Genomic DNA, 51,232 nt, shown 5'->3' with positions numbered 1-51,232 from the left:
TGAATTTTGAATTTGAAAAATGTTAGCATCTGTAAAGAAAATGCATATTAAATCTGCATGTGTAAAGACGAAAAAAAAGAGAATGAATTCATTTATGAATTCTAAATGGTTTATTTTCCCGCTGTGGGTTCTGGATCAGAGATGCAATCCCCACCAGTCGCGATGCCAACGCCCTTTTGAGTTACTTTCACCAAAATAACTACAGAAGTAGTATTAACATTCTAAAATGACAAAATGTACTGCAGAGCATTTTACATCCAGTAGAGGGCGATATGGTGTATCATAATGACTGTGGGCTATCCCGGCTACTAACAATATACAGTAGCTTATAATTGGCAAAGTGTTGGCAAGAAGACAGTGCAAGAAAGGATGACAGTCAGAATCCCAAACGATCCAAGTCTGTTAAAAGTATGGTAGAGGTAAAGTGATTATCTGGCAATATCAGTGAATAGCTTGGGTATATTCATATTAGACACAACAGGACTATATGTAAATTCTAATGCCATGACAAGATGGCGCATACACCCATTAGCTGCTTTTCCACTGGCCAGTGCGAGCCGGGGCTTACAGCGAGCCGGGTGGGGCTAATAGCCTCGGACCTCGAGCACAGAGGCCGAAATCATGCCACGTTTCCACTGTTGGGCCAGTAGCCTTGCGGCACTCCTGTAAAACCCGCCCCAAATACGCCTTCACTGGACTACATCACACAATACAAAGTTCCACCAGCGAGAGGGAGATGAATTAAATAAATCGCTAAACAAATATATCAGAAGCTGGCGTTTAGTCTTTATTTACAAACTTGGACACCACACATGGCTATTGACTGACCACGAACAGGAAATAGAATTTATTTGCGGCATTTTTGATTCGTTAATGTCTCGCGGTCTTGCTGTTTTGTTTTTTCTTTGAACAATTAAATTCTGGGCTAAAAATGTGTTTTAACGCAAGCGTTACTGAACATGTACCGAGTAAAATATTACTGAAAATTGATTAGTAATGCCTTACACTACTGCGTTACAGCGAAAAGTAATCCGTTACCCTAATGCATTACTTTTGTAACGCGTTACTCCCAACACTGAATTTACGTTCAGTGGATACTCTCCAAAATGGCGCTAGGGTAATGCGGAGGAGACGAATTGTTGAATAAAGTCGTTATTTTTTTCTTTTGCGCTCAAAAAGTATTCTCATAGCTTTGTAAAATTACAGTTGAACCCCTGATGTCACATGGATTATTTTACAAATCTCCTTGCTATGTTTCTGGACCTTGATCGTGTAAGGACCCTTGCTGTCTATGAGAGGCTCAGAGAGCTCTCAGATTCCATCAAAAATATCTTCATTTGTGTTCTGAAGATGAACGGAGGTCTTATGGGTTTGGAACAACATGAGGGTGAGTAAATAATGACAGAATTTTCATTTTTGGGTGAACTATCCCTTTAAAAATCATCATTATACAGCCCAGTGCTCTTGCAGGTGTATGTTTTGTGAGAAATTTGCATGTTTTTTTTTTTTTTTTTAGATAAAGATGATATGTGAAACTTAAAAGGAACACTATGGAGTGCCTATTACTTGGATATGCTTCAGTTGTATCCCACACAAAACTCATGAGAGAGTTATCTGATGTTTGAGAATGTTGTCGTGGCAGTTGAGGCTGTTATTTTCAGACAGGGAAGGTTGTTTACCACGACCATCTTTCCTTCATGTGATACTAATGCTTCAACATTGTTTTGAAGAGCCACAGAGTCATACATGTGCTTGTGAAAAGCATGTTTTTATCACACAGTGTCAGTCATTCTTAAAATATTCTTTGAGGTAAGCAGATTTCTTCTTCAAGACTGTCTTTTTCTTAGAACACACGTAGAGTTTCCATTAACAACACAATCTAAGAAAAATCTGACAGCCAGCAATAAATAAAAGATCACAATGCTCATCTGGCACCACAGGCAGACTTTCCCAAGAGTTATAGCGCTCCAAAGACTTTTATGATAATATAACTCTGACCAACAATTAAAATGGCACGCACAGAATGTTTAGGCTGCCATTCAAAATAAGTCAGGGATGTTAATTTAAGTTAATATTGCATTGTTCACCAGGTAAGCACAAACATCTAAAATATGAACAAGTAATGTTTTTGTTTTAGTGTGCTTTCTGCCTTTTACTGGACTGGACTTTGAGGCCTACAGTGAAGCTAACCCGTGACATTTTGTTGTATAGGAGTTGCTCAATGAAGATGATGTCATGACAACACTGACTAGTTGATGGCAACACAACACTAGCGGCCCCAAACATATTTACATGAATATTTGTGTTGTACAAATACATGTAAATTGAATATCCTGAGTTGTAATGTGAACAACAGAAAAAGTAAAAATGCTAAATAAAAGTAGCAACCAAGTTTAAGCAAGTTTTAAAACAATATTTCAAAGATCCTCTGTAGATATACAGATCAAAATTCAAATCAAAAATCAAAACTTTGGGATTACATTTTCCATCCATTTCTTCTCAACATGAAGAAAGCCTTTAAAGTTGGATCTATTTTGTAAAACTGTGAAACTAAGATCTTCCCAATGTTTATTCAGAGGAGGTATGATACAACACTTCTAAAATCCAAAAGAAAATATGGGATTTAATTTTAAGATTTATTATAATGTAAAACAAAGAAAGATTCTGAATTATTTCTAGGTCTCTAATAATTTGTCCAAATTGGAGACACTGACCATGTGTACTTGTACTTTTGTTTGGTGTCAGACTTTTGAGCCTCACTGTATGTACTTAGTTACACATATTGACGCAGCAAAGCCCTGTAGAGCAGTAGTGACCTTTTAGTCAAACACTGGATGTGAAGCGGCGGTACCAAAATATTTAACTTTCCAGAGCACCTCTAGACTAGAGGCTTACAGCCATCCTTTGCAGTTACATAAAAATAGAAAAAAATTAATTATTGATGGAAACCTGGTGAGTAGTCCCTGACATAGTTGCACAATACAGTCAAAATCATATGTATAGTTTAGGAAAACAATTGGTTGAGTCTTTTTCATCTATGTAAGTGTGTGAATAGCAGAATCCCTTCGATGTCTCTTATAGTATCTTTGGTTACCTCAGTGGTAACAGTGTTTAATGTATCCACTTATTTACTGAGGAAACCTGTAATTCAAGGCCACACAGGGAAAAACTTGGGATTATTTTTTACACTATTTGGAAATATTAGCAGTGTTTGCTAAGGCTAGCTTCATTATTATGATTCACGATTGTATTGTTACAGTGATACACTGCATTAAGAAGAAAATGCATATTCCAAATAAGTGCTGTACTTTTTTTAACAAATAAACTTAACAAGCCTATATAATCAGAGTGAATGAAGCTGTTGAACACTATTTTGAATTGTCATTACCAAGTTCGGCCAGCTCAGGCATCACTCAACACTGCTTTATTACGCAGCTCAAGAGCCTCTGCATTCCTCAGAGGGGGCTTCTTATTATGACCCTGTCTTTCTGTAAGAGAGAGAGAGCCTTGAACTGTTGGGCATCAAAATAGTTAGAAAAAGCTTGTAGTAAAAAGCTTCTAGATGTAATGTTTAGAAATGTTATTTTTAGGTTCCAATCAGATGAGTAATTCCATCGAGACAACATTCATAAAGAAACTGCAAATGCACCTATGTATCCGTCACCTTAGTAAAAGAGGTTGTATAGCGCCTCCACGTGGTTCTAAGTGGAACACAGCTGTGAAAATGTATAGGAGTTCAATTACAGGAAAGCCCCTAGACATGTCCATCCAGTTTAACTAAGTGGACCAGTCACTACAGAAATCTTTTTCACCACTCCAAGATTTTTCCTTTTTACGTCTTGGGGGCTTTGACAATATTCCTAACTCTGAGTTTTTAATTCCAATACTGATTCAAATAATTAGTAATCCCTTCTGAAGGATTTGGTAATACTTGAGTCATTACTAGTGGCTTACCATGACCATTACTTTTGAAGTAATTATCCTTTTTGCATTATTCACATTAATTAAGAACCTGAATACAGTAGTTCTTTTAAAGGTCTCTGGGAGATATGAAAAAAACAGTAGTTACTTATTAGCTAATAGTGAACTACTACTTTCAACTGAGCACTTACTTACTAACTCATTAATCAGAGTTTCTTGTTAGTTAATAGTAGTTACTAGAAGTTTAACAGTGCATTAGCCATTTGTTCCTTGTTCCATTAATTTGGAACAAACATGACAATTCTTGCTAAAGAAGGATTTAGAAATAGAACACTGATTTCTCACATATTTAGAAATAGCCTACTTTCACCATGTCGTTATTATTTTTATTACAAATTGTATTTTGGCATCTTATCTTGGTTGAAATATTTTGTTAGGCCTTTATCGCAGCACCAAATTATTAATTTGTTGAAACTAGCTGTCTCAAAATATCTATCTTGTACCAACTTTACTGATCTGTGAAACACCTATTTAGATCTGTGATGTCTATTATAAGCAGCTGAGAAAATGAGCAGGCATGGTGGGAATTTGGCGCTGTTGGCTCTTCTAAACAAACGCTCACTCCTCATATCTCACTATCTATAATCACTCTCTTGGAGCTTTCGGTTTCCACTTGATTTCAATCCTGTCCATGCTTTATGAGAGCCCAGCTTTCAGGTCATTCCTGAATGTAGGTCAGTGCCGTTTATGAAACCACAAAAGTGATGACAACTTTTCAGGAGCATCTCCCTGTGGCCCCTATTGGTGACTGCAGCATGTCACTTTAGTGCGGCCACCCCTCTTGGATTCTTTTGCTATGATGCCCATGTGCGGACCCTACACTTCCCACCCATTGGATACTGATTATAAGTTATTTGCATAAAATTTGCTCTTTGCTATCCTATTGGTTCCAGTGAGGATGTCGCCTCCCAGAGGACCTCATGATTTCTGATTAGCTCGAGTTGGTGCCTATGCTGTACAAGCTCATATTTCTTCCCCCTTCTGTTTATTAATAAATGTAAACAGATAAAACGTTGCCTGAGAGACCAGCGGCATATGTTTAAACTCGGTCAGCGAGAGGCTAGACTACTGCTGTCCTATTTTCCTGTTCAGTTGGCTACCAGCTCTTCACTTTGGGTTCACTTCATGGTTATTGTCCTGGAAACTCGTAAGTTTTTTTTTCCTTAAAGGCTTTTGATTTTAGAATATTTACATTGGCACAGTATCCTAGAGCTCTATATCTACATCTTTAGACTTGTCATATCACTACCTACTCAGTCACTGCACAGTGTTTTCGTGGTTTTTCTTTCACACTTTGTTTCTATTCTTGGCGATGGTTTCACAAGTCTGGAAAGTTGGAGGAAATTAATTAATTAAAGACAAATGTACATCTATTTTCACTTGATTAGAGTTATTAGTTACTTCAAAACAACATGCAAAACTGCTGATATGTCATATAGTATGCTTGAGTAAACATGTCGAAGGAATGAGCAGTTGTTCATGATGGGGATTTTGGGATTATTGGCACTGGTGGAATGTTCTCTGTCTGTTCTTGCTGCCAGTTTCAGCAGCTGCTCTGTGTCCCATCGAGACTGGCATACGAAATAGCTGACGGGTATTTCTAGATACTTAAATCATACAATTTGGGCAAGGTTTATGTGCAAAAAATTTATTGTTTCCTCTTTTTGGCGATTGACAGCATTTTGATAAAGATCCAGAAGATGCATCTGTAGAAATCTGTAGAAACGTTACCGTTATATTCACTTCATGTTTGCCACATCCAAAAGCATGTATGTACTGTACCAATGTGTACATATACAACTGACCAAAGGTCCACTCGCAGATGTTAATCTACGGGTTCATGATCAGTCAGCTGTTCGACAAGTTTATGCAGCTGTCCTTCAATGACGCATTCGCTTCAGATTTCTTCTCACCATCCTTTGATCACTCAAGAATCACAGTTCACACAGCACATTGTACATACTTAAACTATAAAATGAACTTGATGGCTAACCACAAGATGTGTTAATATAGTGATCAATGCATTTGGTGTCTGTGAAAGTAATACAAACTACATGCCGTAGTTAATTCGGACTTAACTGGCATTCCCATAATATTCACCTCATAGGTCAACATATAAAATGGACGATCAAGAAATGAACTTTGAGCAAGCTTATGGGTCTCTGTCGGAGACAGACAAAACGTTTGAACCCTTATTCATTGAGGAGGAAAATGAAGACTATTTTGAAGACTGCTTGGAAGAGATTGAGGCTGCTCTAACTCTTCCTGGAGAGTCCATGCCTTATTCAGTAAAATGCAGAGAATCTTTGCAAGCTGAGTTTAATGGACTTATGCAACAGATGTTGGCACAGTTAGATGCTTTTGATGCAGCCCATCCAACTACTGCACCACTGGAGTTATTTTCAGAAACGGTGAACAAAACGGACAAGAATGGATTCACAAAAACAATCAAGTTCGGAGAGACGTGCATTCCTGAGAAAGAGCAAACTGTGTTGGAGGTCGAAGATAATGCTGTTGGCATCCCTGTTGAGGCAAGGCCTGAGTTGTCTGCCACCATGGAAATACAAAAGCTCAGAGAAGCATTTGAGAGCTGTATTGAGGAGGTGGGCCAGTTGGAGCGCAGAAGGGATGAGTTGGTTCAGGAGCTTCTGGAGCTGGAGGAGCCAATGGCCCAAGAGCTGCAGACTGTGAGGGAGGCTCTGGGGGAAGAACAAGGCCTCCTGTCCAAAGTCGGACTGGAAAGACAAAGCCTGCAGGAGGAAACTCAAAAGACCAAGAGACATCTCTTCATAGCGGCCCGAGACTGTGCACAGAGACAAGTGCAGCTTGAATTACAACAGAAACAGGTGGAGCAGCTCAACCATGCTCAGGTAGTGTTAAGTGAACTAGTACAAGTACATTGAAACACAAAAGATTTCAGTTTTTTTATATTAAACTTAAGCAAGATTTTTATATTGATTAGGAGGATTTACAAATGTTGTTTAGAACTGTATAGCAAAAGGACACCGGGTGAGGTATTTTTTTCTGCTTTCCTGGTCAGGCCTGTAGTTAACAGATTTGCTCTGTTAGCATTCTCAGTGGCCCCAAAACAAAAATTAGGTTATTTTTAATGAACTGAATTTCTTTCTTGCAAAATGTGTTAACCAGATTATTTTAAATACCTGACAAGTTCCAACCAATAAAACTTGTAAAACAAATGTCATAGAAAATCATATGGTTCAAGTCAGAGGTCCACAGCCCCGGGGTCGCGACCCAGTACCGGGCCGTGAAACAGCTGCTGTTGGGCCGCAAGTACGCAAAATTAGTCTAGACTATATGCTATCCCACTGTATTATTTATTGTGTGTTTCCCCTTTGATAGCTAATATCCAAATTTACATAGAGCGCGATTTCAGAAAATCCTTTAAGATTCAGCTAATATTAACATCAATGGGAAACAAACATCTCTCGAAAGTTTCTTTAGTTTAGTTTTAGACACTAACTGTCACCCATCCCTCCTTGCTGAGACCTTATTATTGCAGGGAAACAAGCTCAGTGCTCCCACTGATTATTATGGTGAGTTGTTTAGTTTTAGTTTGTTGTTGCATGTAGTTGATATAGAGACGTAATTTGATGATTTCCTGTCTGCGAGAATATTGTCAAAACAAAAATAAAGGTCCATGGTATAAAAAAGGTTGGAGACCCCTGGTTTAAGTTGCTCAGTCCCTGTTGTTGTGATAAATGGGTGTTAAATTCACTCTAACTGTATTCAAAACCCTCTGGCTCAGGAGGAGCTGAAGGCCCTTGCTGTTAAGCTGACTGAGGAGATCGCCAAGATCCATTCAGATCACCAAAGCCACCTGCAGGAACTACAAAAGCAACTGAACACCACTCAGGAATCCACCAAGAAGAAAAATCGCTCTTATGTAACTCAAGGACGACGGGCCTCTTGTGACCTCCAGCAGTACCTGCATGGTGGGATTAAAGCTCTGGAGGAGTTCTACGAGCCCCGGTTAGTGTCCCTGCTGAAGAGACGTGAGGCCACCACGGATGCCCTCAGTAAGGCTAAAGAGCAGTGCCAGGAGCTGAGGGCCCAGTTAGGACCGTTGAGAGAAGAGGAGCAGATGCTGAGACTCCAGAGGACTTGTCTGGAGGAGAGGATCCAACTAATGGAGAGACAGAGGAGGGAAAATGTGGAACAATATCGGGTCAGTAATTTTCACAGATTTTAGATAATTGTCATTTTAGTTATTGAATGTTTAAATGTTCTTCATTCAGGACACAGTTGATACCTTAGAGGAGAATATCAGAGAACTGAAAACTGAGCTCAAGATCCAGATAAAGAAGACAGAAGAATTGGATATGCTGAAGAACAACACGGCCAAAGAGCTGTTCTTCTACAGGCAAGTGCAGACACTTTTTCAAAGAGGTTTTTTTTTTAAACAGGGAAAATACTATTACACCATGCATGTACCAAGTGATAAAAAGACAGTTGCAATATTTCTAGTTCTATCACACTAAACTAGATAGCACCGCCCACAGTGATATGTCATTGGTCCAAAAGTTTACTCTATTAAATATTAAAAGGGGGTAAGATTCCCCCGGGGCATGATGACCCCAATTTTTTATTTATTATTTACGGTAACTCATAATGTTATAATTCAGTAATTCCATGAATTAGACGTACATCTTCACTTTTCATTAAAACCTATAAGCTAATTCAGTCAAATCAAGTTATGACGTATCTTTAATTAAAATATAGGCAATTAAATATGGAAATATCCATAGGTTACACTTAATTTTAAGGTGTCCTTGCAACAGTGTAATTATACATTTAAGTTCTGAGTAATATTAATTAACTACATGTACTTACTATATGGTTAGGGTTAGGATTAAGGTTTGGTTTAAGGGTTACTTGCATGTAATTATGCATAATTTATTGTTATTATAATAGTAAGTACATGTAACGTGTAACAAGGACACCTTAAAATAAAGTGTTACCCCATATGCCTGTATAAGTCATAAAATAAATGTAACTTTCAGATGAATCTCTTTTAGTCTGATGCTGCTTTGCCTGTCATCAGTTGTTCAATTATTTACTAAAGTGCCAAAACATAATTTTAAATACAATAGCTGATTTAGTATGTTACATCAATGCCACTTACTGATGTAAATATACACAAATATATAAATATTAATAAGAATGATATCAAACGTCATTAATACATTTTGACAACTAATTTGCAAATGTTTCAGTTTATTTCCCTTAATAACACATTGGCTGATGCATCATCATTCTTTACACGCTACACTTATATAAAACATATATTACTATTTAAGGGGTGTTTACATGTCACTGTTTTCAGCTAAAAGCTGAAAACTTTTTATGGGTTTTGGCTGATCATTTACACGACAACAGTGTTTTGCGGGCCTGAAAACGCAAACTTTTGAAAAAGGGTTTGAAAGTGTACGTTTTTGAAAACGCTACCGTTATTATGTCTGTGTAAATTACAAAACCACATCATGTGCATATGTATAATGTGTTTAGTCTATAGGCATGCGTGAGTACTTGGCAACCAAAACCAACAATGGTGATATTCACGGCTCTGTAGAAGAACGCATATGTGCACAAGTGCGTAGGTTTTTATTTTTTATTTTAATAAAGTGACCGCCCACTACTGGCCTGGCATGTATAATTCAGCATTTTCAGACATTTTCGCAAATCCATGTGAATGGGGATACTTTTGACAACATTGTTGTCTGTATACAAAGCTTTTCAAAAATGCAAAAAAATAGCATTTTCCGTTTTTAGTACCTCGTTGTCGTGTAAATGTACCCTATAAAAGCACATTGTTCTCAAGAGGAACATCTTCCTCCATCTTACCCTACGTTCTGATTGGCTGATTGTACTGGATTTCCACTTTCAGTGTGGACAGACAATTTACTTTTACTAATTGCTGAAAACTTACTGCACTGCATCTGGTTAGGATGGCACATCTATACTTTACGCCTTTATTGTCTTACAGAGAGCATGTAGAGGGCACCTGCAAGCAAGAGAACTGTGTGGTGGTGGAAAAAGCCTAATGAACTAAAGTTTGTGTTATTGATTATCTTATGTCAAATGTGTTTGATATATTGTTTTCATAGTTTAATCGAAACTGCCTCTCTTCTCTTATTAATAGTATCCTTAAAGGGGTCATATGATGGGATTAAAATGTTTCCTTTCTCTTTGGAGTGTTACAAGCTCTTGGTGCATAAAGAAGATCTGTAAAGTTGCAAAGACTAAAGTCTCAAATCCAAAGAGATATTCTTTATAAAAATTAAGAGTCAGCCACGCCTACCTAAAACGGCTCGTTCTAACACGCCCCCACATGTCTACATCACTATGTGGGAAGATTTGCATAACGCCACCCAAATATTCACGCAAAGAAAGGCGGCGTAACTTTTATTCTTGCTGTAGTATTGTTGTTGCCGCTGCCGCCATGTCCTGAAGGCGCTGTGTTTCGTTGTGAAAGCGAAACTACTTTGTTTGACCTGCCAAAAGAGGATGATATCGGCTTCGTCATGCCTGGAGCTGATCCGTGCTGGTCGCTGAGGAAATACAACAACTTCATGCTGTGGATCGCCGGATCGGCTTTCACCGTGGACGAAGCGGAGTCCAGCCCAGGGTCGTCACATGTGGTTGCCGCAAGCCTCCTTCGTCGAATCCGCCACCCACCTCTGCTCACTCTAACCCTCCGGCCGTTCCTCACTCTAGGCCGCCGTGTGTGACACTGTGTTTCGTTGTGAAAGCAAAACTACTTTGTTTGATCTTCCAAAAGAGGACAAGACTAGAAATCAGTGGTTAAGCTGCATTTACAACACTGTTCCAGAACACTTCAACCCAAATATTCAGATGTGTGCAGCGCATTTTATGGAGGACTGTTTCCTGATCCTGGTGGAGTAGACTACAATGCCGGCTGTTCTGACTCACAGTCTGTAAATACGTTTTATATATTTAAAGAGTTTTCATATTTTATATTTTTTATATTTAAAGCAAGTTTTTTGGGCAGAGTAGCGCTTGTTGTTTGTCATTTCTCTGATCACAAATGCAGACATGGTTTTATGTTTACGCGGCGCGATGCAACGCAATGCGTAAAAAGACAGTATAAGTCATTATAATCCATAATTATGTCCCCACTGGATGCAACAAATGCCTCGTTTATAATGGCTTTTCATGTTTTTGAATCATCGCTCCGGCCAGACAGGGCATCATCAACAGTATGATAAGGGACGTAACATTTCCGTCACACGCTTGAGGTATTCGGCCAATCACAACGCACTGGATAGCTGGCCAATCACAGCACACCTCGCTTTTCAGACCGATGAGGTTTATAAAAATCAACGCGTTTCAGAAAGGCAGGGCATAGAGGAGAAACAATAATGTACAGTATGTGGAAAATAGTGTTTTTTGAACCTTAAACGGCATAAACATTTCATTACACCAAATACACAAAATAATGTTCTTTTTAGCAGCATCATATGACCCCTTGAATAGTCAATCACCAAAGCAGTAACCCCAGTTTACTGAAGAAGCACAACAGTGTTTTCTGCAAAGGTCAAATTAGACTTAAAAAAAAGAAAAGAAAAAAAGCAAGTACCAATAGTGTCAGATATCCAGATCTTTATCTGACAAGTTACAGTTTAGAATGTTCTTAAAACACGGTTTTGTTGTGTGTATAAGAGGGAATAAAGCTCATATATCAAGTGGTGGCAGTGAAAGTGCTTTCTCTTGTGAGTTAAGTGGGCAAAACTTATTTGGGCACTGTAGGAGAGCTCCACAAACATGCCGACAGCATGATGATGAGAACGTCTAGATGAAGGACTTCGAGAAGATGAATTAAGCTATTGGTTGATTTGCTGTCTTGTTAATAAGATGAACCAAACAAGAATTAGAAATATTGTTTATGACTCGTACCTAGTTGTGAATAGAGTACAGTACAAGGATATGAACTCTGTCTGAGTGACAGGGAGCATGTTTTTTTTTGTTTTTTACTGAATAAGTTGCTACTTCAAAACATTTGTGACCTAAAACGTAGAAAATTTTAATCTGGGTAATAACAAAAATAAAAGGCATTTGTTGAGGAACACTGGGTTTTGTTCAGTCTCTTTTTTGCCTTTCGTTTGGTTAACAATTACAAGTGGTCAGGCAGGCAAGACAGATCGTCGTTTACATCTGGTTGTAATATCCATCTCAAATAAATCTTTTGTGGTCACTTATGAGAGAGGGAACTGCGGCAAATTCTGAACATGAGCATGAGGGAGGAAGGGTAAGTGCCAGCTATCTTTTATCCTGTGATGATCTCTGCTGTTTAAGTATATTGACTCGTAAAAAAAAGAATGACAAAGTACTCTTACAAGTACAATACTAATTACATACCTACCAAAGACCTAAATAAAGAACCAGTACGAAACACTACCTGCTTTTTATCTTAAGGCAACTTGCTGTTATACTATAATACTGCAGTACTGATTTAAAACCCCATAATTGACAAGCTTAAAAAAAAAAAAAAAAGTCTTACCTCAAAAATCGCTTTTGCTTTCAGTCTCAGCGCAGTCCCCGAGCCTGCTGTGAAGCGCGAAAGCTGTAGTGATGGGTCGTTCTTGAACGATTCGTTCATTTTGAACGAATCTTTAATGCGTCTCGGGGAGTGATTCGTTCAGTCGCGCATGCGCAACATCCTATAGGTTCTGTACTGGAATTAGTCAAGTAGTTCACCTGGTTGAGTCTCCAGGTTTTTCCGAGTCGTTCATTCATCACCATAAGCGTTTTTTATTTTGCATTTCAAGCATCATAACGGAACAAAATAGGCAAACATAACCACAACTGTAAGTCCTCACAGACTGAGACATTCATATTAATCATACTATAACAGAGACGACCCATAAGCTTTCACCAATGCTTGTCAGATAAGAGGTGAGGTGAGCTAATCATAGACTGAAGACCCAGGTAAACAATGAATTCATCTCTTCTGTTTCTTATAGCAGTTTTGTATTGTTTGTAGTGATCAACGTTTGCGTTAGTAGACGTTAGGGAAGTAACAAGTAACATTTTAATTGTATTTTGCTAAAATGAACCAAAAAAATATGTTCATTTTGCTGAACGAGACTCAAAGGTCTGAGTCGGTAAAATGATCCGAACATCCCATCACTAGAAAGCTGGCAAGAGCCAAGCCCACAGACAAACAGGTAGCCCCGCCCCTAACTCACACCATTGGCATGCAGCCGCCTACAACTTTTCTGATTGGTTAACAATGGTAATCATTTTCTGCTGCCTGGGTCACGCACAATTTCTCACATTTTAGAACTTGGCAATGTATGTAAAAGATATACAATGCACTTAACAGAAAATCTTACAAAAGCTGCGTCACCAACAACATATAAAATAAATGTTATCAACAAAAACGGTTTATTCATAATGTTCTGTACAACGGTATGGACATACAGGAGAAAAACATTGAAAAGTCACATTAAAAAGACATTAAACACCACCTGACTGATACATGAAGCTCAAAGTAAAAAAAATAAAAATAAAATAAAAAAAAAAGTACACTAGAGCTTAAGTTACCAATACATCTAGCCAGTAATTAAATGGATACTTAAATGGGAAAATGCATTTGTAGGACAAGTAAAAAAAAAAAAAAAAATCTACTGATCATCAACATTGTACCACTGCACTCTGGTCACAATATACTACACACCTGAATAAACTTTTCTGAGATTAAGTAATACTTTAAGTATACTTAAACCGCAAGGAAATCTTCATGAGACACTGGTGGGAAGGGATAAGAAGGTTCATTTGTCTCATTCTGATATTGACCAATGATCAACTGACATTTTTCTTAGAAAAATACTCTATTAACAGTAGTAGAAAATGCCTGGTGGGGAAACAGTCAATTATTCCTTTTCCATTACTTAGGGGAGAGCACTTAAGTTCTTCACTTGTGTGTAGACACAGTTTTTTTTAGAAGAGTTTTGTCTTATGCCGAGAGTGGGGTGGTGTAAAGAGCCGTTTTATCCCTGAACCTCAGTGTCTGCTGACCCCTCTGGGTCCTCATCATTGTAGATGTTCTCTGCCTAAAATAATAAGAAATATGCATATAAAACAGAGCTATAAGATAAAACTAGAAAGGTTATGCTAAAACTCTTTTGCACAAACAACTTTTTCCTCCAACGTCCATATTTAGGGGTGGCATACACTTGAGCTGATGTTTATTTATTGCAGAGGAGCTGATAGAAAATTCAAAGTTGTAACAAATAGGCTTAAAAGCTGATTGTGTCCTTACCATCTGCCAGACTTGCATGATGTTGTCCTCAGAAACAGAGCAAATCACCCACGGCTCATTTGGATTCCAGGAGAAGTCCGAAATCTTGGCTGTATGGCCTCCATGTATGAACTACATTTTTTAGAAAATAAATAGTAAATAATGCTGCGTTCAAGTTCTCCTGGGACATTCGTACTTATGAGTTGACAAGTCGTAATTACGACATCAGGTGCATTCAAGTCCGTTTAGTCGGCACAAGATGGTGGTGTACCTTCTTTTAATAAAATACAACAGGGTCTGCATTTTTTTACTTGGATTTCAGCTGCGTAACAAGAACATGACCAATTTAAGTTTATAGGACAACTAAACTATCAATTTAAAGAAAAATTTACCGTCAACTACAGAAGTTGCATCCATCGAGTTGCGCCATGTTTCTCATTGACACGCCCCCAACTCGGAAACTCAGGGCTTAAAGAAAATTTCAAGTTTCCCACGCATAATAACGACTTTGTGGTGGCGTTCATGTGCGTTCAACTCGTAAATACGATCTATCCGACATGACTTGAACGCACCATAACATTACCTCAGAGAAAAACACAATAACTATCTAAATATATACATACACTTAAAATAAAACTGAACAACATTACTACTCACCAGTAACTCTGGAGGTCCATCCTCTGCATCTTCTGGTGACTGTTCCTCACCGATTTTACTAAAAGAAAAACAATGAATTCTCATTAATGTAGAAAGATGTTAATAATAAAGTATTTTCCATTTCTGCGGTAGTAGTGAGTAAAATGAAAATGAGACAACCCACCTGAGGTCCCAAACATTGAGTCGCCTGTCTGTTCCACTGGAGGCCAGGATGGTCTCATTATGGGGTGACCACTGAACCTGTGGACACATTTGAAGAGTTTGTTATTGCACTCATTTATCTTTAATTTCATCTACAATCATGGCAGGAAGGGATTTGATACCTGAAAGATTTCATCTTTGTGCGATTCAAATGAGTGAAGTTTCAGCTTCAGGTTTCGCAGATCCCACAATGCAACAGTCTGTGAGAGACAAAAAGCACAATTAAGAGGTCTAAATATAGAAGCACATTTAATAAGTGTTCACAGGTGTGACAGAACCAATTGCTCAATGTAGTTCTCACTTTGTCAGCAGAACCGGTGGCCAGAATGAACTCGCTGTAGGGGTTGAAAGACAAACAGTTGACCTCTGCAGTGTGGGCATCTACTGCATGACTGGGTTTGGATGTGTTATTGGAGCGTGTGTCCCAGCTAAAGAGAGAGGAGAAATCAGACTAAAATACTGCTCGCATTACATAACCACTGTTCGAACAGTTACATACCTTTGAAAATTACACTATGTGCTAAAAGTCATTCAGAGTACAGAAACACACAGGAAGACAAAGAACTTACATCATAAGCTTCTGGTCATCTGCAACAGACCCAAAGAGAGACTCATGCAGCAGATGCCAAGACACATCCTCCACTACAGCCGTGTGACCAGTGAAAATAGTCTTAGCGTCCACTATTTTTCCCTCCTTTGGCACTGTGCTGATGTCCCACAGACAGATGGTCTGCAGAAAAAACAGAAGAACTGTTGAAAACAAATGAAGGGTACAAAAAGTAACATCTGAAACCTCAGTATGTTTGCAATTGTACAGCTATAATTAATTGTGGTCACCATATAATGTCTTACGTGATCATCAGATGCACTCAGTAGGCAGCCACTCAGGTTGGGGTTCCAGGACAGACCATATCCTTCTTTCTGATGTCCCCTCAGACGCAGGTCAGGAGTACACTCTCCAGAGGGGTCTTCCAGGAGCACAGGAGAGCACAAATTTAGAGGGAATACTTAATATTGACATATGATACCTACACTCAAACACTGAGTTGACAAGTAGCTTGGAAATAAAAAGCTAAGTCTCCCATTATCATGTTTTCCCTACCAAATAAGGCATGGTCATAACCACATTGAACAACTAGTTGATTTGTGTGGTTACAAATCTAGAATTTATTTTTTAGTGCAGTGCTTTGAACGGTGTGCTGTGTGTTTACATGTTAAAATGCTGTCTTCAATCTAAGTGCTTTTTAGGCAACGCTGCTAGATACGTTGAGTTAAAAGTGACATAACTTTTTCAGAATTGCTCATACCAGGTTTGGAGGGGTGTTTGGTGTAGTCAAAGACCAGCACATCACTAGTGGGGGTCTTGGTGGCAATGATGCAGGGGTTCTGTGGCATGTAGCGAGCCCTGTTCACTTCTCCCTCATGATTAATCTTGATCTCAATCTCTATCTTGCCACTTACTGAGCCAAAACCACCAAACTCTGTGAACAAACAGAGAAACAGGTGTGACAACATGAGGCAAGTACACAGGTGGAGACGATGCAGTCACAATTTAGTTTATGATCTAAACATCATATATAAAATCACTCACCTCCTTTTTCACTGTCATAATGTGAGGCATCAAACTGGGCATCATCATTGGGCAGCTGGACACTGGCAATAACCAGGTGATTCTGCTCATCAGAGGTATGTGTGCCGAGAACCAGACGGTGTACGCTAAAATCCTTCCCTTCAGGTCTGTGAAACAGATGACAAGTGTGTTTATTTACACCTACTTTTATAAAAATGTACAACTGTGATGAAACAGAAACACTGGGCAAACAATATTCATTACCACATTCCTAAAGCAGTGAGCCTGAAAGATCACTATTATCATAACATCACAAATTTAAAAAAAAAAAGTTGAAAAGAGAGGGTGAAAAAGCCCACCAAACATCACTTGGAGCCACACCTACTCAATCAATAAATGAAATATTTTAAAGTAGGGCTCCAACAACTAATCCAAAATAATGGAAATAATTGACAATGAATTTGTTTATTGATTCGTCATTACTTTACAGCAGTGAATAAAACATTTTAGGGACAAAACATATCTAGAAAACAGCAAATTACAGTTAGCTGTAATTCTGGATTTTTCTTCCAATTAATTGATGACCAAAATAATCATTAATTTCATTCCTGTTTCAAAGGTAATGTCAGCAGGTGTGAACGTGTGTTACCTGGTGACATCTGGCAACCACTGAGCAGTAAGACTGGGCCACTCCAGCGCGTGGGTCATCACCAGGTCGTAAAGAAACGGAGTGTTTTTCTTCCAGATTTTATATTCTTCATTTATCACCCTCTCCTCCACCGCGTCATCAAATGCAGCTGTAACAAAAAGGGGCGGGAAAACAAGATGAGAGCTGTCAAAACGACTTCAACACCGATACTTCTTTAGAGCAACTTGAATATGTAATATCAAAGCCCCCCCCACCACACCACACAATTACTGTATTACAATAAATTACTTTCCGTCGAATTTATATGTAAATCTACTAGAAGATGAAGATGCAACCAATATTGTTCAATCTGTCATAAAAAAACAACAACTTAACATTAAGTGCACATTGCCAAAATATTTTTCACTCATCAGATAGCAACACAAAAAAAATCCAAAACAATACTCAAAGCTTCCTGAAATGAAGCGACTCATCCCACACTCACACTTCAACTTAAAAGCCAAACAAACTTAGCCGTAGCTAATTAACTAAATAGCTTAATAGTTTAGATACTTCCTCACACGTTCCCATCATAACAACAACACATTTACGCCGAAAAACAGCAACTGTGTGCTCATAACAAGCTCGAATGTGTGAACTGTACTGATGCAGCAGCTCTGTCGTTATGGCGGGATTCGGCCTGCGCTGAATTCACACCAACAAACACCACCGCAGCCGGCTTAGTTTAACCACCGCCGTTAAAAGAGAGAACCCCGAATGCCACGGAACCCTACCAACCTTCTTTATCAGCCATAACGCCTGGACAGACAGCTACCACTCGTAAACCTGACCGATAACAGGATACCGGTGTAGATTCCTCGCGAGTGCAGGATGCTCTTTGTCTCGCGCCGGCGTGCACGTTCGCGCCAACTCGGACAGACACAGCAGAGCACGCGCCACCAATGAGCGGAGAGGAGAAGAAGAGCGGCTTCTTCTGCGGAGGAGCAGGATCACACGCTACACCCTCTACACTGCCCTCTGCTGACAATACGCCACCAAACCTTCTTCCGTTTTGTGGCGTTACATCCTGTGTGCATATCGCCACCTACTTTTGTTACGCAGTCATTTTTGCTTTTCCTGTTCTTACACACGTATATACACAAATATTCCTACTTTAATAATTATTCGATGCTCCATCCTATTCCTTCTCCCCAGGCTCCACCTGGCGCTGCGTGTTCAGCTCCTCCAGACTAAATCCGTGGTCTCCTAAAGATCCAGAATAGAATAGAGCATCCGCATTCTATATTTAAATCCGTTCACTTAACCCAGTAGTATAAATGCATTTTATTAATATCCTGTATCCTTCTCGATCTCTGTTAAACTCATATCCTAACAAGTATTCCAAATCCTTATTTACCTTCCCGTTTTTGTTTAAATGATATTAATTCCTTTCTTTCGTCATCATACCTTGTACAATTATATATTAGACCAGTCTCGTGTACTCCAGTTATGAACAGTGAAGCGTTCAATCCCGAGTGTCCAAGTCTCATCCTAGTTATTATAACCTTCTTTTCTATTTCTACCACTTACACTTCTTTTAGTATTAACCATTTTTTTTAATATTATATAAATGCCTTCCCTTATTATCTGTATTCCATATGTCCTGCCATTCTTTAATAATATTTTCCTTAAGGATAGTTTTAATTTAGCCTTTACTTAAAGGAACATTAAAACCTATTACTTCTCTTTTTAAAGGGGTCATATGATTGGCCGAATACCTCAAGTGTTTAACGGAAATGTTACGCCCTTTACCATACTGCGTTTCCATGTGTCCCGGTGCGACGAGACAAAACCAATATAACCCATTACAAACGAGGTATTTGTTGCGTCCAGTGGGAACATAATTACTGATTATAATGACTTATACTGTGTTTTTACGCTTTGCGTTGCATATTGCACTGCATAAACATAAAACCATGTCTGCATTTGTGATCGGAGAAACGACAAACAAGCGCTTCTCTACACTGCTCAAACTCGTGTTTGAATCATCAGTGGCAAATCCTTTAAATATAAAAAAACGTACTTACAGGCTGTGAGTCAGAAGTGCCAGACTGTCCTTGCAAAGTTGGAACTGCCCCAATTTATAGAAACATTATGTCCTCTTTTGGAAGGCATGACGAAGCAGATATCGTCCGCTTTTGGAAGGCCAAACAAAGTAGTTTCGCTTTCACAACGAAACACACAGCGGCTTGAGTGAGCGGCGCCCGGCGGATTCGACAAAGAAGGCTTGCGGCAACCACGTGTGACGACCCCGGGCTGGACTCCGCTTCGTCCACGGTGAAAGCCGATCCGGTGATCCACAGCATGAAGTTGATGTAATTCCTCAGAAACCAACACGGATCAGCTCCAGGCATAACGAAGCGGATATCGTCCTCTTTTGGAAGGCCAAACAAAGTAGTTTCGCTTTCACAATGAAACACACAGCATCTCCACAACATGGCGGTGGCAACAACAATACTACAGCGAGAATAAGTTACGTCACCTTTCTTTGCGTGAACATTTGGGCGGCGTTACGTAAATCTTCCCACACAGTGACGTAGACATGTGGGGGGCGTGTTTAAACGAGGCATTTTAGGTAGGCGTGGACAAGTCTTAACTTTTATAAAGAATATCTCTTTGGATTTGAGACTTTAGTCTTTGCAACTTTACAGATCTTCTTTATGCACCAAGAGCTTGTAACACTCCAAAGAGAGATTGAAATCGCATCATATGACCCCTTTAAAGCATTTTTTGCTAATTCATCAGCAGATTCATTACCAACTATTCCCACATGTGCTGGCACCCAGCAGAATCCAACTACCACTCCTTTTTTTTGTATACGCCATAATAATGTAAATATTTCACATATCAAATCTTCTCTAGAAGATTGCCGAGTAATCAATGATGTTAAAACAGAAGCAGAGTCAGAGCATACCACTACTCTGTCTGGTCTTACTTCCTCTACCCATGTTAGTCCTATTATGATAGCAACCATTTCAACAGTATATATTGACAATTTAAAATCTGGAATATATATTCCTACTCCTGTAAGCCCTGTTTTGGGGTCTTTAGATCCATCAGTATAAATGTGCATACTTGCATAAAATCTTTCCTGTATATACTTATTTACATTATATTTAATACTACCCATTTCCTCCCATTCTCTTTTCTTATCCAATATCTCTAGATCAATTTTAACATCAGGAATTATCCATGTTGGCACCTCTCCCCATACAGGTGACACACACTACATTCTATATTTGTTACCTGATATTTCCCTGCTAACTGATTTATATTCCATACATTTCCTCTCCCTTTGTTATTTGAGTATTCCCAGCAATTATTTAAAATATATTTAGCTATATGTTTTCCAGAATAACTCTTTAAAGACAACCAATATACCAAAGACAATTTAACTCTCCTCAAACTCAATGGCATTTCATTTGCCTCTACTAATAACGCATTGATTGGTGTTGTTTTAGTTGCTCCTAAGCATATTCTAAGAGCTCTATACTGTATCCTATCTAGACTCCTTAATAATGTTTCTGATGCTGAACCATAACTCATGCATCCATAATCTATTATAGATCTTATCAAAGCTTGAAATATTGTTAACATTGATTATTTTTCAGCACCCCATTCTTTTCCAGCTATTGCCCTCATCACATTTAAAATCCTCCTGCATTTTTTATCCATTTCCTCAACATGATTTTTTTCAGGGAGATCTCCCATCTAACCAAATTCCTAGGTACTTTAAAACCTTTACTTGTTCTAAAGGTTTTCCATACAATAGTAGTTCAATATCTTTAGAAACTTCTTTTTTCCTACTGAACAAATTTCCTCCCATTCTCTTTTCTTATCCAATATCTCTAGATCAATTTTAACATCAGGAATTATCCATGTTGGCACCTCTCCCCATACAGGTGACACACTACATTCTATATTTGTTATCTGATATTTCTCTGCTAACTGATTTATATTCCATCCATATCCTCTCCCTTTGTTATTTGAGTATTCCCAGCAATTATTTAAAATATCTTTAGCTATATGTTTTCCAGAATAACTCTTTAAAGACAACCAATATACCAAAGACAATTGAACTCTCCTCAAGCTCAATGGCATTTCATTTGCCTCTACTAATAACGCATTGATTGGTGTTGTTTTAGTTGCTCCTAAGCATATTCTAAGAGCTCTATACTGTATCCTATCTAGACTCCTTAATAATGTTTCTGATGCTGAACAATAAATCATGCATCCGTAATCTATTATAGATCTTATCAAAGCTTGATATATTGTTAACATTGATTCTTTTTCAGCACCCCATTCTTTTCCAGCTATTGCCCTCATCACATTTAAAATCCTCCTGCATTTTTTATCTATTTCCTCAACATGCTTTTTCCAGGTATATCTCGCATCTAACCAAATTCCTAGATACTTAAAAACCTTTACTTGCTCTAAAGGTTTTCCATACAATAGTAGTTCAATATCTTTAGAAACTTCTTTTTTCCTACTGACCACCATATAACATGATTTATTTGTTGACATTTTAAAACTCCATTCTATACTCCATTTTTCCACCTTTTTAATAGCTGTTTGCATACTTGAAATCACTTGGGATACATTTCGACCTCTCTTCCAAATAGCACCATCATCAGCATATAACGCACATCCCACACCATATCCTAAATTGTCAAAAATATCATTAATCATAATGTTAAAAAGAATTGGACTTATTACACTCCCTTGTGGAATACCATTTTCTGCCTTAAAAACTGATGACTGGCACGCTCCTACTTGTACTAAAAATGTTCGTTCAAATAAAAACTGAGATAACCAATTATACATTTTACCATCTATTCCTATCATTGCTGCTTTAATTAACAACCCTTCTCTCCATATTGTGTCATACGCTTTTTCTATATCAAAATATACTACTGCCATAATTTCTTTCATTTTTATTGCCTTCTCTATTTCGTTACTGACTTTTATTAATGCATTCATTGTTGATCTTTTATCTCTAAATCCACACTGATATTTACATAATTTACCCTTCTTTTCTAACTCATATCTATGAACTATGATCTTTTCCATGAATTCACATAAGTTTGAAGTTAAAGCAATTGGTCGATAACTTCTTGGGTTTGTTGGATTTTTACCTGGTTTTACAATAGGAATTACTACAGCTCGCTTCCATATCTTTGGAAGTATTCCTTCTACCCATATTTTATTATATAACTTAAGTATCATTAATAATACACTATCTGACAGATGCTTTATCATTATATAACTTATCCCGTCACACCCAGGAGCAGTATTGGCACATTTTTGAAGTGCTGTTTTCAGTTCTGTGATAGTAAACTCTGAATCCTATTATTAACTATTATTACCATTTCTCTTCTTCATTATATCTGGATTTTTGTCTAAAATATTTCTTCTTCTTAATTCATATTCTTCTCCCAATTCTATTCTATGCGCTTTTTCTAAAACCTTACCCAATATGTTTGCTTTGTTTATATCTGTTACTGCCACTGTATCCTCTTCAGTTAAAATTGGCATTTGACTGGATTTTTGTCTAAAATATTTCTTCTTAATTCATATTCTTCTCCCAATTCTATTCTATGTGCTTTTTCTAAAACCTTACCCAATATGTTTGCTTTGTTTATATCGGTTACTGCCACTGTATCCTCTTCGATTAAAATTGGTATTTGAGTTGACTTTTTCCCTTTCCCACTCATATTTCTTAACATGTTCCATATTTTATCCATAGGAGTATCTTTTCCAATGGTAGAACAAAATTCTCTCCAACCTTCTCTCTTGGCATTCTTAATTCTTCTTCTTGTGTTAGCTCTTGCTTTCTTGTTTCACCAAATTACTTATATTTATATTTTTCCTAAGTTGTTTAAATGCCTTATTTCTTTCTTTTATTGCTTTACTGCACTCTTTCCACCATGGAATATTTTGATTTTTCTGTCCTGCAATTCTTTGTGGTATATACTATATTATTAAATTCGTAATAGAGTTGCAAAATGTTTCTACTGAATCATCTACTACTATATCCTTATGTTTCACAATACTTGCTAAATGAACTCCAATCTACTTTCTCATACATCCATTTTCTTTGCAGAAAACACCCTGTACTACTACTATTTACATACAATTGGAAAATGATCACTTTCAACTGTATTCTCACGGCTTACTTTCCATTCACATATTTCAGCCATTCCATATATTAATGTTAAATCTATACTTGATACCGTATTCTCTGTTAAACCTAGTGCCTTGTCCTGTGTTTAAGCAACCACAACACATTCAATATCCTTAACCTCATTTAATTCCCTATACATAGTTCCTTCTTTTATAAATGTTACAACCCCTCCCCCTTGTTTCCCCACTCTATCCTACCGAATAGACAGATATCCTGGTAATACAAACTTGCAAATTTGGCTTGAGCCATGCCTCTTGTACACAAATAACATTTGGCATATATTCTAAATCTAATAAAAAAAATTTGAAATCTTGACCATTTGCTACGAGGCTCCTTGCATTCCATTGTATTACGCTCATCACCATTAAGCTACTCAGAAACCTGGGAAGCTTCTACTGTTGCTGATCGAGTAAGAATCTCATGAATCGTGTTTACTGAGATCCCAGAGATCCCTAGAAACTCTGTTGCAGCTTCTAGAATTGTTTTTATCTTGGCCGATCTACTTGGCAGCATAGCAGTGACATTAATTACCTTTACAATAAAGGCTAGAAAGTTCTCTCTTGTCCTTATTAGTGCATTTTCTTTTATAGCACACTGATGTTTACATTCAGACTCCTTTGTTTTCCCCTTTTCTTTGTTCCTTGAGTCTTGTGTGATTTTGTCCCTTACCTCTTCCCTCCTGTCCTCCTTACTTCCACAGACCTTCACTGCTTCAGCATAAGTGACTTTATTCTCAGCCTTATATTGTTTTAACTTCTCTTGCTTTAATTTGTACCTCACATCCCCCATATGCTGCACTATGTGGACCACCGCAGTTACAGCATTTTAGTCCATTCACCTCTGTGCATGTGTCAAATTCATGTTCTCCTCCACATTTTACACATCTTACTTCCCCCTACACACTGCAGCCACATGTCCAATTCGATGACATTCAAAACATCTTAATGGCATTGGGACATACACTCTTACTGGATAACTAATATATCCCATTTGTACCTTTTCAGGCATTTTCCCTTCATATGTCAGCAAGATACTCTCCTGTCGTTGTCCTTCCTTTTTTTTTGTTGTCTTCTCACATTAACAATTTTCCCTCCTTTTTATATTTTCATGAATTTCATCAGTGGTTATATATGTTGGAATTCCACATATTACCCCCTTTTCAACCTTAGCTACTCCAATCTCTTTGGATGTAATCTTTTCCCCATTAATTTCTTTCATATTTAGTAGTTTGTTTTTTTTGTCCAATTATCAGAACCCTCCCTTGTTCTAAACATTTAGCCAAAACAACGGTTCCAATGATTTTAGCGATCGCTTTGGACAGTCCTATTGAACGCAAATGCTTTCCTGAACTCTTTTTCAAATGTCAACATAACTTTGAAACCATTCTCCTCAGTATTTTGTACAATTTGTTCTCTTGGACTGATTTGCTTTGGTCTTTTTTTTAATTGTATCTTGTGTAGTTACCACCATATCCCCACTATCTTCCTGGTCCTTAGAAGATTTCTTACGTTTTGAGTTTTTCTTTCTTGAGTATACCTCCGTAAATCCGGACCTGTCCTCCATTATCGACTCTTCAGAATCTTCATCCATGACTGCACAACAGCAAACGTTTGTTCTCTGCTCTGCCTGACAGAACTTTTCCGGGTTTTCCAGCGAATTGTCTCGTTAGCGTTAGCCACCAAACACCGAAGCACGCCCGACAAAGAGCAACCGCTTCCGACCACGCCACCAAATCTTCTTCTTCTTCTTCTTTGGGTTTTAACGGGAGCTTGCATCCTTAACGTTGCAGTACTGCCATCTTCTGGTTCTAGTTATCTCCCATATACTTTAGTCATCATATTCTTGTCGCGAGTCCCGTTTTAGTCAGAGAGCAAATCAAATATTTCGACGCCACCAAATGAAACATTTGGTAGTATATATAAATACAATTGACTTGAATTTAATTTCACTACTTTTTTTTTTTTTTTTTTTAATATTAGACTAATTTTACCAAAAAAATAATTCAGGGAAAAAATATTACAACCTGACTTTGATGCAAAAGTCAGACGTAAACAATATATACACACTCACACATATCAGTCATTCTTGAGACGTGGGACAAAACAGGTCCAGCAAGGGTAACTGCTTTAAAAAATAAAAATATTTTGGGGGATTAATAATAGAATGTATTTAACACAATTATCACCTTCAGTTTCATTTTCTCATTATTATACCAAATCTGTGTTTCTTAATGTCCTCTCACTACTACATCTAAAACAGTGTGTCCACAGAGAAGGGTTCAATCATTCATATGCAATAAAATGGATAAAAATGTTTTTTAATGATTTAATGAGCTTGTTTTATCAAAAGCAACACTTAATAATATCACCTAGAATATTTTGATAATATTTCATTATGATATTTTATATTTGTTGTGGAATTGTTGGTCACATGTGAAAGTGTATTCTGTCTGCTAACACGAGAATGTGTTTTGAAATGTTAAAAACATCTTGAACGATGTTAAAGATAAAGCTGAAATTATGTTACACAGTCCAAAGTAAAAAAAGCACATTTTGTTAAAAAAGAGAGTTGGAGGTTGGGAGGTTGAATCAAAGCATAGCTCAGTAGCTTAGTACATATAAGATACATAAATGTAGTTTCATTTGTCTGAGTACAAGGTTTTATTTTTTCAATTTTGCACCCTGTTTTGTCCCACTTCTCAAGAATGACTGATATGTGTGTGTATTGTTCTACATGTATATGCATATATGTATATGTCTCCACCTGTGTACTTATCTCATGTTGTCACATCTGTTTCTCTGTTTGTTCACAGAATTTGGTGGTTTTGGCTCAGTAAGTGGCCAGATAAGAGATTAAAATGGAGATTAATCATGAGGGAGAAGTGAACTGGGCTCACTACATGCTACATTTCAGTTTTATTTATTTAGCCAACATTAATTTAGTGATGAAATTGTACATCCTTATGGAAATATGATAGTATTTTGTAATTATCATTTAAATCTGATGACTTTTCAAATAGTTTGTCATAAATCAACATCTCAGGAAAATGTTATGGGGTTTCAAATCAAAATATGACTTCCTGTTATGAAACAGGTCATCATTTCATGTCCACTTCATGAGGACACTGGGACTAAAAGCATGTTTATTACACATTTTGGGAGACACAACAGATGAATAGGAAAATAAATTATAAATCAATATTATTATGAAATATGAGATATTATGAAAATCTAGCCAATTATTACTCCCATTATTACACTTCTGTTTTCAACATGCTGTCCTAACAGCACTTTAATATGCAGATTAGATACAGCGTATAGATAAGATTGTGTTTAATGGGAAAACCAGTTTATATCAAGTCATTGCTATAGCTTTTATAACATAGCTGAGAATCATCCTTATACAAAGTTTGGCATAAAAAAAATCCAGAGACCTTAAAAAGTAATGCATTTTAAGACAACTGTTTCATTTATAAAGTCAGTTAATTATCTACTCTGAATGACAATGAGCCAACTCTATAATGGAATTCAAAAATCTTCTTTTCATGTTAATGTTTAAAACACATTAATCAATATGAGTGAGACAGTAAAGGATTTGGCCTTGGCATAATCTGCATAACTAAAAGCCTTTATATTAATATAGTCCCTATCAACATTTATTCAATTGGCTGATGCTTTCCAAAGTGACTTAAAGAGGAGTCAGACAAAGTAAAAGAGGCAAATTCTTGAAATAGAGTACATATAAAACAGCTTTTATTCATAAAAAGATTCAAAGCAGTCCCATACGACATGTACACGTGTTTGTTCAAATGAAAATCAGTTGCAGGAAACGCAGTACCTGAACGGCATTCATATAAAATCCATGTTAAAGTGTTTGTTATTAAAGGCTGTCTATATGCAGCTTCCTCCACTCTTAATATAGAGCTCAGAAGGTTTTCCCTGGATTGGGCCTCAGTGTATGCGACTCGTCCCTCTGGACACAAATGTAATGACAAAGAGCCTAAATATGCACTAAAAAGCTGGTCACAGAGAGCTGGCAGTGTAAAACCCAGAAAATCTTCAGGATCCTCAAAATGATTAGTTGTCTTCCCCCTCTGACTCGGACTCTGTCAGAGAGAGAATTAAGACATAATGTGCTTGAGATATACATTTTGTTTGGCAGAGGATATTTTTATCCGAGATACTTCCTCACCTTCCTCCGCATTCTGAAGCCACTCCACAAATTTCTTCATTTGCTCCAGAAATACACTTTTCCCTTTGGCAGCATGGGCGTCTTTGTACCATTTCAAAATGGCTTCCTCACTAAGGACATCAGCTGTGGAGTGAGAAACACACACCATATCTTACCCTGCCTATAATTTATCGTTAAAACACTGATCAGGTGAGACATGGGTACCTTTGTAGAAGAGCACCACTATTTTGGAGAAGGATTTCATGAAGTGGATGTTGTCGTAGCAATACTCCTGAATCTTGAGCAGTAAGACCAGCTCTGATTGGCCCTGAGTACTGAACACAGCCAGGAGAGGTGCATAGTGCTACAGGAGAAACAATCACGAGTATCATTCCAGCACCACTGTCTCTCTCTTACACAGGTCTGTACTGGCAGCACATGACTTGTTGGGATGCATTACGCTGCATTGGCTTGAGGCCGCCTACATAATCATCTAATACAACAATCAAGTTCTTTCATGGACCAATCAGCTGCATATTCTACACTTCAGAAACCTGGAAATAAAATAAGTTCAAAACAAACTTATTTTTTTAAACTGACATACAGTAGTTGAAATTGTATTTTATATAATAAAAGAACAAAATAAATTAATCTTAATTACTTGATTGTTGCATCATCGAAAAATTTAAATAGATATTATCATACAGCTTTACATATAAAGTTGGGGATAAAAGTATATCCAGTTTATCCATATGCTCACATAAAGTGATATATAATACATCACAATACTTAGGTCAAATCTCTGGATGGATGGCATATTGCTTGTATTGTCATGAAATATAAACTATATTATTGTCCCGCTCTAATCTGCTAAAGACGACTATAAGGCTTGACGATTTTAAGATATTGTAATATTGTAAACATTAACATCATTATCTTTTGCAAAGCTGCTTTGAAACTGTGTATTGCAAAAAACACTATACAAATAAATTTGACTCGACTCTAATTTAACTATTTTTGCGAGGGTTATTTTAAAATATGACACTAATTTAAAATAATAATCATAAAAATAATTTAGGAAAGAAAAACATAACCTGACTTTGCTGTAACAGTCTGAAGTAAAATATATAACAAATTAATTTTTTTGAAAAAATACACACACACATATATATACACACTATATATATACAGTGGTGGCCAAAATGATTGGAAAACTAGTATTTTCACCAGCTAAAAAATTGGTTTTAAGTCAATTCTTTCTATCTTTTGCTGTAGTGTGTCAGCAGGAAATATCAGTTTACATTTCCAAACATTCATTTTGCCATTAATAATAATAATCCAGTGAGATTTTTGTCTGACAGCAGCCAGTGCTCCACACAGAGATCTGATCTCCTCATCATCCCGTCTGTCTGGAATAACATGAAGAAACAGAACAAACTGAGACAAACTCAATCCAGAAGAACTGAGGCAACGTCTCCAAGATCCTTGATCCTTTAGATATGAGAATATAGATATGAGCATTACAAATATCAATGTGAGATTATAAAGTCTAGGTGTTGATACTGTGCCTTCAGGTGTTTGAGGGCCTGTTCGGTGACCAGCTCCTCTTTCTTATTCCATTCAACTGCATTCATGAGGCAGGTCCACAGTAAGCCAATCACAGCCTGCTCCTGAAGATCATTTTTCTTCATCTCCTCTTTCACATACACCACGATCTGAGCACAATTCACACCAGAACCATTTTGCATAATAATAATAATAATAATAATAATAAAACCTAAAAACAAATATTAAATTCCAAAATATAATAATAATTTCATGTAATATTATATATTATGTAATTTTAGATATTAATATTATTATATTTTATATTATTTTTTAGATATTCAAATATTTAAACATAAAATATGATATATAATGAACTATAAAGAAGATTTCATATATTATATATATATATATATATATAATTATAATATGTTATTTTTTAGATATTATTATTATATTTTATTATAGTATTTTTAGACGATGAAGCTATTAATAATAATAATAATAATAATAATGTAATAAAATATATAAAACATTACATATTATATAATAATAATAATAATATTTTATTATCTGTTCAATAATATGTGATATATGTGATATTATACATTTATATTATTTGTTAGATATCATTACTACTATTTTTAGATGGTAAAAATAATAATATTTAAAAAGAATATAATAAAAATACCTAAATAAATATTTTTAGATTTAATAATAATAATAATAATAGCAACAATGTAATAAAATAATATTATAAACTATGTAATATTATGATAATTATATTTATCATCTGTTCAATATTATTAATAATATATGAGATATTATATATTATTTGTTAGATATTATTACTATTATTATTATACTATTTTAGATAATAAAATCTAAAAACAATAAAATAAAAAACCTGAAATAAATATTTTTAGATGTAATAATAATAATAATAGTAATAATGTGATATTTTATATATTAAACTTTTATGCTATTATTATTGTTATTAATTTAGTTTTTTATTATTATTATTAATTTTAGACACATCCTTAATACATCAATCATCAAACTCTTCTAAAACCAAAATCAAATCAAATTTGATTCCTTATGATATGACAGAATCTAAATCCTGGACACAAAAACACACTTTTAAACTCACAGTAGCTGGTGATGGAGAGACAATGTAATCCAAGGGATTATTTCATAATGACCCAGTATGAGTGGCATACTGGTTCTACCCAGAGGATTTGGAGGCCAAGTACATCTAATGCAATTTTGAAACAGGATTCCCCCGCCTTCCTGCCATCTTGGTTTCGGCTGCTCATTTTTCATATACAACAATGGAAAAAAAGCATCTCACTGAACGGGCTGAAGTGGGCTGTTCACCTGAGCATAGCTGCGGACAGCAGTGTGGTTTTCCTCCGTCCTGAACATGCAGTGCTCTGTCACCTTGGTCTTGTCCCCATCGTCAATACGTGTTCCCCCGGGAGCTGAGAGAGGGAAAGTGAGGTTACAGGTCAATGCTGTAAATTCTTTGAGAGCACTGTGCTGTCACTGTTAACCCCTACTGAGACAATGTCACGGTGCCTACTGCACAGTTATAACTGAGAGGAGCAGACGTCACAGCAACCAGCTATGCAACAACACAACAGTTATACCAGAATGCTTCATTCCCTGTATCATATGCTGTGTTTGCAATGTTTACAGTTTTATTTATGTATAATGCATAATGTGCAGTACAGCTTTATGTATAAAAGAAGTGATGTAGTGTAGGTCAAGTTAAAAAATCATTAGCCTCTGCACTACAAAGTAGATGCATTTCCAAAGCATTTAATCAAATAAGGAAAGAAATTGAATTACAGCATTGCTTCTACCCCAAAATAGGACATGGTTTCTCAATGTGCTTTGCACACATAACAATGCAATGCCTCATGGACTAATCCACAGGTGTCCGGGTTAATACCATACAGTACACCGTTAACTTCAGCTCCCCTTGAGAGGTTTGCTCCGGATTACAGTGTTGAGCCACTGATCCATTGATTTGTCAGTGTAATACTTCCTATCTTACCATTTCATAAAACACTAAACTGGCTTTTCTACGGAGCACCTAAGAGTGCACGATGATGGAAAAAATATACAATTGGAAGAAAAATTAGTTCCCCTAAGAAACTTTGCATTGGCTTGCAAAAACACTTAAATCCTCATATTATTTCCATTACCAGTTTTGCGTTCACTCACAAAACTTTCACAAGACAAACTCGCAAATGCAGTGTTGTTTTGAGAATGCAAAAGGTTAGCAAATAAATGCAAAAGCATTGAAATATAATTTATCTTCTCACCTCATATTATTTCCATCAGCAATTTTGAATCTGCTCGCAAAACTTTTAGGTTCTCCCGAGAAACTTGCAAACTTGAAACTTTTGTTCCCTTGCAAAATGTGTGTATTATTCCCTAGCCAAAGTACTGCTTCCCCTGAGAAACTCTGCATTAGCTCGCAAAACTTTTGCTTTCCCTCATGCGTATACAAACTTTCTCAGGGTGAAAGTTTTGCAAGTGAACACAAAAGAAATATAACTTTTCTATGTGTTCCTTTAGGGGCTTTGTATTATTCAGGCAAAAATATTCAAAATATTTGAATAAAATCAAAGTTTTCTTTATTAGGTCGTCAGAAATTTTCTGTTATTCTTCTTTTTCATCAAATTACTATGCAAAAACATTTTCAAATATTTTGACAAATTTTACTTACTTGACAGTATATTCAATAATTAAAAAAATCTAAATAAAATACAGTAGATCAGGACTAATTTTGTTAGTCATTAATGTAATGACTAACATTGATCAATTTTGTTAGTAACATGAATTTTGTTAGTAATTAATGAAGAACTGATTGAATCATGTAAAAAAAAAGTTCTCTAGGGCAGTCTTTGGAAGAGTAGTTTGAGTGGTTGAAAAAAATGCAGATTTAAAAGACATTAGCAAATTATTTTGGTGAAAATTATGAAGAAAAATTAATGTCTATAAATAAATAGTTCATTATAAGACCAAAAATATGCATTAAGAAAGTAAACCGAGTTTATTTTCGTCTCATGCTTTCATGTTAACTTGAATGTAGTGCTTTCATCCCATTTGTGTAACAGATCCCCGTCTATTTTCACAGAGTTCAGGGAAACCGGCCTTTGTTAAGGACTAATAAGGGCAAAGGTCCGAAGATTTGGACTTAATCTCTATTTTACAGAGTTAACGGTAGTCTTCTACTTATGAGGGCTCTATATCCTAGCTGGAGTAATCTGACTGCTGACTGGATGTTTGACCAGGCTGAAACATTTTGAAAGAAACCATGTACAATTTTTAACATAAATGTTTACATATAATGCATTGTACCAGATTTAGCCAGAGGCTAATTTTAATCCGCATAATTAAAAAAAAACATTTTTTAACGCATACTTTTTTGAACAATATATTCATATGTCACATTTCTATAGTATATTGGTTTGAATGCACTATATGATAACATTATGTGAGTAACATGGCTCAGTATACAATTAAAGTAAACTGCTATAATAATCTAATTATGTGCTGTCTGATCTGACAGCATATGTGCTTCACAACCCTTTACATGCATATAATTTTAAACTCACAAAATGCATATTCAACTCCAAAAACCCTTTTAATATGCTGTTCTATATTCTGGCTTCCCATATCTGCTCCAACCAAATTCAACACTCTGCTTCTGTCCCACAGTGAAGCCACCCACTCACTCTCTCAGCCTGCTTATGTGCAAAAGATCTGAAGATTTCCAACCGGCTGTGACAGCTCCTAGGAGACAACTAAGACAGGCTAAAATGATGTTGTGTATTCCCTGCTGTCCTCATCGTTGTATATATATATTTGTAAGTTGATGGCCTGGAGGTATGCACTAAACACTTTGATCCAGAGATGTGCAGCAAGTATTGGAGCAACAGCCTGCTGTCACAGGGGAGTGAGCTAATGAACTCTCATTCTGTTAATCTGCTAAAGACGCCAGCGTCTGCGTAAACTAACAGCACAAAGGATGGTTCTACAAGGGTCCACAAAGTGATTTTCTGTCCTTTACGAATGTTGCTTGTCGGATTGTACAGTATAGCCCCAGTGACAGCTTGGGTAAAAGGCAGCGTTGGAGCAACAGCCTGCTGTCACAGGGGAGTGAGCTAATGAACTCTCATTCTGTTAATCTGCTAAAGACGCCAGCGTCTGCGTAAACTAACAGCACAAAGGATGGTTCTACAAGGGTCCACAAAGTGATTTTCTGTCCTTTACGAATGTTGCTTGCCGGATTGTACAGTATAGCCCCAGTGACAGCTTGGGTAAAAGGCAGCAACAGTTTTTTTTTTTTAATGTCAAACTGTAATATATACATCTGCAAGACTGTGACCAGTGGTGTAGTGTGGGCCATGTATACGCCATATGCTTACTTTTTGCCTGGGGTTGTTCTTGTATTACAACTTCTAAGGATCAGTATTTGCATATACCTTCGGTATACCCACTTGTTTTGTTGCCTCGCAAGTCCGTAATCTACTGTCATATTTGCGTCCCCTTTAATGGTGTCTCATGCTGATGTGCAAAACTAGCGATTCTTTCTTATAATTTTGGCATTATCACTTTTATTACTCTACCACAGCGAGAGAACTCCGCTCTAGTGAGTAAACCATTGCTATGCATTTAATAAAGAGTGAGCGGGTTGAATGTGAATTACTCGCGTATTAGCAGCTTCTTTTGACATTTTATTGATGCTGTTTATAGATAAAGTCACTTGTGCTTAAATGTCTTGTGTGAGAGAGCGAGGGAATGCGCTGTCCACAGATTTTGTTTGGTAAACTATTTGATGCCAAGGACCCTCAAATTTAACAATCCCTTCAGGCCCGGTGTTACAGGGCAACAGGAATGCTAGTGCTAAGCACCCTCAGTTTAAGCTGTGATAACATATCGATAAAACAGATCTGGCAATCTATCCAGTGCGGATTTGTTTTTACACTCTGGGGAGCGTAAAAGGTTTCTATTTACAACGTGTTTTTACAGCTGATTTACACAATGCAACATTCTACTGCAGGAGATATAATTCCCTTCATAAATAATAAGATTAGCTATACATTTTTTTATTTATAAAGACTCACTTATACTGTGTGAGAAAAAAATATTATTATAATTATATTTATAATTATTATTATTATTATTATTATTATAAGTATAAATATAAATTATTTTTAATTAAATCATTGTCTTTTATATTACCAGTGTACTAAAGCCAAAACTAATTTAAGAAAACATTGTCTGGAAATATTAATTTCTTATAAAGTTAAGATTTTCTACTGACTTGCACAAGTTGTGACAGGGTAATAGTAAACCACCTTTTTCTTTAGGAATACACCACTGACTCTGACCCAAAAGTTCTGTCGATTCATGTCACACAGTAGCCCAAAGTATACTTCGGCGTTCTGCGAAGGTCTGCGCTCTCCTGCGTGTGCAAGACGGAATGGAACGTGGAAAGTGAAGTATACCCAGGCCTTGTGAGTGCCACTTTGCCTTATAAACCCTAAAAATTGGTCTAATTAATCATTTAAAATATCTTGTTGCAACCTAAATCACAACAAAGTTTGAGAGATTATTAACTGCATTTCTGAAATGAGAAAACAAAATAGTATCTTTAAAATCATGATAAAGCTACGTAATGAGGTGTCATCAACGATGAAATTGAATCTACAAAGCAATAATTAAAGCAGTATTATGTTGGCTTGCCGCGATAGACGGTGCTGACGGAGATACCGTTGTTAAGCCGCAACACCGGTTACGTCACTGACCCCTACCGTCGTTTTGATTTTTTATAGTAATAAAAATTATTTAGTTCAGTAAAAGAACATACACTACAATTAAAAACTGAACGCGGCTGCTCAATGCAGTGTGCCGAACGACAGTCACATCACAAATCCGATTTCATTTCCATTTCTCCAGTGAGGAGAGTGAGTCGAGCTGACTGACGAGAAGAGTGAGGTGAGACAGACAAGACGATGGCGGATGATTTAGTTTCGAAAACTAAATGCAAAAGCGCCTGTTTGGCAGTATTTTGGATTTTGAAAAGCCTGTTGACTTTTGCCATTTATTTAAAGTGATTTTGGAAGTTTTTTTTAAACATTCATTTCATTTTTAATTGGTTCCACAGTGTTTGCTGATTTTTACTTTATTTAAACTTTGTGTCATTTATTTATTTTATTTGACATCAAGGTTTATGCCGTGCCTCCAAGCTTTCTTACTCGTTTTGCTAATAAACGTTCTATGCTTCTTATTTATTTGGTTATATATTATACGTTAACTTAGCCTATTTCCAGTTTTTGTGTACCTATTTAAACTATGTAAGTTATTTGTTATTTTATATTAGGCATAGCCTGCCCTATATCATTGTGTATTTTTATTTGTTAATAAAAGTTCTGTTTTATATATATGCTAAAGTGAGTTTGACGTTGTATTTTGTTGTTGCATTCAAGCAATTTACGCCGAACTGACGCTAATTCGAAAGTGAAAGTAAAATGCCCACGGTGCTTTTAAGCTATTTAAAGGCAAAGGAAAGCGAGGAAAAGAGGGAAAATTCAAACGAACAATTGCTTTACGCCGAATTGCCGCTATTTGAAAGTGAAAGTAAAATGTGCACGCCTCTTTTACAAGCCATTTAAAAGCGAAGGAACGCGAGGAAAAGCCCCGCCCCCACGGTGATACCGGTATTATCGGTGTTGTCACACATCGATTAACCAGTGGGAAAATTTCCTCACCGTCACAACCTTAGTATTAAGACAATATCCCAAATTATGCACAAGGTTTTGGACCTTCTCACCAAGCATGCTCCCAGCCATGAGGACGTCAAACAGGGTGTCGGCATAGCGGCGGTAGTCTAGTCTCGACCCAGTGACATCCAGAAACTTGGCTACAGCATCAAGATCACCACCTGCTTCGTTGAGGCCTTGAACAATAGTGTCTCGGAAAACCGTAGGCTCAAACTTCTCCTTTTCATCTGTGAGAGAGGAAACACAAGAAAGACTCTCAGTCAAGGTTACCGCAGCAGAGATTCAGGATTCACATTAGCCACTTATGATGTAGAATATATAATGCTTTAAATTATTTAGATTTGATCCTTGATTTGTATCCATCGGTGTAGAATGCTTGATAACAAAGCAGGTGGTCGCACACAGAAATATGCAAGCCACACTTATACCTACCATTATGTAAATGAGTTCCCTCGCCTCGCTGCTGGCTAGGAATTCTGATTATAGCACACGCTAAAGAGCATGTTGAGTGTCTTCCTGTGAGATCTCACATTTGAAGAGCCAGTCACACCTACCACACTAGCCAGTGAAGCATAACTCTAATGCCCTGTTGAAAACGCCCCCACATTTGTCACAGTCAAAAGCTATTAAGTAACGTTCCTAAGCTGTCTGTAATGTCTAACGGTGTTCACCTTTCACCCGTATCATACACCTACATGGACAATTCACATTAGAACTGTATGGCAGATACTGTATGACTTCTTTCTATGTAAAATAATTAATTGTTTGCAAAAAGATTGACCTATATTGTTTAAACATACACTACCAGTCAGAAGTAATGTGCTACTGTAAAGACGGTGTTAAAATATTTATTTTTCAACTTTCCATTATTTTAAGAAAAAATATTAAATTTTCTACAAAAATATTAAGCAACACAACCGTTTTCAACATTGATAATAAGAAATATTTTTTGAGCAAATCAGAATATTAGAATGATTTCTGAGGGATCATGCAGAAAACTTCTACTTTGCCATCACAGGAACTTTTATATAAATATAACTGTATCTAAATAGAAAAGACTTAACAGTTTAATACTTTTCTTAAACTTATTTTAATAATATTTCACAATACTACTGTTTTTACTGTACTTAAAATAAATTAAAAAAAACAATGAAGCCTTGGTGATCATTAAAAACATTTCCAAACCCAAACTTTTGAACAGTAGTGTATGTTTTGTTTAAATGTCAGAGAATAAACGTAAACTGATTTTTATAGCTTTTATTTAGCCTTTGTGTCAAAATCAATGTCTAATAATGCCATAATTATCAGTACACCACAACAATAAAAACAATATGTAATAATAATAATAATAATCATCATCATCCCTATAATTTTGTGACTGGAGATGCATAAATGAGACCATTTGTATTTAAAAAAATATATAATAAAACAAAAAAGATAAGGGGCCATTCACACAAAATTGGGGTTTTGCTTTGACGCAGGAAGTAGAATGGGGAAAAAATATATAACTTGAGACTTGTTTTTTAAAAGTTTTTAACTTCTTATAACTTGAGCACTGCATTTTTAGAACACTGTGACATGTGTAAGACGTGAGTGCTGTGGTCAACAATGTCCACCTAGCACATTAACATAAAGAAACAATGGAAAATTAGCACTGTAGAACATAAAAACTCTTTCTGTGTGAACACCCACTAAACTTTCTGATTCTGGAACTATTACTGCAGCTATTGCAGTAGGCTATTTGTTAACTTCTGTGGCTCCGAGACTGCAGAACTAAGTTAAAAGATCAGAACGGCACTGTGTCTGAAATGGTATCAGTATTGTGCAGGACATGAAGTACAGTAGCACACAAACAAGCTATTAATGGAACATGAATTGAGACCCTTTCCACTGCATTGCTGAGCGAGTCTGCAACATGCTGAGTGAGTCTGCAACGTGTGCACATCTAAGGTGTGTGTGTGTGTGTTTCTGTATGTGAACAAATATTAAGAACAATCACTGTTCATTTGCCATTTAACTGTCAACACAAGTTAAATCCTTTGTAAAGCCCACAATTAGTTTCTATGAGGTAAAATAGGAAATATCGAGATAAAAAATGACTCACCCCTTTTCCTGGTCTTAAACCGCTGGCCTGTAAGCACTGGCTTCTGTTGCTTACCGGTATTCATATAAGTCCTTCCCATGCAAAGAAACAGACATAAAATATACTCAAATCAACAACAAAAACATAGATGACCCATTTTTGTGCCATGACAGATCCATTATTGAATAAGCCATGATGCCCCACAAGACAAAACAATGAAACTGACCCAGTAAAACACTCCTGACCCAGTAATCTGTGCTTTCCCCAATACTACACCCTCCTCTCACACACCTCGTTTATAATATCGCACTGTACTAGGAGGAAAAAAAGCTCACGATCTAAAAGCTCATCAGCTGAGAGGTCCTCTCCAGCACGCAGTGAGTGCTCCAGCAGAAAGCCAGTGCTCCGGCAAGTCTTTTTCGCTGCCCTGTGCTAAATATAGAGGGGCTCATCCCCGATGGTGTAAACTTCAGTCACCCAGGTCTGGGACACGTGTCGTATTACAGCAAGGACATGTCTGATCACAGCTTACAGCCCTCTGCATGTGTGTGTGGTGTGTATAATGTATACAAGCAAACTCACAAAGTATACACACGTGCAAACATATACACAAACAAAATCAACATTTTCCATGGGGTAAATAAAGGCAGCCGTTATGAGCGCTGCATAACCAGTAAAATCTAAAAAAGTTCCTTGATGTCCTTTATGTTGCAGTAAATTTTGCATATGATTATGAATGTTTCACCATGGTATAATATGTTACCAAAGTGAAGTTGAGGTCAGAAGTGTGAGAATGATTTGTGATGGAAACATAATTTACAATGGGTTAAATATAATAAATATCATATAATATAATTATTATTAAACTGATTTAACTCATTTAAATACTGGTTAAATAAATCTAATTTTAAACATTTGAACTAATTACAAAAAAACTCCAATGAGTGCAGATTTATTTTTGAGAGTCAGCTTTAAAAGGGGTCTGCAAGGTTTATTAATATTTTTTTATTTGTAATAAATGCACCGTCCAATAAATTGCACAAAGGTAAGGTAACAGTAAAAACTAACCATAATATTGCAAAACATTTAAAATTATTTCAAATAAATGCTGTTCTTTTATAAATTTATATTCATCAAAGAATCCTTTGTCTTATTCAAAGTAGATCAAAGGATTTCAACATTAAAGGGGTCATATGATGCGATTTCATTTTTTCCTTTCTCTTTGGAGTGTTACAAGCTCTTGGTGCATAAAGAAGATCTGTAAAGTTGCAAAGACTAAAGTCTCAAATCCAAAGAGATATTCTTTATAAAAGTTAAGAGTCAGCCACGCCTACCTAAAACGGCTCGTTCGAACACGCCCCCACATATCTACGTCACTATGTGGGAAGATTTGCATAACACCACCCAAATGTTCACGCAAAGAAAGAAGGCGTAACTTTTAGTCTCACTGTAGTATTGTTGTCGCTGCAGCCATGTCATGAAGACGCTGTGGGTTTCGTTGTGAAAGCGAAACTACTTTGTTTGGTCTTCAAAAAGAGGACGATATCCGCTTCGTCATGCCTAGAGCTGATCTGTGCTGGTCGCTGAGGAAATACATCAACTTAGTGCTGTGGATCGCCGGCACATTTTATGGAGGACTGTTTACTGATCCTGGGAGAGTAACGTTAGACTAAAATGCCGGCAGTTCTGACTCACGTAAGTACGTTTTCTTTTATCATTTGCCACTGATGATTCAAACGTAAGTTTTGGGCAGTGTGGAGTAGCACTTGTTGTTTGTCATTTCTCTGATCACAAATGCAGACAGGGTTTTATGTTTACACGGCGTGATGCAACGCAACGCATAAAAAGACAGTATAAGTCATTATAATAAGTAATTATGTCCCCACTGGATGCAACAAATGCCTCATTCATAATGGGTTTTCGTGTTTTTGAATTGTCGCTCCGGCTGGACAGGGCATCACAATATGGTAAGGGGCGTAACATTTCCGTCTCACGCTTGAGCTATTCGGCCAATCACAACGCACTGGATAGCTGGCCAATCACAGCACACCTCGCAAGGCGGGGCATAGAGGAGAAACAATAATATACAGTATGTAGAAAATAATGTGTTTTTTTAAACTTTAAACCGCATAAACACATTTCATTACACCAAATACACAAAATAATGTTATTTTTTAGCAGCATCATATGACCCCTTTAATAAAAATATTAAATGTTTTTTGAGCACCAAATCAGCATATGAAATAAATTGAGCCTTGGTGAGCAAAAGCCCAAAAGACACTTCTTTCAAAAAAATAAAAAATAAAATAAATAAAAATAACATAACATATTTCATACCACACAAAGAATACCCTTGATTTGTCCTCAAAGCTGAATGAACTCATGACTCACAGTGATAATTCACTGAAATCAGAACAATTGTTTTTAAACAGCATTCTACATCATGGCTCAGTGTTTTTCTAACATTGAGTCCTTTCACGCAGCTCTGAACAATATGTACTCATGTGCAAGTCCTGTGTGATTTATAAATGATATCAACAACCACGTTCACCAGGGATGAGCCCACAACGAGGATGATTTAGCTAATTGTTACCAAACCTTAATCCATTACAACAGACAATGCAGTAATCGGCCCTTAGATCAGCTCAAGTGGAGGATGTCCAGAGCACAACACCTCACAGGACCGGTGTTGCTAGAAAACCAGAAACTCTGGAGAGTCAAAAGTCAGAGTCGGGTCTTAATTAGATTACAACAGACCCTGAGGAGTGAGTGGGGCTTACAAACCATCAAAATCACACCCAATCACTCTCCAGTTATTGTACCACACTGCTAATTCAACACGGCTCTCACTTTGACTTTCTCACAGTGTATGAGTGACATTCCTTGTCATAAAACCAATTAAACAAGGACAAACATCACACAGCACTTGGCAACCACAAGAATATGCTTTTGCAGGCTTTTGAGTGCTGCTGTATAACAGTAGATTTATATTCTAGGTAGTTTCACCAGCCTCAATTTATAAGTGCTTCAGTGCCAAGAATAACACACAGGCTATGGCATTCCTGGAAGAGAATGCAACCTGGTTTCAAAGTAGGAATGAGGTGTTGAGAGCGGGACACAGCACAGGACGGAAGCTTTGATAGGATATAAATACTATATCTCGAGAGGGGGACTTCGAACGACATTAATTACTACTGCTAATAATAATTAAATCCTCTTGAATGACAAAGTAATAACCTGTATTTATAGAATATTTTAAATAAAATAAATGTTGACATCCTTAAATATTCATTACGGCTTTTTCACATCGTGTCACTCGGATATCCACCCTCCCCTCCTTTCCAAAGTGGTATGAACCAATGATGCCTTCTTTTTACTTTGAGTTTTGTATTAGAAGGTCGGTATTCTGAGGAAGCAATTTCACATCGATATACTATTTATCCTTAACAATAATAACAATATGTCGAGCATGACCCCTGCAAGGAAAGGTGATCTGACATCTGAAGAGAGAGTGATGCTACAGGTAGCTGCTGCAGGTACTGGAAATCACTCTTTAGTTTTCTTTTCTGATTTTATTTTTCTTAAAACCAAACTTTCTGCGTATATATTATTTATATAAATTAACCTATGGAGCGGGACACAGCACAGGACGGAAGCTTTGATAGGATATAAATACTATATTACACTATAGCTCATGCAGTAGTTCACTGACAGTCATATTTTAATAGATATTTTGTATTACAAAAATATTTTTTTATCTTTTACATTTTACTCAGTATGTATATGTACATAGTACAGCATGTATGAAATATCTGACTATTGAATGTGCAATGCTGAATGTAAAAGATAAAAACTACGAGAATGTATGATACACACACTGTAACGTTATATTAAAAATCTGACAGCTAAATCAGAATCTACTAATAATAACCAAGTAATCCGACTTCATTAGTTAAATGCCTCAGTCTGCTTACAAACGTAGCATTTTTGCACATGTGCTTATTCAGCTTGTTAAATTAATTATAGTTTTCAAGACCAACAGGTTACGCTTCAAAACTCGTAAAAGCTCAGAAGGTGCTCAGAAGCACGAGAGAATCAGACACGAATCAGGCTAATAGTAACATTGCGCATCATGTGATTGTATTTAACGTTACCTGTCTGTGATTCTGCCTGTGTGATGATCTCGAGCACCGCTGCGCGCAGTATCTATCTCACGAGACAGTTTGAGCAGGCAAGTTAAGTACAGCTGGACTGAACTACTCTCGAGAGGGGTACTTCGAACGACATTAATTACTACTGCTATTAATAATTAAATCCTCTTGAATGACAAAGTAATAACCTGTATTTATAGAATATTTTAAATAAAATAAATGTTGACATCCTTAAATATTCATTACGGCTTTTTCACATCGTGTCACTCGGATATCCACCCTCCCCTCCTTTCAATTTCCAAAGTGGTATGAACCAATGATGCCTTCTTTTTACTTTGAGTTTTGTATTAGAAGGTCGGTATTCTGAGGAAGCAATTTCACATCGATATACTATTTATCCTTAACAATAATAACAATATGTCGAGCATGACCCCTGCAAGGAAAGGTGATCTGACATCTGAAGAGAGAGTGATGCTACAGGTAGCTGCTGCAGGTACTGGAAATCACTCTTTAGTTTTCTTTTCTGATTTTATTTTTCTTAAAACCAAACTTTCTGCGTATATATTATTTATATAAATTAACCTATTGAATTGGTTGGAGGTTTATTTATTCACTAGCTTTCTGACACTATGAAAAGTTTATTTTTCACAAAGGTTCTTTCTTTCTTTTTTTTTGGAAATAAAAAAATATTACTTTTATTCAGCAAAACACATTTCGTTGATGACACAGTGAATACATTTAGAACAAAATATGTCTGCTTCAAATGAATGCTGTTTTTTAACAACTTTATTAATCAAAGAATCCTGGGGGGAAAATACAGTTTCCACAAAAATATAATGCAGCACAAATGCGTTCAACAATGATAATAATATAAAATGTTTCTTGTGTAGCGAATCAACATATTAGAATAATTTCTGAAAGATCATGTGACACTGAACGCTGGAGTAATGCTGAAAATTCAGCTTTGCATCACAGGAATAAATGACATTTTACAATATATTCAAATAGAAAACAGATATTTTAAATTGTGATATTTCATAATATTACTGTTTTTACTGTATTTATGATCAAATAAATGTTGCCTCGCTGAGTGTAAGAGACTTCTTTCAAAAACATTAAAAAATAATCTTACCTACCCCAAACTTTTGAACAGTAGTATTATATACACAGTGCCTGTTTCATATTATACAGACTTTGATATTAAAGGTAAGATTTATCTATAAACTAACCAGTTTAATGAAACTTTGTGTTTATCTTAGAACAGTATTTTAATGAATCCTTGCTTAATTTGAAAAAGGTAGATAATAAAAACATCTTAAAAATACCCTCAGTATACTTTAAGTGTCTTTATGCAAAGTGGGTATGTAGACCATCCAAGGAAATACAATGGTGGCTCATCATGAGTTGTCCATGATCCTGATGTTTAGTTTTTAAACTCTAGACTGTGTTTTCTCAAAAGGTGATGTGCAAGAGGCCATCCAGCTGCTCAGCAATCCAAATGTGCGTGTTAACTGTCTGGATGAGGTAAGAACATAAAGATGATGAATATGGGTAGTAATTTACAGGCCATTTAAGCACCAGTTATGGCTCATTGGGGTTCACCAAGCTGGAACACAACAAAACATAAAATCAGACATAGGGCTGCTGGCCAAACACAACCCATACTTATTGCTACTTTTATTCATGTTTATGCTATTTTACGGCAGCCTAACTACATAGACACACAGGCCTGACACTGTAAATAGTGGTATTATTTAGTTGTTTTCTGACGATCAGCCCTTATGTAAACAAGTGCAGTGGCTGGTGGGCTGGTGAGGTGACAACATATGTTCCGCATTGTTATTCAGGCATATGGCGGAGACTCTTGAGTGGCGGATGCGGTCCTTAAAGAGGTGTGATAATGGAGACATGCCACTAGATGTAACCTACAGACTACTTGAGGTCCTTTTGGGGCCAGAATGATTAGAAACAGCAGGTGATAAGTGTATCCCACCTGTCAAAATCAGATGTGGAGCTTGTTCGCTGTGCCACCAACGCAGTCTTTCGACTTCATCCAAGGAGCAACAAAGATTATGACTCACCAGCTCATGTCACTCTCAGCAAGTGCCAGTGTTTTGTCAGAATCTCCATACTGCAGACACATTTCTTGGGTTTTCACAATTTGTGAGAGGATTGAACAAGGCTAAATGTCATTTGCTTTTGAGTCATGCAGATGAAAAGACTGGTGAAAGCCATTTCATGTCGTTTCAGTATGGCATGACCCCTCTCATGCATGTGGCCTATAAGGGCAAAGCAGACATGTGCAGACTGCTGCTGCAGCACGGAGCTGATGTCAACTGTAATGAGCATGAGTATGGTTATACTGCCCTCATGTTCGCTGGCCTCTCAGGTAAACTCATGTCGATATACTCTACCAAGTTTCATTTTCTAACATTTAAAGGTACAAAAGCTTCACTGAGTTGGTACCTTTTCAAAAGGCACATCTTTGGATCTTATTTACCCCTAAAAAGTTTGTATAAGTACCTTAAAGGCACATATTGTACATATTTGAGTACCTTTTGAAAGGGCACTGCCTCGGTAACAGCTTTTGCAAGGTCATTTATGAATGAATTTCAAGAGACGACCTTGCATTGGGTTGCACAAATAGCACAATCATCACAGAAACACACAAGTAGGGCAGAAAAGTGTGTAAAATTGGAATAATATCATAAAATATATTGTAAAATGCGTTTGCATGTATTGGTGATTTCTTTCTTATCAACTATTCATAAAATAACAATAAAATGATCCAGTTTTAAAGCAATAAAGCAGTAGTTTTTAGCAGTCTCCTAAGCTCACCAAGATGGCATTTATTTGATCAGAAATATTTGATTAGTTCCAATAATCAGTGTAAGGAATTAATCGCAGTAATATGTTTACATATCTGTTCTTTGCGATTGCAATCTGTATGCGCCACATATTTTACTATGATTATGTTGGATGATTATGAGCTTAATCACATCAATTTGATTGAAGTATTGTGTTTATATGAGAAAAGTTTAATTGCAATATTGCCTTTTTTTTTTTTAGAATTCTTGGATGAATAGAAAATTCCAAAGAACAGCATTTATATTAAAATAAATATTGTAACATTATAAACGTCTTCACTTTTGATCAATTTAATGAATTTTTGCTGAATAAATGTATACATTTCTTAAAAAAATAATACTACTGACCCCAAACTTTTGAACAGTATTCTATATAGTGTAGATAATCTGAAAATGGCATCTAAAGTTTTCCCAGCTCATCTAATCTGAATAATCCTACAGGTAATGCAGAAATAACAGAGATGATCTTAGATGCTGGAGCAGAGACAGATCTGGTCAACTCCGTGGGACGGACTGCTGCTCAGATGGCTGCCTTTGTGGGTGAGTGATTCCTATGCGTATGCACATTTACTACTTACTAATGAATAAATAATCTTAATCTTTCTGCCCTGTGCAGGTCAGCATGACTGTGTGACAGTGATCAACAATTTCTTTTCTCGTGCGAGGCTGGAATACTACACCAGACCCCAGGGCTCAGAGATTGAACCTAAACTACCCCCCAAACTAGCAGGACCCCTACACAAAATCATCATGACTACTAACCTCAATCCTGTCAAGGTAAGAACTGCCAAGTGTGTTTATATAACTCAGATTTCAAGCAGCAGTAAAGCCCCATGCTCACACAAACCAAACAATGGGAGTGAAACACAGCAACCTATGCTTTTATAACACTGACCCATAAGAATACCATACAAGGTCACATGACTGGAGGAAGCATCAGTTTGCACTAACCAACACCCCTCCTGCTTTTATTCCATCTAAATATATCCTTGTGATATTACAGGGCAACAACATGGCCTGCATTTCAACACAGGCTTGGACATCTGTTATAAATCTGTTATACCTACAGCTCTGATAAACAGCCTTCATTGCGTAGCATATGAAAAATGGAATGACATTTGCATGTGACAGTGCAATGAAATACATAAATAACACCGCTGTAGCGAATCAGCTCATGGGGAAATATGAATAATTAACCATAACTAGTTATAATTAACTATTCATATTTTAGACCCACTGTAGATATTTAGCTGACCACTCAGGGTCAACCGTCTTGTCAATTCTAAGAACGTTAATTTCCTGGTTAAAGGAAATAACTTTCTTACTGTACAATTCTATAAGTTTGTAACGTAAATCTGCATGATTATTGACTCCGGTTATGAGTAAACAATGAACACGTCAAGTGTGATACAAGTAAGGTTTTATTAACTACATAAACACTTAAACTAGTCTAACATACTACATAAACACATAAAGCCGGTCTAACATACACATACACACACACACACACACACACACAGTTAAATTAATTATAGTTTTCAAGACCAACAGGTTACGCTTCAAAACTCGTAAAAGCTCAGAAGGTGCTCAGAAGCACGAGAGAATCAGACACGAATCAGGCTAATAGTAACATTGCGCATCATGTGATTGTATTTAACGTTACCTGTCTGTGATTCTGCCTGTGTGATGATCTCGAGCACCGCTGCGCGCAGTATCTATCTCACGAGACAGTTTGAGCAGGCAAGTTAAGTACAGCTGGACTGAACTACTCTCGAGAGGGGTACTTCGAACGACATTAATTACTACTGCTATTAATAATTAAATCCTCTTGAATGACAAAGTAATAACCTGTATTTATAGAATATTTTAAATAAAATAAATGTTGACATCCTTAAATATTCATTACGGCTTTTTCACATCGTGTCACTCGGATATCCACCCTCCCCTCCTTTCAATTTCCAAAGTGGTATGAACCAATGATGCCTTCTTTTTACTTTGAGTTTTGTATTAGAAGGTCGGTATTCTGAGGAAGCAATTTCACATCGATATACTATTTATCCTTAACAATAATAACAATATGTCGAGCATGACCCCTGCAAGGAAAGGTGATCTGACATCTGAAGAGAGAGTGATGCTACAGGTAGCTGCTGCAGGTACTGGAAATCACTCTTTAGTTTTCTTTTCTGATTTTATTTTTCTTAAAACCAAACTTTCTGCGTATATATTATTTATATAAATTAACCTATTGAATTGGTTGGAGGTTTATTTATTCACTAGCTTTCTGACACTATGAAAAGTTTATTTTTCACAAAGGTTCTTTCTTTCTTTTTTTTTTGGAAATAAAAAAATATTACTTTTATTCAGCAAAACACATTTCGTTGATGACACAGTGAATAAATTTAGAACAAAATATGTCTGCTTCAAATGAATGCTGTTTTTTAACAACTTTATTAATCAAAGAATCCTGGGGGGGAAATACAGTTTCCACAAAAATATAATGCAGCACAAATGCGTTCAACAATGATAATAATATAAAATGTTTCTTGTGTAGCGAATCAACATATTAGAATAATTTCTGAAAGATCATGTGACACTGAACGCTGGAGTAATGCTGAAAATTCAGCTTTGCATCACAGGAATAAATGACATTTTACAATATATTCAAATAGAAAACAGATATTTTAAATTGTGATATTTCATAATATTACTGTTTTTACTGTATTTATGATCAAATAAATGTTGCCTCGCTGAGTGTAAGAGACTTCTTTCAAAAACATTAAAAAATAATCTTACCTACCCCAAACTTTTGAACAGTAGTATTATATACACAGTGCCTGTTTCATATTATACAGACTTTGATATTAAAGGTAAGATTTATCTATAAACTAACCAGTTTAATGAAACTTTGTGTTTATCTTAGAACAGTATTTTAATGAATCCTTGCATAATTTGAAAAAGGTAGATAATAAAAACATCTTAAAAATACCCTCAGTATACTTTAAGTGTCTTTATGCAAAGTGGGTATGTAGACCATCCAAGGAAATACAATGGTGGCTCATCATGAGTTGTCCATGATCCTGATGTTTAGTTTTTAAACTCTAGACTGTGTTTTCTCAAAAGGTGATGTGCAAGAGGCCACCCAGCTCCTCAGCAATCCAAATGAGCGTGTTAACTGTCTGGATGAGGTAAGAACATAAAGATGATGAATATGGGTAGTAATTTACAGGCCATTTAAGCACCAGTTATGGCTCATTGGGGTTCACCAAGCTGGAACACAACAAAACATAAAATCAGACATAGGGCTGCTGGCCAAACACAACCCATACTTATTGCTACTTTTATTCATGTTTATGCTATTTTACGGCAGCCTAACTACATAGACACACAGGCCTGACACTGTAAATAGTGGTATTATTTAGTTGTTTTCTGACGATCAGCCCTTATGTAAACAAGTGCAGTGGCTGGTGGGCTGGTGAGGTGACAACATATGTTCCGCATTGTTATTCAGGCATATGGCGGAGACTCTTGAGTGGCGGATGCGGTCCTTAAAGAGGTGTGATAATGGAGACATGCCACTAGATGTAACCTACAGACTACTTGAGGTCCTTTTGGGGCCAGAATGATTAGAAACAGCAGGTGATAAGTGTATCCCACCTGTCAAAATCAGATGTGGAGCTTGTTCGCTGTGCCACCAACGCAGTCTTTCGACTTCTTCCAAGGAGCACCAAAGATTATGACTCACCCAGCTCATGTCACTCTCAACAAGTGCCAGTGTTTTGTCAGAATCTCCATCCTGCAGACACATTTTCTGGATTTTCACAATTTGCGAGGGGACTGAACAAGGCTAAATGTCATTTGCTTTTGAGTCATGCAGATGAAAAGACATTTCTGAAGTATTTTCCTTCATGTGGTTTTAGTATGGCATGACCCCTCTCATGCATGCGGCCTATAAGGGCAAAGCAGACATGTGCAGACTGCTGCTGCAGCACGGAGCTGATGTCAACTGTAATGAGCATGAGTATGGTTATACTGCCCTCATGTTCGCTGGCCTCTCAGGTAAACTCATGTCGATATACTCTACCAAGTTTCATTTTCTAACATTTAAAGGTACAAAAGCTTCACTGAGTTGGTACCTTTTCAAAAGGCACATCTTTGGATCTTATTTACCCCTAAAAAGTTTGTATAAGTACCTTAAAGGCACATATTGTACATATTTGAGTACCTTTTGAAAGGGCACTGCCTCGGTAACAGCTTTTGCAAGGTCATTTATGAATGAATTTCAAGAGACGACCTTGCATTGGGTTGCACAAATAGCACAATCATCACAGAAACACACAAGTAGGGCAGAAAAGTGTGTAAAATTGGAATAATATCATAAAATATATTGTAAAATGCGTTTGCATGTATTGGTGATTTCTTTCTTATCAACTATTCATAAAATAACAATAAAATGATCCAGTTTTAAAGCAATAAAGCAGTAGTTTTTAGCAGTCTCCTAAGCTCACCAAGATGGCATTTATTTGATCAGAAATATTTGATTAGTTCCAATAATCAGTGTAAGGAATTAATCGCAGTAATATGTTTACATATCTGTTCTTTGCGATTGCAATCTGTATGCGCCACATATTTTACTATGATTATGTTGGATGATTATGAGCTTAATCACATCAATTTGATTGAAGTATTGTGTTTATATGAGAAAAGTTTAATTGCAATATTGCCTTTTTTTTTTTTAGAATTCTTGGATGAATAGAAAATTCCAAAGAACAGCATTTATATTAAAATAAATATTGTAACATTATAAACGTCTTCACTTTTGATCAATTTAATGAATTTTTGCTGAATAAATGTATACATTTCTTAAAAAAATAATACTACTGACCCCAAACTTTTGAACAGTATTCTATATAGTGTAGATAATCTGAAAATGGCATCTAAAGTTTTCCCAGCTCATCTAATCTGAATAATCCTACAGGTAATGCAGAAATAACAGAGATGATCTTAGATGCTGGAGCAGAGACAGATCTGGTCAACTCCGTGGGACGGACTGCTGCTCAGATGGCTGCCTTTGTGGGTGAGTGATTCCTATGCGTATGCACATTTACTACTTACTAATGAATAAATAATCTTAATCTTTCTGCCCTGTGCAGGTCAGCATGACTGTGTGACAGTGATCAACAATTTCTTTTCTCGTGCGAGGCTGGAATACTACACCAGACCCCAGGGCTCAGAGATTGAACCTAAACTACCCCCCAAACTAGCAGGACCCCTACACAAAATCATCATGACTACTAACCTCAATCCTGTCAAGGTAAGAACTGCCAAGTGTGTTTATATAACTCAGATTTCAAGCAGCAGTAAAGCCCCATGCTCACACAAACCAAACAATGGGAGTGAAACACAGCAACCTATGCTTTTATAACACTGACCCATAAGAATACCATACAAGGTCACATGACTGGAGGAAGCATCAGTTTGCACTAACCAACACCCCTCCTGCTTTTATTCCATCTAAATATATCCTTGTGATATTACAGGGCAACAACATGGCCTGCATTTCAACACAGGCTTGGACATCTGTTATAAATCTGTTATACCTACAGCTCTGATAAACAGCCTTCATTGCGTAGCATATGAAAAATGGAATGACATTTGCATGTGACAGTGCAATGAAATACATAAATAACACCGCTGTAGCGAATCAGCTCATGGGGAAATATGAATAATTAACCATAACTAGTTATAATTAACTATTCATATTTTAGACCCACTGTAGATATTTAGCTGACCACTCAGGGTCAACCGTCTTGTCAATTCTAAGAACGTTAATTTCCTGGTTAAAGGAAATAACTTTCTTACTGTACAATTCTATAAGTTTGTAACGTAAATCTGCATGATTATTGACTCCGGTTATGAGTAAACAATGAACACGTCAAGTGTGATACAAGTAAGGTTTTATTAACTACATAAACACTTAAACTAGTCTAACATACTACATAAACACATAAAGCCGGTCTAACATACACATACACACACACACACACACACACACA

General features: G+C 36.6%; 3 protein-coding genes across 5 annotated transcripts; 1 reads left to right on the top strand and 2 right to left on the bottom strand.

Moving 5' to 3' along the window:
• The first annotated feature begins 4,943 nt into the window (after positions 1-4,943).
• LOC107584354 (syncoilin-like) lies at positions 4,944-10,203 on the top strand. 2 transcript variants are annotated; one of them, XM_016270931.1, is made up of 5 exons: positions 4,946-5,128; positions 6,089-6,851; positions 7,748-8,167; positions 8,238-8,362; positions 9,986-10,203. In XM_016270931.1, exons 2-5 carry the CDS (start codon positions 6,102-6,104, stop codon positions 10,041-10,043), a joined length of 1,353 nt encoding a protein of 450 aa, XP_016126417.1. In that variant the 5' UTR covers positions 4,946-5,128; positions 6,089-6,101; the 3' UTR covers positions 10,044-10,203. The 2 variants fall into 2 exon arrangements, with proteins under 2 accessions (XP_016126416.1, XP_016126417.1); XM_016270930.1 differs by lacking the exon at positions 9,986-10,203 and having other exon boundaries at positions 4,944-5,128; positions 8,238-8,490.
• Positions 10,204-13,538: 3,335 nt separating this feature from the next.
• LOC107584269 (histone-binding protein RBBP4-like) lies at positions 13,539-25,308 on the bottom strand. Of its 2 annotated transcripts, none has more exons than XM_016270822.1 (12): positions 25,072-25,308; positions 17,341-17,488; positions 16,713-16,858; positions 16,429-16,602; positions 15,974-16,089; positions 15,691-15,851; positions 15,423-15,549; positions 15,244-15,321; positions 15,084-15,160; positions 14,921-14,978; positions 14,285-14,395; positions 13,539-14,075 (listed from the first exon to the last, which is right to left on the bottom strand). In XM_016270822.1, exons 1-12 carry the CDS (start codon positions 25,151-25,153, stop codon positions 14,013-14,015), a joined length of 1,341 nt encoding a protein of 446 aa, XP_016126308.1. In that variant the 5' UTR covers positions 25,154-25,308; the 3' UTR covers positions 13,539-14,012. The 2 variants fall into 2 exon arrangements, with proteins under 2 accessions (XP_016126308.1, XP_016126309.1); XM_016270823.1 differs by lacking the exon at positions 25,072-25,308 and adding an exon at positions 18,118-18,323.
• Positions 25,309-27,293: 1,985 nt separating this feature from the next.
• Positions 27,294-38,581, bottom strand: LOC107584325 (basic leucine zipper and W2 domain-containing protein 2). The gene is made up of 8 exons (XM_016270902.1): positions 38,388-38,581; positions 38,183-38,253; positions 36,129-36,305; positions 30,635-30,759; positions 29,302-29,448; positions 27,959-28,097; positions 27,755-27,877; positions 27,294-27,668 (listed from the first exon to the last, which is right to left on the bottom strand). The coding sequence occupies exons 2-8, from the start codon at positions 38,244-38,246 to the stop codon at positions 27,640-27,642; spliced, it is 804 nt and encodes a 267-aa protein (XP_016126388.1). The 5' UTR covers positions 38,247-38,253; positions 38,388-38,581; the 3' UTR covers positions 27,294-27,639.
• Between the last annotated feature and the right edge of the window lie 12,651 nt (positions 38,582-51,232).

This window comes from Sinocyclocheilus grahami, unplaced genomic scaffold (genome assembly GCF_001515645.1).
Source record: "Sinocyclocheilus grahami isolate Dianchi unplaced genomic scaffold, SAMN03320097.WGS_v1.1 scaffold58.1, whole genome shotgun sequence".
NCBI classification, from domain to species: domain Eukaryota; kingdom Metazoa; phylum Chordata; class Actinopteri; order Cypriniformes; family Cyprinidae; genus Sinocyclocheilus; species Sinocyclocheilus grahami.
The sequence above is the reverse complement of the archived record's forward strand: the minus strand, read 5'-3'. Positions and strand labels throughout refer to the sequence as shown.

Bases quoted from the DNA above. Each gene is read 5' to 3' on its own strand.
- LOC107584269 (XM_016270822.1), bottom strand. From the start codon at position 25,153: ATGGATGAAGATTCTGAAGAGTCGATAATGGAGGACAGGTCCGGATTT. The intron at 16,603-16,712 runs GTGAGTGATTTT...GTTTGTTCACAG, and splicing joins TTATGACAGTGAAAAAGGAG to AGTTTGGTGGTTTTGGCTCA. The intron at 15,161-15,243 runs GTATCAAATCCC...ATGTGTCCACAG, and splicing joins ACAAAGATGAAATCTTTCAG to GTTCAGTGGTCACCCCATAA.
- LOC107584325 (XM_016270902.1), bottom strand. From the start codon at position 38,246: ATGAATACCGGTAAGCAACAGAAGCCAGTGCTTACAGGCCAGCGGTTT. The intron at 36,306-38,182 runs GTGAGTCATTTT...CCTCTCTCACAG, and splicing joins GTTTAAGACCAGGAAAAGGG to ATGAAAAGGAGAAGTTTGAG. The intron at 27,669-27,754 runs GTGAGGAAGTAT...TCTCTCTGACAG, and splicing joins GCTTCAGAATGCGGAGGAAG to AGTCCGAGTCAGAGGGGGAA.
- LOC107584354 (XM_016270930.1), top strand. From the start codon at position 6,102: ATGGACGATCAAGAAATGAACTTTGAGCAAGCTTATGGGTCTCTGTCG. The intron at 6,852-7,747 runs GTAGTGTTAAGT...CCTCTGGCTCAG, and splicing joins AGCAGCTCAACCATGCTCAG to GAGGAGCTGAAGGCCCTTGC. The intron at 8,168-8,237 runs GTCAGTAATTTT...TTCTTCATTCAG, and splicing joins AAAATGTGGAACAATATCGG to GACACAGTTGATACCTTAGA.